Source organism: Populus nigra, chromosome 14, assembly GCF_951802175.1.
Source record: "Populus nigra chromosome 14, ddPopNigr1.1, whole genome shotgun sequence".
NCBI lineage: Eukaryota > Viridiplantae > Streptophyta > Magnoliopsida > Malpighiales > Salicaceae > Populus > Populus nigra.
The window spans coordinates 13,091,056-13,163,144 of record NC_084865.1 but is presented as its reverse complement, the minus strand read 5'-3'; the positions used below and the strand labels follow the sequence as shown (position 1 = coordinate 13,163,144).

Genomic DNA, 72,089 nt, shown 5'->3' with positions numbered 1-72,089 from the left:
GAAATCTTGCTAGCCCTTTAAAAAAAATGACATTTAGATTATAATTGTATGAATTTTAGCCCTTTTTCTTTTGATTATTATGTTTTTTTTGCTTTTGATGCTTTTTTAGGTTTAGCTTTTTTTCAATTTCATCCATATGCATTTTATTTCATTCGATTTTTTTTATCCAATTTAGTCTCTTTATTTTTTATTGCTCTATTCATGTGTTTTATATTTTTCTTGATTATTATATTTTTATAATTTTGTCTTGGAACTTTTTTTTTTCTTATCCTTTTCTTAGTTTATTTTGTTTTTCACTTTAACCCCTAATTTTTTTTCTTTAATTGGTTTATACCATATTTAGTCTGCATCGTTTTGGATTTTAAATTGTTTTACAGTTTTATATTTTACTTTGTTATTTTTTCATGATTGCCTTCCAACATGGCAATCTTGGCCTCATGACCGGGCTCAATTTAAGTTCAGCTTCTTTTTAGGGGTCTTTTATTGAAAATTGATTTTTTTTTCAAATTCATCGTTTGACATTTAGTTATTAGGCCTTTGACTTCATTGTTTGTTCTACTTTTTTTTTGTTGATTTATCTCAATCTCATATCTCGAGTAACATGTTAGTCAAATTAACCATAGTTGACTTAGATTTTTTTTCTTTAATGTTTTTTTTTATGAAATTCATTTTTTTACAACTTCATCTTTTAACGTTAAGTTATTGACCCATGAACTATGTGATTTTTTTGTTTTTCTTTATGTTAGGTTATTTCAAAATGCATGTCAGTCAAGTTAACCTGAGTTAGCTTGCATTTTCTTTCTCAATGTTTTTTTTTATTGAACTTTAGTCTTTTTTGCTAGGTCCTTCTTTTGAAAGTCTATTTCTTTATTTCAATCTCATGTCATGAGTGACGGGTTAGTCGAGTTAAATTAAGTTGACTAAAAAAAATTTCATTGGTTTTTTTATGACTTTTTTTAAAAATTTTTTTATCATTTTGCATTAAATTATTTGTCATTGATTTTTGTTATTTTTTCAATTTTTTTCTGTTTGGTTATTGTGAGGGCGAGTTGTCAAATTAACTCGAGTTAGCTTGCATTTTTTTTCTCAATGTTTTTTTTATTCAACTTTGATTTTTTTGCTAGATCTTCTTTTGAAAGTCTTTTGTTTTTATTCAGATCTCGTGCCATGAGTGGGAAGTTAATCGAGTTAACCTAAATTGAATCATATTTTACTTTAGTGCTTTTTAAGATATATCAAAAAAAAGCAACTGTGGTTCATGATCATTTTTGTCTTTTCACGTTGACTCTTTTTTTTTTGGTTATTTTTAGGTGGAGTAAGGGGCTGATTTATGCTCTAACATTTAAATAATATTAAAAAAGTAATTGAAATGTGCATTGCACAAGTCAACGCACAGAGGAATGTCGCGGTCTTTAGGCGGGGTATGTGGTCACGTTGCTGTCAAACGAATGCTTCCAAGGCGGTTTCCAAATCATCTCAGCATCCTCTCTATCCTTGGTCAGTGTATGTCCTGAACAAACCTTTGATTTGACGTCAACGATCTTTTTTTTCTTCATCTCTCTCCTCCTTGGTTTTGATGCCTAGCCCTACAAATTTTCAAAACTACCCCTCAATTTGTCTTGCCTTAAGATTTGGTGCATGTTCTCTTGGTTTTTAATTTTTATCCTTAACCAATGGTCCTTTTGTAAAGTTTTGATTTTTTTTAATTTCATCTTTAAATCTCAATTTGTTGTGTTTTTTTTCCTATTTTGGTTCTCATTCTTCTAAATTTTTTTTCTTAACCCTTTTGTGCAATTGTTTTTGGTTTTCAATTTGATCCTTTAATACAAATTTATGGTATATTGATTTTTTCAATTTAATCCTTATTATTTTGATTTTTTTTGTTCTTTTGTTAAAATTATTTTTCTTCTCAATTTCACCTTTTAGTCGAAGATTGTGATTGCCCTCTAATTTATTTTTTATTTTGATTTTATTTCTATTCTTCTAATTGCTATTTTTTGGGTTTTTTTTATGATTTTTTTTTGAAATTCATCATTCAATATTTGTTTTACCGAGGTTTTCATGGTTTTTTCATGTATGGTAACTCTAGTCTAATGACCCATATCATGAGCCTGATATGTTAACACGGGTCAACATCCTTTTTTTCTTGCTTATTTTCCTTTTGCTTTCATTGTTTGATGTTATTTTTTTTAAAAAAATTAGGTCCATAATTTTCTTCAATTTCTTTCGTGTTGGATTATCACAGTCTCATGACTTGATTTATAAGTTTTTTATGTTAATCCGGGTTGGTTTGCTTCTTACCATCCAAGTTACATATCTATCATGCTACCGAGGGTTGGTTCATGCTAATTTTTTATTCAATTTTATACTTCTAAAAGTTTTTTTTTCAAGTTATTTTTTTTTAAAAAAAATTATTTACTTACTATCATTGCCAAAAAAATTTTATCCTGTAATTAAAATAAATCAACTTATTATACTGTTCAGAGCTATGCCATTGGTTTTTTATTTTTTTTCAAAACGTACTTATGGTGTCTGGACATTGTTTTTACTACGGAAAAAATATGGCTACGTAATGCGGGCCCACACCTAGTATATAATATTATCAAATACCCTTTCCCTCGTGGAGGAACTTAAAAAAATGAAAATGCGGCTGAAAATGAAATCAAGACTATTCAAAACCAACAGGCACCGTCTAATTCACTGGCACTTTCCTGGATGATATTTTTGTGTGTTTGTTTGCATAAAGTTTAATGACAAAGTTATAAAATCTTATTAACATCTTCTTGTTAGGATTTGTCAAGCTTTTGCTCAATTTGAATTTGGTATTTTGCAAAATAGGTTTTTATTTTATTTTTAATATAAATATTCAGATCAGCTTGTGTATACTTTGAATCACAGATCCTGAAATTAATAACCTTGTAAAGTTTTAGTGGTACTAAGATTTATAAGATTTAAACTAATAATTTCTAGAAAATAAATTCAGAATTTGATTAAAATTTATAAAATTCAAACTCATAACTTTTATAAAATAAATTTAAAATTTAATTAGTTAAATTACACCACGTTCGATCGTAGTGTTATAGCTAAGTCTTATTCTTATAGTATGATGTCACCATGTGGAAGAGAACGAGTTAACCCACTCATCAAGCTGTTACCTTCTTTAATTTGGTCCGTCATGAAAGGCCGGCTGACCTTTTAAGTTTTAACTCTACATCTAACTTGGACTCCAATGCCTATAGAAAGTCTCTATCAAGGTTAAATTTGTAAGCTTAACACCTACCCTACTGTTTATTTTTTGTGGTAGCTTCTCCTAATGACGTTATAAATGTCACGAACAGGGCTCACGGGTCCAGTCTTGTCTTTTTTTCTTTATTTTTTCGAGTAATTGAGGGATGAAGGATCTTGAAGTTTGAACAATAGAGTATGGCCATTGAAGTTTTAATGTTGGTGGTTGTATTTTGAGCAAACAAGAAAGCAAGTGAATTATAGGGGACCGATAATTTACTGTAAACCACTCTTTTATTTTTTAGTTTTTGGTGCCGAGTATTGACTTTTAGCTGCTTCTACTACTTGGAAGACAGTAGACAATGAGCGTTAAATAAGATCAGAGGAAAGTGATGGCACAACGTGTACCAAGCAATTTCTTCATCATTTTGATTAGGCACACACTAGGATTTGTTTCTTCTTATTTGTTTTTGATTGCGAAGCTCTTGCAAAACTGTAATCCTTACTAGGATAGTGGGTGCATGTCTTCATTGCAAACAAGAACATGAAGTGACGATCATTTTTAAATAATTCTTTGTAAATGATGACAAATGGTTGTTTTTCAGTCAAATTTGCCATGGATTCATGTTTTGATCCGAAGACTGCTATGGTGGCTTTAATTGTCCTCACCTCAAGACAAGATGGAGAGAGACGTGTATTATTTATTTTTTTGTGGTGGGTGACATTGTTTCTTTGACAAATCAAATAAACTACTCATTACAGCAATTTCTTTACCTTACTTTCAAATTCCATGCTTTTGAAACTAAAAACACGGTCCACTGGTCATCACAACAATAGTCATAATTATTAAACAAGATCATGATGACTTAAATGTAGACCACCCAGTGGTTAGTTGTATACACGATCGGTCTTTACTTGCCCCTCTATCGTGATGTTCTTGCAACGAATTATGATATATCACCAAAAAAAATAAAATAAAAAAAGAAATTGCTATGATAGATTTCGACTTGGACGGTACCTGTTCAAGCTCTCATTTAATCTTTCTGAAGAAAAAAGCTTTACTCTTCTCCCTCTATTGTCTCCAATTCTTTCAAAACCAGCTCCCAGCGATCTATATTGTTGTTGTAGTCTAGATTCAAAGATGACCACTCATTATTCATAATCCCACCTTGAATCAGAATGGAGAAAAGGCAGAAGAGATGATTAGCCATGCCAAAAAGAATTTCCCACCGAACAAAGCATCTTCGACCTCAAGAGCCGAAAGCAATAAAAACCTCTAAAACCAGCAACGAACCCACTTTTTCTCGGGAAGATGAGTAGGGAGGACGGGGTTGCTTCCTCCTTTTGGGTTGGGTCATGGGTGCTATCCTTCGCAGCATGCATCTCTTCCATCCTTTTCCTCAATTATTAGCCACAGCCAGGTTAATATCCATCCTTTCGTTTTTACCCTTTTCCCTACTTCCTAACAAATAGAGCCTAAAACAAACTACACATCCCTACACTGCTTCCATGTTGAACGGATTATGGCTTGGCCCAGGGCACAAAAAATATAGTAATGATATACATTGAGGCCTACATATTATCTAACATTTCCTGGTAATAGCATGATGATTGGCGCCGAAGAAAACTAATTGAGATTAAAATAAGGCAGTAAGTACACACCTAACACATGCAACCAATTATTATCTTATTGACAGTTTTAGGAACAAGTATGTGATCAGTACACGCCACCTTAGACCAGTGACTCCATTACAATGTAGAAACCAAGAAGTTGGAAATTGAAGAATTTCAGACAAAATTCCAAGCAACTCATTGCTGGCTGAACTAACAATGAATCAGGCATTCACTTACTGCTAAAAATACAAATCCAACTTTGATCGATTAAGATATATGGATGACTTCCATCTTGAATTTAGTAGCATTACGGTCAAAGTGATGTACCTAAGATAATTTATTGCAACCGCAGGCTTATTCTCACCATGGAGGTTATTGCATCTCAGCAAAACCTCTCCACATGCCGTCCTGGTTCTTTAAAGATCAAATATATATCAATAAACACGAGCCTTTGGTGGGAAGGTCTCAACCTCATCATCCAATGTGTTCATGTGAACTGGCCTGTAATCAAGTCGGACCTTCTCCTTCTCCCAATACCTGCAAATCCAACAAGCACCGTCGTGTTAACATGAATGAATAATGAGAGGTTGACTTGGATGTAATCACAATCCTCCAAACTAACAGGTTGACTCATCATTTGAATTGCTCCATTTCAGAATTCAGTTTCTGCTATGATAACAGGAAATCTACATCTTCGATTCAAATAAATAATCTTCTGGTAGAAACAAGATATAAGACTTACCCCAGAGTGTGCTTCATCCATTTCTCATCATCTCTTTTCTGCAAAAGCAAAGCAACTTACTTTTATTGCAAGAAAACTGGAAGCAAAAGAGAAACAATTAACTTAAGAGAGAACTAGACTAACAGTGAAGTCTTCACGGGCATGTGCTCCTCTGCTCTCTTTCCTGGCTTCAGCAGAGTGCATAGTTATACAGGCATTTATCAAAAGGTTTTCCAACTCTACAGTCTCGATCAAGTCAGAGTTCCTGTTAAAAGACATGACAATTGAAGTTCAAACAACAAAGAAACTGCAAATAATTTGATCATCAACAGCCTCAACTGTAATATACCATATTAAACTCCGATCTTTCACTTTAACATCATGAAAGCTTTCCCATGCTTTATCAATCAAATGACAACCTGCAGAAGTAACAGGGTAGGAACAATAAGCATAGTAAGATAAATATAACCAAAATAAAAATTGCCTCAAAATAATGGCAGCATAATCAAATTGAAAATTGAAAATAGTAAAAAAATAATTAAAAAAAAATTAGAACTGTGGGACTGGTATTTGAATCCTAAGCCCTTCCCTTCAAGTTCATGCAATAATAACTCAATTTTACAATTCATGCAAAAAGGAGAAAAAGAAAGGGACAAGGAAAAGGGGAAAAGATTGGGACAATCAATATCCATTAAATGCAGCTAGAGGATGGTATGCTAGAGACCGTGATGGTTTAATTTAATGTACCAACAAGAGGAAGTAGTGATAGTTCACTTTACTAGATGAACATGCATTCCACAAAACATGACCTGAGAGTTTTGGAATTATAGCAAGACAAAACAGTAGTTCATGTAAATTGAGTACCCTCTTCCAATGTTTCTTGCGTGCGAAACACTGCAGCATTGCTCTGCATTATCCTCTGCATATTTAACCGAATTTGTGAAGTTGGAATTGATCCATTTGAATTTCTTAGTTTATCCAGCCGTGCAATAGTTCTCTCCCCAGCATCCTTTTCCAAAGGTTTCTGTTTCTCCCCTGCAAAATGAGATTTGAAGACATCAAATCCTCGAGCCTTTCTTTTTCTTTGTATAGGAAACTAAATCCTAACACCTACCCCATCGCTAATTCATCTACAGCAATTAAACATTCAACTTGCCTGGTCTATGGATCTCAGCTACTCTATTTGCACAAGCTCGGCCAAACACAACAATGTCAAGAAGAGAATTGGCACCAAGTCGGTTGGCACCATGAACTGAAGCACAGGCTGCCTCACCAGCAGCCATTAGTCCAGGAATAACAGCATCTGGATCATCACCTTTAATGGTTACTACCTGAAGAACATAATGAGCTACAGTTACGAAAGCAGGATACTAAAAATGAATTGAGTACGAGTGTGATGGAATCAAAAAACAACATTGTGTGATTTAAAAAAATATTATATTTTTGCTGATTTGAAATGTGCTCTTTCATGAACATGTTATACTGAAGCATGATAATTTAACCCTAAAGCACCTAGTTCTAAATATTTTCTCAATTGATTATTTAGCCTTCTGTTGGTTTATGTACACTTTTTTTTTTAGGTTTATGTACACATGTTTTATAGCGTCTGACTAGTGACAATAGCAAAACCCAAAAGATGCATTTCTTTAACTCTCACCTCTCCATGGTAATTTGTGGGGATTCCACCCATGTTATAATGCACAGTTGGTAACACTGGGATGGGTTCCTTTGTAACATCCACACCAGCAAAAATGGCAGCAGTTTCAGAAATACCAGGAAGCCTCTCCTTGAGCACATCTGGGGGCAAGTGATTCAAGTGCAGATAGATATGGTCCTTCAAAGGTCCTGTCAAAACAGCATGAAATTCGTTCTATATATTAAACTGAGTATCCACATCAGATAGAGAGCAGGTACTACTTTCAATCCTTGTAGTCTAGTGTAACAGGGCAACCTATGGATATATAGCTTCTCACTCAAACCTAAAAGTAGATATCGGTCCAGGCATAAATAAATGTATTACAACTTTCCATGATTCATAAGAAACAAGCTACTGTGAATATAAACTAGAAAAGAACAAAAATAAACATAAGAAATATTTCTTACTAAAACCTACATTCTAGTCATACAAAAATCTACTGTTCTGAGAATCTGTTCTAGATCAGCTCACAGTTCAAGTCAAATCTTCAGATACAAGAAAAATAATGATAATAAACATACACATAAAATCTGCTAAATGCATTTCATTAGCAAATATCTGGATCTAGTTATCAAGCATACCTACACCGCGACCTTCCCGAATTTCCATGGTCATGGATCTTGAAACAACATCTCTTGAAGCAAGATCCTTGGCTGTAGGTGCATACCTTTCCATAAATCGCTCACCTTCACTATTCCTAAGGATGCCGCCTTCACCACGAGATCCTACGTGACACAGATAAAAAATAGAATCACACACTGTTCAGTTTAAAATGAATCAAAATCAGTTTATTTAGAGAAAGTAATCATGCTACATTCATATCATGCAAAAAAGAAGAAGGAAAAAGACATGCAACGTGTTTTCCAAGTGAGCTGAAAAAAGAAGCAACCTTCTGTAATGAGGCACCCAGCCCCATATATGCCTGTAGGATGAAACTGAACAAACTCCAGATCCTGTGGAAGTATACATCAAGAAGAAAATAAATACCTGGATATGAAAACTTCTATATTACTCACTTTAGGTATGAGAATCACAGCTAACCTCAAGTGGAATCCCGGCCCGTGCAACCATTGCATTGCCATCTCCAGTGCATGTATGTGCTGAGGTTGCAGAAAAGTATGTTCTACCGTAGCCCTGAGAAAACATACAAGGATACAGGTAAATTGAAGTAAGGCATCTTTTTCAAGTACTTGAAATCCAGCAAGCATTGGCTACAATATAGTACCCCTGTGGCCAGAATTGTTGACGCTGCACGGAATCGATGCAATGTCCCATCTTCCATATTCAATGCAATTACTCCTTGGCAGCTACCTGTTCATCAAATATCAATAAGCAGTCAACTTACAGCATATGCATCCTCCAAGTATAATAACAAGAAAATACAAAGTTTATTCTATGTAAGGGCCTAAAAGAAAAAAAAATAAAAAAAGCAAGAAATTCAATATAGATAATAAAATAAATGCAATGTAATAAAGCTTAAAAGTAAATACAGCTAAAAATGAACCAAAAAGGCACCACTTAATGTAACATCTTCAATATGACCTATGCGGCAACAATACAAAATTATCTTGAACAATTATGAGAAACCATCAACTAGCCTTATGGCAGAGATCTGATAAGCTCAGTACCCAAAATCCCTTGAAGCCCATGACGTAAAGATGTTTCAACCAATTAGAGCAACCATGTACAAATGGTTTTAGTCCATGTACATGGAGTTTGGTTAATGGAGGATGATAAGGTCTAAGGGTAATAATGGGAAAAAAAATAAAAAATTGTATACCAAATCCATTCCCTCTATTATTGATGTTTTCTATGATTTGGAGAGACTTAAAGGTTATCATAAATCCTCCAATCTTTCCTCTCTTTGGAAATAAACCCCAAAACAGGCTTGGAGGGTTTAATCCCTCTCCCTTCCCTTTAAAACCCTCCCAAACATAGTCTGAGATACACTGATTGTTTTATACCACCAAGCACAGACAAGTGAACACTGTTAGAAAAAAATGTAAATGATATTTATAAACATACCGTCATTATTCATTATTAGATCCAGAGCAAAATATTCCACGAAGAATTGTGTATTGTGTTTCATAGCCTGGCCATAGAGAGTATGCAAAAGAGCATGCCCAGTTCTATCAGCAGCACATGCACAACGATATGCCTGCCCACCTGTAAGAATAACCAAATATTAGAAAGCTATTAACATAAAGCACATTACTCTGCAATCTCAAATCACCTTTTCCAAAATCTAGACTTTGACCCCCAAATGCACGCTGATAAATTTTTCCATCTTCTGTTCGAGAAAATGGTAAACCATAGTTCTCAAGTTCAATGACTGCTTTTGGCGCCTCCCTACACATGTATTGTATGGCATCCTGATCACCTGTGCAAATATCATAGAACATTGATGTTCAAAAACAAAATTTAGTCATGAGCATCACAAAATGTAGATTGTGATATTTGTGTGATGTTCATAAGCCCCTTAGCCTAAGTCCCAATTTCCCAAAACACAAAGATCTTTCAAAATGAAAAGCGGTACCCTTCAGCAAATATAAGGAATACACATGTAATGCCAGTGGTTTACTGTATCAGATGCCAATTTATCTTTGACTTTGTAAGAAGAAGATAAGTATAAAGGCAGAGCAGCCTCATTAAATGTAGGATAATTACTTGCATCACAGTAAAATCTCAACTTTCCAGATTCAATGTAATGCATACACTACAACAAAAAGTTCCTAGTTCGATCAAGTAACATACCCAACCAGTCACTTCCCTTGACAGTGTCATACATGTGCCATCTCCAATCATCTTCAGTCATATTTCCCAGAGCGGCATTAATACCACCCTACAGAATTTAGCATTACATGGCATATCAGTAATACATCCATCCAAAAAGAAGCAGACTTCAGATATCAGATAGTGGAATCCCATTAAGTGCAGTTAATGTTTATACCTACAGTAACTACACCTGATCCAACAGCGAAAACATAATATAAAAAAAGTCATAACAAGCAAAAAAAGAGGTGTTTTCTTATCTGAATCTTAAAGACAGGACCCTAAAGCTCACATGCCCTTATGATCCCCAGTTAAAAATCACACTAAGCACAAAGACAGCACATGCCCTTATAATCCTCATCCCCCATTCACCCAAACTGCTTCCAAAATATTACCAACGGTTAAAAATATGAACCTCGTATCCTAGTTAAAAATCATACTAAGCACAAAGATATCACATGCCCTTCTGATCCTCATCCCCCATCCACCCAAACTGCTTCCAAAATATTACCAACGGTTCAAAATATGAACCTCGTATCAATAGCAAAACCACCCCCAGTGGTTTAGAAGCCCTTATGTCTCTCAGTAAACATTGTATTCTTCCAACCAAGAATGAATTTAGGAAACCAAAAATGTTGATCCAGCCATCTTTCTACACTTAAAGTATGCACAAATCATATAATATCAGCTAGAACATAACTCAACCACAAAATCTTCGATACATCAATATTTATACTCTACCACCTTCAAGCTGGCAGCATACCTGAGCTGCAACAGTGTGCGAACGAGTGGGAAAAAGCTTGGTAATGCAAGCCGTGTTGAATCCATGCTCTGAAAGTCCAATAGCAGCTCTCAATCCCGCACCGCCAGCTCCTACCACAACCGCATCATAAGTATGATCCACAACCGTGTACGAGGATCTCCCCCCAGTCTATCAAACAATCCACCACAAACATCATATAATCAAACAAGCAAAAATTTAACCTAGATTATTTCGAAAAATCACAAAAGCAAGAAAACAAACAACAAACAATTATCAAGAGCCGTGCTAATTTTGATTTCCAGCTTCTCTCAGCAAACTAGTAAACTAACTAGCTTTTTTAAAAAAAAAAAAACAATAACTCATAAAAAATCGAATTCCTAAACAATTATAGAAAAACCCTCGATAGTAGAATCTAAACAGAAAATGTAACCCTAACATAATACAATCGCATAATATTGAACAAAAATCAACTATTAAAGAAGCCTGAAAATCACAATCAAGTAACAAGTGAGCTATCAAAAACCCTACGATTCAGATGAAAATGAAAAGAAGAGACGTACAGTATCGGTGGAGAAAAATCTGGAAATGTGAGATCTAAAAGAGTCATTAGATGATCTCTTGGTTGAACAAGGAAGGCGAAGGCCACGAGCCACGCACCGCCACATCTCTCTTTTCTGTTTTTGTGTTTGTTACCTGTGATGGAGAGTTTGCAGTGAAGGAGAGTTTGTTATAATATTCTCTATCAATCTGAGAAACGGGGAGAGAAGGGGGCGTGTGTTCTATTTTGTTTAATTGCCAAAGGAAAAAAAGGAAAACATCGTCGGCATTTTAAGATAGATAATTGTATTTTCTCTTCTCTCGAAAAAAGAAAAAACAAATCTAAATTTAGTGTCCGCTTGTCCTGTATTTTATAAAAAAAAATATTTTTTTATTTTAAATTATTTTTTTATTTTTTATTGTTTTGATATACTAATTTTAAAATAAATTTTAAATATTAAAAAAATATTATTTTAATATATTTCTAAATAAAAAAATAAAAAAAACAATTTTCATTATATTTTTAAACACCCCTTATTAAGAGACTAAATACTTCATATTTGAACCATTTACATGGTGGCTCGGTGGTAAAAATTTGGGAGCAAGAGGTTTGCTCCCTCTGTGATCTCAGGTTCGAGCCATGTGGTTGTTCATATGATGACCACTGGAGACTTACATGGTGATTAATTTTAGGACCCATGGGTTTAATCGAGGTGGACGAAAACTGATCAGGACACCCATTTTAAACTTAAAAAAAAAAATACTTCATATTTAAAATGTTGCTATCATGTTTGTGATCATTTGAGTCATTAAATTTAAGTAAAATAGTATACAAAATTATTTATTAAATTTAATTTTATATGTATAGTATACAAAATTATTTATTAAATTTAATTTTATATGTATCAAGACATTTATGTTATAGCAATCCCAAATATTAAAATAAAAAAATAGTTAAAAATGATTTAATAAATTCAAATATCATGGACTTGGGGCATGGGTGTTGGATCAAAATATTTATTATAACAATCCCAATTGTAAAGTGAAATATACGAAAATTCAAGACAATTCGAAATTGCTTTCTATTCCTCATTTTCTTTATTTTAATCCAACTATTACCATTTAGATAGTATTTAAGTACACTAACAAAATAAAATAAAATAAAAAGAAATAACATGTCTTTCTATTATTTATATTTTAAAATAATAAAAATTCGATCTCAAGTATTTTTTTATGTCCTTGTCTATCCATTAAACAGTCTTTTTTCGGAATCTTGTTATTTCAAAGTTTTTGTGCTAAGTCAATCATTCGTGAAGAGTTGGTAGACGTTGATAGACAATAAATGATGCAACGTGGCATGAGTTTGGAGGGTGATCATGGTGATTTAGGAGACCACGAGAGCAACTTCAATCGATGGTGACGTGGCAGTTGTTGCGGAGAGGAACCACGTTGGCGCTCTTTTTGGCCACGATCAATTTTTGATGGAGGAGGTAGCCACGTAGCCCAGCAACCTCACCATTAAACACCAAAAAAGTATTGTGCTTGTCAAGGGGTTGATCACAAGCGTGGTCCCTCTACTTAGTTAATTTGATCAATCGAATACCCTACTTCCAATTTAATTGATTGGGTCCTTCTATTTTCAGTTTTGTGATATGAACCCTCCGTCCAATTTTCGAATATAGCAATATCACAGGATAACGAATAAGATGGTAGATGGTAAGGTTCTTATTCTTTTTCATTAGTAAACATGTTTTCCTAAGCTCGGTTGGTGTTTTTTTGTTATTATTATTAGTTATAAAAATACAGAGAGGAATTAAAAGAATTTTTACGTGCTTTCCGGTCAATTTTTCAACAAAATTCTAAGGAAAGGGACAAATTAAAAAAAATCATATTATTTAGGATGAGATATTAAGTGTTTTTTCTTCCTTGAGTTCAGAGGGTTATATATATATATATATATATATATATATATATATATATATATATATATATATATATATAATTTAGCCTTTATTCTAAGAATGCTTAAAATAAAAGCAATCACAGCGTGAGAACTCTAGAATAATTGACCTAACCCCGCCCTGCCTCCCTCCCCGACATGCACGCTCACACACACAAACACAAACACAAACACAAACACATAAAATATGTATTAAAAGAATAATTGTTAATTTGCCAAATTTAATTTCTCATATGAATGTTTTAGGATATTAAATGCGAAATTCAATAATATTTATCATAGTCAATTTAATTTATTTCATATAATTATTTTTTTAATTTAGACATAGCTTTAATTTGAATATTACAGGAGCATGGGTGCCAATATTTTGCTTAGCAACATTGATTTATGATTATAGTTGTAGCTAATTATAAAAGGTCTTTTAAGGTTTAATTTTATTTTAAGCATTTTAACTTTTTCGTTGTGCTTTGAAAAATTACACCGTGTTATACAAAATATTAAAAATAGATTAAAAGATAAAATTATCTTTATATATAATATATTAGAAAAGATAGATCATATCCACACCCAACATTTTTTTTTCTCTTTCTCTCTTTAGTTCTAATATGTCTCTCCTAAAATTCACAACCTCTCTTTCATAAAACCTAAAAATCTAAACCATAACTCTAATGGTTCTCTTCTCTCAAATCTAAACCAAAATTTGAATCCAAATACTCTGATTGTTAGATCCTACCCCATCTAACTTGGATCTTCAATTTTGATTACTTTTAATCATAATTGATAATTTCTCTTTTAGGGTTTCTTAGTTTGATATGCTATTAAGTTTCAATTTTTATTTTTTAGGTTTTATCGTGCTTGATTTTTATAATCTCGTAAATGGATTTATAGTTTCTTATGTCGGTGATTTATAGGTATTTAATGCTTAATTTTGTTAAATGAATGAGGGTCTAGGACCCTTGGATGTTGCATAAAAGAAAAATCATGATGTGATTATCGCAGTTGTAGATAAGCCTCTCGTTGACTCTCAATAACAAGTTGACACCAAGTTTAATGTAGTTGAACTTCTTGAAACTACATATTTTTAAGCATTCAAGTGAGGATCTAACACTACAAGATGAGGATCTGATCTAAGCATGTTATGTGGATAGTATAACATATATTTTTAACATTAGATTAGGCTTAAAATTTTTCAAATTATTCTACATGTAGTTTTTTTTATGGAAAGCCACCAGCTTGATTATAGACAAAGCAACAAGAACGTAGTTTTCTAGGGAGGCAATGAAGAAGCTTCAATTAATGATTGAAAATTATCCTATGCCGTATAAGTTGACATGGTTGAATGGAGACACTGAAGTAATCGTTGATAAACACTGTCTTATTTCTTTTTTTATGGGATAAAAATATATTAATGATGTTTCATGTGATATAATGTTTATAAATACATGTCATATTCTGTCAGCACTACTATAAATATAGAAGTTGTGGTCATATATTTTAGATGTATTTAGTTGTTTTTTTTAAAAAAACTATTGTTACGTGTGGTTTAAAAAATATGTGCTGTGTGAGCTGAGTTAGTAGAATATTTATGTCTGTACTGTATAAATGCATAGCCGTGTAGGAGCATGGACTCAATTGATTGTTTAAAATGCTATATATCAAGTTTATTTTTTCACAAAATAAAATTCGAGTGTCGTTTAGTGAAATGGTGGGGAAGCATGGACTAAATTGTTAGAGGAAAAAAAAAATTAGAAATATTATGAAACTTCAGAGATATTGTTAGAGATTTTTAGATAGGAACTAATAACCCTCAAAGTTGGATGGCACATCTCAATTATAATATAATGAAGAAGAATAAGAACCCATTTTGTATTGCGGTAGAGTTATTTTTCAAAGTATTTTTAATTTAAAAAATACATTAAAATAATATATTTTTTATATTTTAGAATTTTTTTTTACATTAGTATCAAAACGATCCAAAAATAGTTTTTTAAAAAATTAATTTTAAATATTTTTTTAAATTTTAGACAAACAACTTTTTAGCCATAATACCAAATACTCTCTCCATTGTGTAAGTCAAAATCATGTTAAGCCTCTTAACAAACTGAGAAAAATCATTTAAATGCTTGTCTGATGATTAAAGGTCTTTTAAATGTTTACATGAACAAAATGTGGTGAAACTAAATTTATGATATGGTATATGAACAACTCCGAAAATACTAAATCACATCTAAAACATAGAATTCATAATAAAAAAGAAAAATAAAAAAATAACGTAAAAATGAAAAAAGAAAAGAATATGTAAATGCTTTGAGTGCGATGTTTTACAAATGAAAAATACAGATTTTAAGGTGGTCAATTAGGTAATTGATAAATGATATGGTCAGTCCCTCTGCTGTTTTTGTTTTTTAATCCAGCCCCTCATCATTTTAATTTGTTAATACGATGTCTGTACTTCATGATTTTGTGTAAAGTGGACCTTTCATCTAAGTCAAACTGTTGAGTCTGACCAAACATGTCACTAAAGTGGGTCATTTAACCATTGAAAACTTAAAAAAAAATATTTTATTAAAATTGTGTTTGTCTGGTTACACATAAAAGTGATGAGATTTTTTCAATCTACTATTTCCTTCAGTTTTTTAATAATTGATCACAAATAAAAGCTCTTCTAGATTTTTTAAATAATTGGTTACCATTTTTTAATTAGTCACAAAAATCTTTCCCTCTATAAATTCATTCTTTAGTTTAATTAATATAATAATGACTTTACATTACTTAACATTAACTATCTATATATTTTAGGATTTTGAAAATATAAATTAGTCAGTTTAATTTTACACAACCCAATTTTTTCAATCATCGGAAAAATATATTTTTTAATTTTTTTATATTAAGTACTACTTCAAATTTATACCCAAAAAAAAATTAAATTTTGGTCCGGGTTATGAAATAATGACACGCGAAAATATTGTTCAAAACTAATGCTTGACTAAGATGGAATTGGATGGAACGTCCACATATTAAAAAAAAATCGTGAAGTACGAGAGGCCATTAACAAATTAAATTGTCGAGGGACCAAATCAATGAAATCAAAATTATGGAGGGACTAACAATGACATTCTACCTTGAGAAATAAAAATGACCTGGGTTGTTGCACTGGAGTACAAAATAATAGTTTTGGTTGTAAGATAATGTGTTTGAAATTACCGTTAAATTATTTTTTGTGTTTGAAATTACCGTTAAATTATTTTTTAAAATATTTTTATTTAAAAATATATTAAAATAATATATTTTTTATAATATATTTTTAATATTAATATATAAAAATGACAAAAAAATAATAATTTAAAACTAAAAAGACAAAATTCAAAAGTTTTTAAAAATACATTCCAACCACAAAAACAAACACTACCACAGGGAGTGAAGTGAGCATGAATATGCTAAGGTTTTGTTTGTTTTTGCATTTAAAAAATATTTTTTAAAAAATCTGATTTTTTTATTTTAAATTAATATTTTTTTATTTTTTTATATTGTTTTAATATGCTAATATCAAAAATAATTTTTTTAAATATTATTTTGATATATTTTTAAATAAAAAAATTTTTAAAAAATAACTATTATCACACTTTTAAACATAATAGTTGTGGTAAATTAAGATGGAAACAAAGACAATGGTAATATTGGCATAAGTGACAATGGTAAGAAAAAATAAAATAGTTGGATGATAAAAATAATAGAAGACAATTAATTATTTAACTGATAACTTGCAATGAACTGTTATTTTTAGTTTTAAAACTTTTACCGGTAGAGTTTAAAGAAAAATTAACCTAGTATATATAATGGGTTAATTCACAATCCAATAAAAAACATGTTTATTTTATTTTATTTTTTTAAAAATAATATTGTTATAACTATTTTTTTTTTTAAAATTAAACTAGACTAACTCACATAATCAATAACTCAAAACTTGAACTGGGTCATGAACCGGGGCTCCGTTTAGTAACTTTTTTGTTCACGAAATCAAGATGTCTAATTTATCGGTCCGACTAAAAGAATGCATTGATTAAATTTGGATCGGATCACGTCGCCAACAGGCAAGAAACCCCATGAAAGCCTAACCACCTATAAATGTAATTGGGCCTACGGAACCTTTTGTCATTTGCTGATGGGCCTAGTGTCTGAACTTCTTTTGTTACTCTCGATTAAGCTCAGTGGAAAGGATAAAAATTTTGCGAATTTGTCCCTCCTGTCCGTCGGCAATTCGCAAAACAAATTAATAATTGGGAATTTTAGCATTAAAAAAGAGAAGAAGATAAGGTTTATCAGGTAACATATCAAGATACAACTGAAATTTTTTGGTTTGAAACTTACGGATATGTATTCTTTTATATTTAATTTTTATTAAATAAAATTAAAATAATAAAATTCAAACTTATAATCATTTAATTATTAAATTTTTAGTATTATATTACAAATTATTTCAATCTAAAAATTTAATATAATTTGTTCAAAAGAAATGGATGACTCTTGTAATTCAGGTTGCTGTCCAAGAGAGCCCACGAGATAAACCCACGACGTGCAGCTTCTTAAACCATAGGGAGAGGCGATGCAACCACTGGCAGATTCATTAAAACAAATCCACGAATCATTGAGAAAGAACAAAACAAAACAACCTTGGAAAATGAAAGGAAACCTAACACAGAGTTGATTGAGGATCATATAATGGCTAAATCTTCGTGTGATAGTGAAATGACTTCCATTCCTCGTGGAATGATGTTCTTTCTGATATATTATCATTAAATTTTGGTTGCTGGCCTTATCCTTTTTGTGTTTAATTCGAGAAATCTAACCCATGCATTGCATGCCAGAGATTATGAAGGAATATATATATATGACAGATACTCATGGACAGCATCGTGTTAGCACATAATTTTTGTTAGAAGGTTTTGCATCCCTGAGAACTTGGAAGAGAGAATATTAAGTTCTCACAGCCTGTAATCAGCCTTGTGTTACACAAGGTGTTTTGCAGCCCGCAGCCTATAGCCCCAAGATTTTTTTTGGTTGGCAGAAACATTCGAACTGCTGATATCCATTAGATTAGATGAGGTTTTAATTATGTTAATACATGCCAGTAAAAAATATTATGGAATTGATGAAACGAAAATCTAACTTAATCATCTTGTCAACCAAAAGGATTAATTCAAATATAGCTATTTTGAGAAGAATAAATAATTATACAGGAATCTAAAATTGTTTAGCACACTATTATTTTTGTGTTTAGTTGCGCATTTAATTATTTTTTTATCCACCAATTTAATTGAAGAAATCAGATGAAGTGAACTTTGTACTTGAATTGTTTCTACGCAACCCCACACGGTAACGTTTTGTAAATAAATTTTGTACATCCAATTAGGAGCAATAGTTCAAGGCTTGTGCCACTACCGCAGGCTCATCAAAGCAGAAAAACAGTAACATTTGCTTGGCCATCCGAATAATGTGGTGTTATTTAAGACAAATACTTGATAATTAATGAGCCAAAAAAAGCAATACTTTAGTTTTCTTGAAAAATCAATCAGAAAAAAAAAACATTGAAATTTCTTGTTCAAATACAATATTTTTTTTTTATCTTGAAAACTAATAAATTAGTTTTTCAGTTTTTTTTTTAAATTTGGACTGAGTTTGAAGAACACATTTTAGAAGTTCTCTACAATTTTTTCAATACAAGTTTTTTATTGTTTTTTAAATGGAAAACAAATATAAACAATACAATTATATATATATATATATATATATATATATATATATATATATATAAGCATTTTTTAAAAATGTAAAGGAATAAAATTATTTAGGACAAATACTTGATAATGAGTGAAATTAAATTCGAAAACCATGTTTCTCATAAGTTTTACATTTGCAATATCATCAATTATTGATCTAATAAGTCATGACATGTAACTTTCTCCTTCAAGATTGTTATGTCACTCCTTTTATGGCAATCATCTTATTAAAAAATCTCTATCGTTTGTATGCATCTCGAAGAAGACTTGTGTTCGTTTCCATCTGACCACTAGTTTCAACGAAAAAGGACATGACGTTCGCCGATTAATTATTGGGCTTTTAGAATAGGATTTGTGTTTCCTTTTCCATTAATTTTCTTCCACTTTTGTTAGAATAAGATAACATGAATACATTAGGTCTCGAGTTGCCCCAGTGGCTGGCAAAGAGAAGGAAAAAAAAACAAAACAATTAATCTTGATGAACAATATTCAATGAATAATTAGCTAAGAACATGCTAGACTTGACACCTACAAGTGATGTTGCTAGAGTACATAGGAGGCCTCTGCAGGGCCGTAAACTGAATTATCAGCAGATCATTTTCTTGTTTACTGGTTAAATAAATTATCAAATAGATGGAAGATGCGCCTCTGTCATATATACAAATCTGTACTGAATATCATGTATATTATTGAAGAAATCTTTAATATAATTATTTTTTTGTAAAAAAAATACAGTACCAACCAACTCATGCAGGCTTTAATATTTGTATAGATTAGGGTATGAATAAAAAAGGAAGAAAGAGGCCAGCCTCTTAGCTGGAAAAGAAGGTGATCAGCACTAGTGTTGGGGAACTGAATAATTAGAAAAGAAGGGGTCCTACGCCTGCAAACAATATCGAAGATATGCATGGGACCAATCAAGAAAGGCTAAAGAAACTACTAACAACCAATTTATAACGGGAAATAGGAGAAAAGGGAAACGGGGCAGCCTCCCAAACGACAAAACAGCCTTTGTTTGCCTCAGTTTTCATTCCATTTGTGCTCTGGTGAGATCCAGAAAGTATCACTTTCCTAGAAAGTCACGGGGAAGCTCACAGGAGGCCCTGCGCGCGGTTCCCTGTTGTATTGGTACTCGTAGGGTCCAAAATATGTCACCGGGAAGCATCCTATGTTAACACTTTGTTTTCATGATGAGGCCTCGTGTTTCTCTTATATATATATTGTGATTAAGATCGTTGCCTATAAATACTTTCAAAAAATAAAATAAAATAAAATAAAAATAGTCATGTCTTCCTTATCCTGGAAATCTGCAATATCTTCATGGTGGGGACTCGTTGAATGGCTATGAATGCTTATCCCCCCCCCCCTCTCTCATATATGTGTGTGATCTACTATATTTTATCTTATTTTCGGACTTATTGTTTTCTGATAAATTTTATCTTGAAAAAAAATATATCTTGAAAAGACAGGTGATATGTAAAACTTACAGGTTATCTAAAATCTCGACTCCTAGTTGAGATGGGATATTGATATTATGAACATGTAATCCGAGAAAAGTAATATTTATACGTACTGATAGTAATAAAGTGAATTATATTGAAGAAAAAACCATATGACAAGCTCTATATGAATGAATAATTACTCCTTAGTCCCAGCATGGAGGGACCTAGGGTGAAAGTAGGATTTACAATGCGGGGAAGGTAGAGGGTTGTGGTCCTATAATATTATCTTGGGGTGTACACATCGATTTGTTCACAGATATCAGCTGGTATATCATCAAACGCCCAAAGAGACTTACTAAGCCGTTGGAACAATCCAGTGGTGCTCAAAGCTTCACGCACAGAGATCAAGAACTTCGTTTTGTATATATATCCAACATATATATATGCATATGGGAACGCAGAGCTAGGATGAGGAATAGAGTGGTCTCCATTGAAGAATTGATGGCATATATGCATGCTAGCTGCTGCTGTCCTTTATCATGTAACTGTGAGTAGGTGCTTGACTCTTATGGGCAAGCCCTTGGGAAAATCGACAAAAGGAAAGGCAAAGGCTTGATCGGTATCAACCAGTTCCCAGTGGAAGTTGAGGACCAAATGGTGGATGAACACGGCCATTTCTAGTTTTGCCAATTCCGATCCTGCACAAAGTCGCGGTCCTCCCCCAAATGGCATGAAGTAATTACTACTCGTCGTCCCACTCGAACTTGTAGAAGCACCACGAGCATTGTTATGCTGTTGTCATCATCGCCATTGATAACATAAATAAACAAAAAAGCAAGGTAGCTATAATCAATATACAAGCATGAGAAATAATTGTCATAAATACCAAAATAAAATAAAATAAAGAGCAAATATTCTCGTCTTCTTAAAGACCAGCACCATTTCAATTTAAGCGCTAATTCATATACGTACTAATTTCATTTAAGTGTTAAATCATATCTTAATTACATGACAATTCTAATTAATTAATAATTTCCAAGATTGATGTTACTAACACATCCTAACAGTTAAGATTCGGAATTTTTATGCCAATTCTTTGACAAGTGGATAGAGATTTGAGGACTAATTAATAACGTTTTTACTCAAACTAGATATTTAATCTGTGACAGATACCGACCCTAAAAAACAAGTAGGATTTGACTGCCTCTACCTCCTTATCTGACGAATCAAAGGAGTCCAGATTTACAGAAAACATAATCAAGCTGGGAAAGATTTGATTACACGTCTCTCCCGTTCTAGAATTAAAAACCAGCTTGGTGAGGAAGTTAATCAGATTAAATCTAATAATCTGAGAAATCAACTCATTATTTATTTAATCTAATTATAACTTGATTTAATTTTAAAAAACATATTAAAATATAAATAAAATTAATTTAAATTAACCCAATCAATCCAAATTAACTTACTTAATTGTAAATAAAACCAGGTTTAATAACTTATTCACAGTCGAGACGACGGAATTAAGTCGCTTTCGAGAAATCAAAACACATTGAATGGTAAAATGGACATATAAGTAGCAAAAGGACAAAACAGTAAAAGACAACGTCGATGGCTCGATGTCAAAAACTAGTCACGGACAATTGTCAATAAATGCTCACAAAGTCACTTCTATGTCGTTAAAATGTTCAGTGCCCAATTTAACCTTCTCTCGATTGAGCAATTATTCAGTAGAGTTCTGGGAAATACTACCTCCTCGAGTCCTTCATATTTATAGTATAATAGCATAAATATATTTTATATTAATATATTGTCCATTTTGTCTCTTACTCTACATTCCTACTTAATTATTCCATGATTTTATTTAGACTACGTCGTTTGGATAAAAATAGTTTCATGAAAAAAGATAAGGTGTGTGGATTACAAGGATTCCAGGATAAAATTAAATATAATAATAGGTTATATACTGACAGCATTATATGTGAATGGAGACTGAGACAACAGTCTTTTGACAGTGCTTGGGTAATTACCGGTGTTCTGATAAAATGATGGATGTTGTTTTATAAAATATTTTTTTATTTAAAAATATATTAAAATAATTAAAAAACAAAAAAAATTATTTTGAAGAATTTATTTTTTAAAATAATAAAACGATGATTCAACTACTCCATCAAATGATTTTTAAATATTATTCAGTAATACAATGCAAAGTGTTTTTTAATTAAAAAATATATTTTATTTTTTATATTAGTAAATTAAAAAAAATTAACTTTGATAGTACGAAGAAGAACAAAACATTTATAAAAGCATTTTTAAAACAGAAGCAACTTTCGACTAAAGAACAATCACTCCCTGAAAGCAACGAGATTTTAAAAAATAAAAAATAAAAAAGCATGCAAAGGCAATCAGTGATGCACGTGCACATGAGAGGCCCACATCCACATGCGGCTTTAAAGGCAGAGTGAGACCCATTGTCCTCACAAGCAAAACATCTTGTTTAATGATGGTGACAGTTCATCAGTAGGGTGGTCTCGTGGGGGTTTGACTACGCTCCTTCCTTCTTTTGCTTTCAACGGTTTTGTTGGAATGTTTTCATTGGTTCACATCATCATTCAGTGCCTTATCTACCTATACAATCTTATCTCCATTTCCCTATTTTTTTTCTTTATTTTATTTTATTTTATTGTTATGGGTTTGGTCCATATTTATTTTCAGTGGCTCCCTAAATTTATTTTCAGTGTTTAAAAATAAAAAATATATTCAGCATGACATAATTTTTTTTTATAATACACTTAACATAGTTTTTTTCCTCTCTAAAACCTTGAGCCCTTTAAAAAAATAATATTTGCGATAAAAACTATATGTGCACATATATCATAGTCCATTTTTTATTTATCCATAGTGGGTCTTTTTATAAATAACCCCTCAGTAAAATAATAATATTCCCCCTCAATAATTTCAAGAGGGTTGCGGTTTTTAACTTTGACCTACTTTATCTTAACCGATCTTATTGATCTAAAATTTAAAAAATTAGTTTCTTAAAAAATCTGTAGTAAATTAACATTTTCCATAGCTTTTGTTGCTATTTTTTTTAACTAATTTAAATTAAAGAAAAAACTATTCAAGATCATGTTAAAGAAGCCAGGAACAAACAATTATGATAGGAAATGCTGCTAGTGGACCCTTGTGGAAGAAGACCAAATTGAAAAATCTACGGAACCTTATAATTACTGTGACAGAATTATACGGCGTGATTATAATAATGTCTTAGAAAATAAAAAAGCATGTCTGTCATGGCTTCAAAGCTGTACTACTGACCTGCCATCTCCATGGATTGAAGTGTTGAGGTTGGTCGAAAAGAGTTGAATCTAAATGGACGGCTGAGATCACTGGTAGCACTTTCCATCCACATGGAATGTCGTACCCTTTAAAAGAAAAGAACAGTAGATAGAGTTGATTAAACTAATTAATATAGTGATATGCTTAAGGTGAGAGGAATCTAATACAACTAGGTTTATCTTACCCTTGTACCGAACATCTTTTAGAGCTTTTCTGTGAAGAAACCTGACTACGTTTCCAAGCCTCAGTGTCTCGCTTATAACCTTCACAAGGTTGTAAAAGAGCATGTATATTGAATTTATTCGTGTTAAAATAAAGAAAATTCGAAATATTTCTGATAGTAAAAGAAAAGTTAATTAAAAGGAGCTTACGCATTGGGTGAATTCCATTTTTTTGTAATCATCCCAGTTCAATTCCGTCTCTCCTGACCGTTTCTTGGCTCTGGAGATTTGAATATGTTCTTCCTATATTCAATTAGAATAAAGATATAAATCCAAAGCATCTACTGTGCATAATAAATGCTGCGAGGTACTGATAGAGTAGGAAGTACAGATTATACTGTGAGGTACTTTTTAGTTGCTTACTTTTAACTGTTGAATAGCACCAGGACAAGCTTGCAAGAAGTAGATGGCTAGAGCTATGGACACAGAAGAAGTTTCATGGCCAGCAAAGAGCAAGCTTAAGATTAAGTCAAGGATTTGCTCCGTAGAAAGATTTGAATGCTTCAAGACCCATCCAAGAAGATCATCGTCTTCCAAGTTTTCTACTCCACCCTTCGTTTCAGCAATTCTCTCCTCCATCTTTTGCTCTATAAATTTCAAGATGATTGATCGAGACTGCATGTTATAAACACAGGACACCCAAAGATGAGATGAAGATACGATAATATCATGACCTTTTTCTTGAATCGTTGCCTTTTATGGTTAATTAAAGTAAGATTACCTTCAAGGCTTTTCTATATGGGGTTCCAGGCAAATTTAGAGGAGCTGAAACCACTCCTTTCATGAAAGTAACATACTCTTTTTTCAGCTGCTCAGTCTCTGGCTTTCCAGGATCCAAGCTCATGATATGTTTTGCCATCAAATTGAAGGTAAACTGCAATTTCCTTCATATGCTAAGTATTCCTCTCGAATATAGAATTCAGTATTGAAATTCATTTTCTTGGCATTGCAAGTTTGAAGAATTACCTTCTTTGCTTCATCTTGAGCTGAAAATGTACAATTCTCCTTCCAAGAGCTAAGAACAAGCAGGGTTTGCTTCTCCACTTCTTTCAATAGATGAGTTCTTAACCTGGCATGGCTCAAAAAGTTGAGAGATATAATCCTCATGTCTCTATGCATGTCTCCAACAAGAACCAACATGGACCATTTTCCAAGAATTCCACCAATACTTTTTGGATAGCTGCATTCAAATAATCTTCCCTCATTCTGTAGTATAAATCTGTTAAGTCCAGCATCTGCGGATACTATTGTTGGCTCCCCAAACAAATTGGACTTGTAAATCTTTCCATACCTGCATATTATAATCAAGTTTTAAGTGGTATGATTAAACAAGGTTTCATTTCTTGGTTCTGGCTGTCAATCTTGTTTTCTCGGCAGTCTTAGTCTTACCTTGATATGTGCTGTTCCATGAATTCTCCTATTGAAGTAGCAGAGTAAGGCTTCAGGTAGCCAATGGTTTCTCCAAGAAATGGCCACCCCATGTTGCCTGGCGGGAGATTAAATCTTACTTGCTTTCTTTGCACGAGAATGAAGAGCAAGAGTAGTGATAAAATCGATGGAAGGAGAAAGACAACAAGCTCTGAGTGAGACATGGAGCTTGACTGACTCTATGTCTCTCTCTCTCTCTCTCACTCTCTCACTCCTCCCCTTCCTCTCCCTGTTGAATTTGCTTAGCTGTTCTAAGCAAAGTGAAATCAGATAGTATATACTTTCGAGGACTTCACCAATATTGTAAGGGCCGTGGAGTTTTAATGTTCTAGAAATCGTTTTGATGGAGCTGCTTGTAATGAAAACATGGAAGCCAAGCCTCCTTTTATAATGTTATTTTATGCTAAAAAAGAAAAAAGAAAAATGGTCATGATGTTGTATTTCCATGCATTTTATCTTAGTTTTATTTTACTACGCTAGTTTCCTTGTCATTTGCGTTATCCAATTATATAATTAATATTTTGTATCAATTTGTACTTATTTTCCGACCTTCTCAAACCCATAAAATTAATTTTAATTTCATTAAAATATTTCACAGTATTTTATAAAAAATTGTTAGAAATTAAAAAGATGCTCTTCACATCAGTTGGTAAAAACAACATATTAATTCTGAGAAGTATAACTTAATTGATCAGATCTTGAATTTACTCTCTATAAATTACCAGTTCGAGTGCCATAAACTTTAAGGCTACTATAAATTTATATGGTCATTAACTTCAGGGTCTTGGAGAATTAATCGAGATGCACGTAAACTGACCCGAACACCCACAATTAAAAAAAAAAACATATCATGTCTCTTTCCTCCACAAACAAATTAAATAGAAAAAAACAGGAAAGAAAAAAGCTTTATTTTTTATTGTAATGCATGGTATCATTTGTTTTAATTTAAAATATTAAAAAGCATTTTGTTGTTTTCGTTTTAGAATAAAGTTAGTTTAAGAAACAAAATAAAAATCGAACAACCAGAAAAGGTTAGAGCTGGATGGGATATAAACCCACACTTAGCTAGGAAGAAGTTTGTTTTCTTTTCCCCAGCAGAGTATTCCTTGTACTTTTCTTTTGAACAACGTAATCTCTGTACTGCAATATCAACGTTATCCCCTTTGGACATTATTTTGTTTTAAAAAAAAAACTACTGAGTACTGACTTGTTTTACTTTGACTCGTAGATGCTCTCGTGTATAATGTTGTCCCTTGTTATTATTTTGTGCTTGTTTTACCCAAAATTATTATATTCTCCACAGCCAGTCCTGGTCGCGGGTTAAAGAAATTTAACTCAGTTTTTTACTGAGTTGAGTTGTAAATTTATTGAAGTTTGATGAAAAATAATTAATTAGATCTAAGATTAATTTATCAAATCCGATGAAATTTAATAACATTAGTATTACCTAAAAGGCATTATTATATATATATATATATATAGAAACAAGTGTCATTAATTTTAGATTTTAAATAAAAGGCTGGAAGAGCACGCATACCTGAGTAGACGAACTTGTTCTACCCATGCCTTGTTTTAGCATTTTTTCACCTAATCAGCTGTGCTGCACAAGAGAGTATATATGGCATATTTTTGTTTACTTATGTTAAGGTTATGTTTTTTAAATTCTTATATCCATAAAAAAATTATATCAATCCAATAACTTAAACTGTTATGTGAGGTCTCATGATATTATTTTCATGATGAGATTCAGATTCGTGACTGTTTGGTCTGTAGGAAAGCTGAACTTATATTCATGTATATTGTTCGTGCCTTTAAATAGGCATTTCATACATTACAGGTCATTGATTCTTACTATATATATACAATGATTTGATGCAGGAATTATGGAAATCATGAAGTAAATGGAAAGAAGAATTATAGTAGGGGATCTCTCAACAGAGTGATGTATGCAGAAGATCCATGCAGGATTTCTGCACTTGAATCCTGCACTTGAATCCTGCATGGAATCTCTGCATATATTTTCATATCTCTTCATCCCCCCTCAAGCTCAAGGCGGGGCTGGACCGAGGCAGAGCTTGTCACGATTTAATGCAAACATTGCAGCACAAAGTGATTTGGTGAAGATATCCGCAATTTGATTGGATCCTGGAACATAAGCCAAAGCAAAAGCTCCACTTGCAACTCGTTCTCTAACAAAATGAACATCTATTTCAATGTGTTTTGTACGATGATGGAATACTGGATTCTTAGCCATATGGATGGCACTAATATAATCACAATAGAGCTTAGGAGGAGGAACATAGTGGCCAATATTTTTGAGTAAGTGGACGAACCACATGAGCTCACTTGTAGTGGAAGCTAAGGCACGATACTTTGCCTCAGCTGTGGATCGAGACACAGTGGCCTACTTCTTAGCTCCCCAGGATATCAAATTGAGGCCTAAAAAGATAGTAAACCTAGTAGTGGAACGTCTGTCATCCCTACAGCCAGCCCAATCTGCGTCACAAAAACCACGAAGTTCATGAACAGGAGTGCGAATGTAGTGAAGTCCAACATTGAGTGTCCCCTTCAGATACCGAAAAACCCTTTTTACAGAAATAAGGTGAGTATCATGAGGTGCTTGCATGAATCTGCAAACATGATGTACAACAAACGAAATGTCTGGTCTGGTTAGGGTGAGGTATTGCAGAGAACCAACCAAACAACGATAGTGAGAAGGATCAGCTAAGGGAACACCATCAGTGGCAGGCATGGAAGCACCTGATGCTAGTGGAGTGCTTACTGGTTTGACACCGTCAAGGCCAAACTTTTGAAGAAAAGATAACAAATACCTTGTTTGAGTGACCGTGAATATGGACTCATCACGAGCAATTTGAAGTCCTAAGAAATAATGAATGTCAGCAAGATCTTTCATATGGAAGACAACAGAGAGATGGGCAATAAGCTTGGTAATCTATGAAGATGAGCTGCCTGTTAAAAGAATGTCATCAACATAGATGAGTAAGAGGAGAATGTTGGATCCTTGAGTACGATAAAATAAGGATTGATCATAGGGGCATCGTGTAAATCCCATTTGCTGAATATAGTTACTAAATTTGAGGTACCATGCACGAGGAGCCTGCTTCAATCCGTATAGAGCTTTATGAAAATAACAAACATAATCTGGATGAGATGAATCTTCAAAACCTAGAGGTTGAGCCAGATACACTTGCTCCTGTAGATCACCATGAAGGAAGGCATTGCTGACATCTAGTTGTTTGACAGACCATCCTTGAGACAGGCCAATGCTGAGAATAAGCCGAATGGTGCTTGGTTTGATAACAGGACTGAATGTTTCATCATAATCAAGTCATGGTTGCTATGAAAATCCCTAAGCCACCAGCCGAGCTTTATATCTTTCAATGGAACCATCAGATCGTGTTTTGATTTTAAACACCCATTTGCTGCTGATAATATTCATTTTGGCCCGTCTAGGTACCAAGGTCCAGGTTTTGTTGCTATGAAGGGCATCCATTTCAGCTTACATTGCTTGAAGCCAATATGGATGTTGGAGAGCTTGTTGAACTGAAGATGGCTCTTGTGGTTGGGCAACAAGGTCAGCAACAAAACAGGCAGGGATGGGATGTCGAGAAGAAATAAATACGTTGGGTTTTAGCTTCCCTGTTTGAGTTCATGTAATCATATGATGCTATCGCTGTGAAGCTGGAACAGATGGACGAGAGATCACTGGTGGTTCAGGAGGGATTTCTGTTGCAGTGGATGAAGATAGTGAAGTAGAAGTGACAGGTTGAGGTGCTAACTCTTCTTGAATATTTTCAGCATGTTAAACAATTGTTGCTGGATCGTGATGACTGACTTGTGAGGTTATGGCAATTGATTTTTCTGCCATAGTTTTGAGTAGTCGAGGAAGTGCCTTAATGTTAAACAACTGATAGGCATGTGTATCAGGTTGCTGCATGCACTTGTAGGGAAACTGGAGTTCATTAAATTTCACATGGTGTGAGATGTAAAAACGATGTGTCTGTGGCTCAAGGTAGAGATAGCCTTTGTGATTGGTGGAGTAACCAAGAAAGACACATCGTGCGGATTTAAAATTTGATCGACCAAATGGTGCAAGCAAGGGATAGCAAGAACATCCAAACACTCGTAAGGAGTCATAAGTAGGAGCAGAGCCAAAAAACACTTCTTGCTATGACTTGTAACCCAAGACTGAAGTTGGTAAACGATTAATTAGGAACACTGCAATACGAAACACTGCAGTCCAGAATTTGATTGGAACAGAAGCATGTGATAACAATGTTAATCATGTTTCTACGATATGTCGATGATGTCGTTCGGCTAATCCATTTTGTTCTGTGTTCCTGGACATGAAATTCTATGAATGATGCCATTAGTTTTGAAAAGATTTTGCAGACTTTGATTAATAAACTCACCGCCTCCATCACTTTGAAATATTTTAATTTGAGTATCAAACTTTGTTTCCATTTGCTTGAGAAAGGAAGGAAATATTATTGCTACGTCAGATTTTCAATTCACAGGAAAGAACCATATATGCTGGGAATACTCATCAACAATAATTAAATAGAATCGGTTTCCATCATAAGAGGGGATAGATGCAGGACCCCAGACATCAAAATACAGTGTATGCAGAAAAGCAGTAGCATATGATTTTCTAGATTCAAACGGTAACGTTATTGATTTTCCCAAAACACAGCTTTCACATAAAACATTTTGTTTATCCATAGATGGTAAACATAACTTTGTGAGAATTCTGGCTTGAGGGTGGCCCAATCGTGCAGGCCATAAGTTGCTGGACACTTTATTTGCTAAAAAACTGACTAGAATTATGGAGAATTGCTGCAGATTGATCGGATATAACCCTTCCTTCATGAAACCTTTAAGAATTACCTGCTTTGTCTTCATGTCCTTAAGAATAAAACCCCATGGATAAAACAAAAAATAACAGTTGTTATCTCTTGTGAATTGAGATACAGATAATAGTTTCTTCTTAATGGCAGGAACCACAAGAACATCATTTAGCTTGAGATTGGTAGAAGGAATAGTAACGTTTCCAGTACCAGTGATAGGCAAGCCCTGACCATTTCCAACCATAACAGAGTCATTTCCAGGATAAGAGATAATACCTTGGACTTCATTTGTGTCAGACGTCATATGCTAGTTTGCTCCAGTGTCAGAATACCATGGATCTTCTGCAGTTTCACCAATTTTAATTGCAGCAAAGGCCTTGTATTGATCAGCTTCTTCATCAGATGCAAAACATCCATCTGCTTTGTGATTAGGTCCCCCACATCGAAAACAAGTGATGCTACCACGTCCACGATTACTGTTATGTGAGATTTGTTTCTGACGAGTCCCAGTGAAGCTTCCATTTTGGCGAGGAAAACGAGTCTCTTTAGCTCGTGATGGAGTGTTGTTAGTGGGATTTCTCCCAGTGAAGCTGTGATGATTGTGACCACGAGTGCTGGTGTTTATCCATGGCTTTGAGTTTGTGCGGCCACGATTTGTATAAAAAGCCACAGAAGGAGCAGTTGTCTATGCTTCTTGAATTCGAATTTAAAAGTCACTGAGTTTGCCAATAACTCCTTCAAGAGATGGGAAGGTATCTCTAGCATTTAATGCTGCTACTATAGGATCAAATTCAGATCCTAATCCTCAAAGAATACAAATGATGAATTCATCACCATCCATTGGTTTACCTGCACCACAAAGAGACAGAGCCAAAGCTTTTGCTTTGTGTAAATAATCTTCCAGTGAAGTGTTACCTTTTGTCAGAGACTGTAGTTCGCCTTTGATTTGTTGGATGCGATCTCGAGTGTGAGTGCCATAAAGGGTCTTTAACACTTGCCATGCATCATGCGAAGATTCACTATTGATGACTTGATAGAGAGGTCCATCAGAGAGTGAACTGTTGATCCATCCAAGGATCAATTGATCCGTGCGCAGCCACATTGCTGCAGCAGGATTTGTTTGCAACTCACCATTCTCACCAATGATAGTTGATTCTGGGCAGGGAACTTCATTCTTCACATATCCAAGGAGTCCATAGCCACGTAAAACAGGGATAACCTGTGCTTTCCACAGAAGATAATTGTTTGAAGCCAGCTTGATGGAGATATCAGGCAAATGTGATTTTGGGAGTGTAATCTCAAGAGAAGAAGCAGGGAACATTGTTTGAACTGAAAAAGAAGATGCCATAGTGATAGAAGGCTCTGATACCATGTAGGAAAGCTGAACTTATATTCATGTATATTGTTCGTGCCTTTAAATAGGCATTTCATACATTACATGTCATTGATTCTTACTATATATATACATGATTTGATGCAGGAATTATGGAAATCATGAAGTAAATGGAAAGAAGAATTATAGCAGGGGATCTCTCAACAGAGTGATGTATGTAGAAGATCCATGCAGGATTTCTGCACTTGAATCCTGCATGGAATCTCTGCATATATTTTCATATCTCTTCATGGTCATCAAGACTCTAATACTATACTAAAGAACCATCCTAACCCAATAGTTTAAGCTGTTAGGTGATGTCTCATGATATAATTTATATTATTCTCTACTAATTTCTTAATTGATAAGAAATATTTTGAAAGGTATCATGTAAAATATTTATTTTAATTCGAGAAGTTAAGTTGTTTGATGAAATTAAAAAAATATTATTTTATTAACTTTATATCATATTAAAGGCATTTTCCTTCGCCCAAAACAGGCCTGAAATTGCTTTCATTCTTTAAAGAAATAGTAAGCAACTGAAAAACAGGAAAAGAACGAGGCCTCAATTTGAGTTTTGTACCTTGACTTTGCTGCTGGGAAGAACACATCAAATCGCAAAAAAAAATAATAAAAAATAATAATAATATATATATAGATTTGATGTGTTCTCGCAGTGCATAAAGATGATAATATTGTTGCCGCACACTAATTTCTTCGAATTTCATTTAAGAATAGTGAATTAATTCTGATAGTTGGTATGTAGTGTTACTTCAATTAAACAAGAAATTAAACGATCATTAATGTGGTATTATTTAGAATTCTTTCTTTCTTCTTCATTTTAAAATTTTGAAAAACAAAAATAGAAAAGTTAATCGCTACAATTATTACAAATTTTGAAAATTATATTTCTACCATGTTTTTAAATTTTGTTTTATAGTTCTTATCATGATCATATCCTAACTAAAATAAAATATCAAATTTAAAAAGAATTGTATCATTTAACTCCAGAATATAAAAGTTAAAAATATTTTTTAATGTTTTAATATACTGATATAAAAAATAAATACTTTAAAAAATAATTAATACTGTACTCACAAACTCTCCTCCATCAAAATTAAAATTTTAAGGGAAAAAAATGAAAACCTCAGCAGATAAATTAAGATTAACTCAAAATCTTGTAGTCCAACCAGTTGCAACCCCAAAAGATTGGTGGCCATTGAGGATAGAATACCATTCATTTTAAATCTTAAGTCTTTTGGATGAAACAATAAAACCAAAACTTAACTATCAAGCATGGATTCTTCAGAATTCTTGAAAATGCAGTAAGAAATTTGCGCGCAATGAGAGACATGTCTGAATCGACACAAGAAAATAATTAAAAAATCCGCAAAACAGGATTGAAATTTAGTTAGGGAAGCGTAAAATCTGTCAATCTCGAAAAATGACGTTTATGTCGGATCTGCAGGCGGTGGCAGAGTTGCAAGGATGAAGGTCGCTGTAGCAGCCATCTGCGAAGGAATACACAAGCAGAGATACCATTCCATGCAATGCACAGTAACTTTTGTTCATGGGACAAACACATGCTTTCAACTAATTGTCTGATGATTATGACCATTAGCTGATAATCATCTCCATTATTGATCACCATTTTCATTTGAGCTGTTCCAATCATGGCGAGATTTAGACTTCAATCCATGGCCCCACTAGTTGAGGAGCACACTTGATTGGAATTTCATGCTTTATTTTGAAATAAAAACTACAGCTCGATGTGGGTTATATTGCCATCAGCCTCCAATCAGAATGACCTTTAAAATAATTATGTAATTTTTATTCCAAAAGGTTATGTTTCCTAAAAGAATTTCGCAAATTTCTAGTTTTTCACATGGTCTTGTAATGGAGGGTATTTTTTTTAAAAAAATAATATTAACCCATCAAAATTTAAAAAAAAACCTAGAAAAATATTAATTTAATATTTTTTTCAAATCAAATTAACTTTTAAAATATACCCGAATATAATTTTAAATACAAAAAATACCGTGCTAGCTATAATAATAGACTAACTAAAAAACAAAATTGAAATATCTATATAAGAATCCATCCTTCACTTGTTCATTAATTGATTGTTGACTACTTGTTGGAGTTACCTGTTAGAGAAATCTGAATTGAAGATTCTCTTAAACTATACATAGTATTATATATTGATTTGACATTATTTTTTATTTAAAAACCTAGAGTTATGGACCCATTTTTATATATAAATCTCAATCACTTTTTTGAATTCCTTGTCAATATGACTATATGAGATATTTTTTTCACAATTTCCATGTAGTTATTACTAAATAATCACTTTATAAAAATACAAAAGAGAGAAAAAAGAAAAACAAGAGAAAAGGCTAAACAGTTACTGCAATTTCCAAATGGGTACTGCCTGATTAAAATGATTGGAAAAATCCTATTAATATTTTATTTCTTTTTTCATTTTTTTTTGTCCTGGTACGTGCCATGATCATGTTTCCATTACAAATCCACGTGCATTCATTATTACTCTTCACGTGAAGGACCGTTTCCAACTTTATATGTAGCCTTTTCTTTTTAGAAGGTCACGCAAAACTGGACCCACTGAGTGTGTATGTGCGCGAGTACATCCACTTTTCTTCTAATGGGATCACAAAAACCGTTTCCATTGAAATAACATTTTTTTTTTAAATAAATAAAAGTGATAACAACATAAAATAATAAATTATTTATCATCTAAATCAAATCATTAAAATTCATTGATACTTATTGATAGATTCAAAATATATGACATATGTGAACACCTAATTCATAATATAAAATACGAGATAAAATTTATGAAACACTAAACTTAAAACCAAGTAAGTTATAAATCTTTTTTAGACATATAGGATCCAAGTATAGATCACATCCTTTTAACCTCGAGCACATTATGTGGTGTATTTTGTTAAAGTAATTCAAATTAACACAAAAGAAGTACAAACATAAGAGAGAAGGAGACTAGAGTTTTCATTAATATGTTTATTATACAATATTTGTTTTAACCTAAATACAAAGATATTATATATAAGCTAAACTAAAAATATTATTATACCCTTAATAAATAAAACAAGATAAATATGTTTCTTAATATATTTCTCAATTGGATTCGGGTCATTTAGCTCACTTTTTAGAAGTCATGTTAACTCAATAGGCTTATAACATTTGTCTAAAAAATAGCTTGAGAACATTCGTAAAACCCCACAAGACAATATCTATGGATAGAAATACTTGTTAAGACCGCACACCTGTCAACAACAAACTAACACCAATCGTTTTAGCTTTTTTTGACATCAGCATAGTAAAAGAAATTGGCAAAATATCACAATCTATAAAATATTTAAGGAAATAACACAATTTTCATAAGTCATAAGGCTCATCTGCTACTCGTGAATTACTTGTGAGTATAAAAAAATGTAATCAGGCTAGTTTTTTCTAGACTTTCAACTCTCCACCATAAAAAAACTAACACAACATATACATTAAATTCAAAAACACAAGCCTCAATTAATCTCTTCAACACAATTAAAAAATTAACACATATGACAATTCATTAAATATAACAATTAACAATCTATAATTAAAAAAAATAAAAATTAACATAATATTTTATTAACTTTAAACTAAATTTATAATTCTTAAAAAATTAAAAAATATAATGTAAATACATTTAGAAATCACTTCAACTCGTAGAAGGGCTTAGAGCGCTCGTGGGTAGGTATGCACCACCCTAACTTATCCAACTCAAAGACATACATGTAGTACTTATGTAGAGGTCAGCACCAAAATCATCTCAGCTCGTAAACGGGTCTAGAATGCTTATGGATGGACCTAACTCCCTAGCTGCATGTCCCTGTTCATGATAAACGATCTTGTCTTCCGCTAAGGTTTCTTTGTGATGCTCAACCTCTCTAACTTCTTTAAGTCTAGCGTGACACAAATTGAGCGAATTGTTGGTCAGGGAATATGCCATCTTATTGATACTTTCGTGGATAATAGATGCTTTTGTTCGAGCCTCCAATGATAAAAAATGAATCTAATAAATAGAAAAATAATAATAAGCACTCATAATCTATAATAAAAGTAACCATCATATAATAAATGTTATATATACAAATATCTCATTCCTTCATCACTCAACCAACACCACAATCAATATGTGGTCAAAATATATGCCATACAACTGATTGATCTTATAAAAACCAACGTCAATAATGAATGAGTGAACACTCTCATGAAACTCAATAACAACATCCTAATGAGATTTTATATGATCATCGCCTTGAATGTTCAAGTAATATTTATAATTTTTTAAATAATTAAATTAGTTTGAAAATTAGTTTTTTTATTTAATCCAAGTCTAGTTAATTGACCACTCCGTCCTAAATACTTGGAAAAATGTTAGTCCTACATGTATAAAACTAAACTGATATGTCATTTCGATCTAAATGCACAACCAAGTTGTCACGTTGGTCCACATTATTAGAAGCATATGAACCTCTTTTAGTTTGATTATCTCTGCCTCAAGATCATGTAAAGACATATTGTTAGCATTGCTATATAATTAAATAAAAAATGTAAAATATAATAATTTATGTTAATAATTTGAAACAAATACAATTATTAATATGTATTGTCTATTTTGACAATTTTGACCGCATATGCCATATTTATTTTATAAGTGTCCATGTATATATATATATATATATATATATATATATATATATATATCTCATCCATCTTGTTATGCAAACAAGCTGCTCTCCTCTAACACTTATTAGTTCTTATTTATCCGAACATCCATATATATTTGGAGTAGTAGATACAAACCATAATGGCATGTCATATAAGGGTTGGGAGTAAGAAGTATATATATTTTTATAAGATTTATTGGTGAAGAAAATATCAATAAATTGCACATGATGAACATTTCATAAAGTGCAACATGTGATAAGAACATGGTTGATATAATTGTCATTTACCATAAATGCAAATTGCTTCATTAATGCTAATTGTTGCCTAGACTTCTTTTGAAACACCAGCTATTAAGGATGTTTTAACTTGAACTAACCCCCTTTTAAGATCAAATATACTTGCAACATGTGTTCTAGATGTTGTTAAATTAATAAGTAATTCAGTTAGGATAACTAAATGCCATAACACACCACCTAAAAAATTCTCCAATGGTAGCTCTTTGATTAACAAAATATTTATTGCATCTATAAAATATCATATGTACTATAATGATTACAACCAAGTCATAAACATTATTCAATACATAATTAAAAACCTTTGATAAATTGGTCATCATATTGCCATAACAATAACCACTGTCATATTTATATGAAAATGCTTATTTCACTTTAAGTTCAATTTCTAGCCATTCTCTGATCACATCATCCGTCTTAACCAGATCATTATACAATTTATAAAACTCATGTTTTAAAGTATTTATATTCATCTTATGTAATATATTTTTCAAGGCATTATCTTTTTAACCTAGTGTTGAAAATACAGATAAAGTGGCGCGAATAATATTAATGGTATCTAACATGCTCAAAAATATTTGTGTTATGGAATTTTGAATCACCACATGTCTGTATAATATAATACATAACTTAGTGCGGTCGTTAATTACATACTAACGAAGCAAGTCTAAAAACCATCTTCAATTATCATTCATTTCTTCTTCAACAATAGCAAAACACAATGAATAAATCTAATTATTTATGTTATAAGCACTTGTAATTAACAACTATACCTTTTACTTACCATACAAGTGAGTGCCTTCAATACTAATCACATGGTAACAATATTTAAATTCATCAATCAAAGCATCAAATGCCTAAAATGCTCTTCTAAATATTGCTTTATTATCATCAACCATTTTATTATCTCAATCGATAATCTTTCCTGAATTTAAATCTCTGATATCTAATAGCATTCTAGGCAAGATCTAAAAGAACTCTTTATATGTACCAAACAACTTCTCTAGTATTTTCTGCTTAGCCACTCATGCCTTCTAACATAAGACATCATGATCATGATCCTAAATTACAGTAGCTTGAATATTTACAACACTTATACTTGTATCAAGTTTCATAATTTTCAACATCGCCTCAGCAATGAGATCTAATTCAAACTAATGATGACATTGCAAAACAAGAGGGTTTTGACAAGTGTGCAGCCTTTTAGATTTTGATGTCTCAAATGAATTAAATCTTTGGTGATACCCTCATGTAAATGCCATTTATATGTTGGTTATTGGATGTACACCAGTTTCAAATAAGTTTTAGTTGAATGCTGGACCGTGTACTAAAATGAAACCTTGATATGTCACCATTTAATTGTAGTAATATAATAAGACTTGTTTCTGAATTTTTGTCCAACCTCCAATTCATCACTCGATAAGCCTAATTACCCACAAATCAAAGGACAACCATTACATACATATTGGCATACACACTCATATGCTAAAATTTAAAAGCGAGAGGTGTTGTGTTTTGGTTTAGAGGCTCAACTAACTCATCTTCCTCAACTCTATCAATATGACGATCATCTTTATTGTCACTTGGTTGGATTCTCCATAATAATATGGAGAAAATTTTGTATCCAACCAAGCTTTCATAACAATAATTTATTGCGCTAACATTTGGTTCCTTTCATTATCATCTAAACTAGAAGAATCAACAACCTGTAATGCCTATGTGGTTTTTTGAGAGTTATTTAACACCCAAGTGAACTCCATACTGGAGAATCTTCCTAGTCTAAGTCTACTATTTAAGTATAGTTTTAGAATAATCATCCCATTAATGTTGGCAAACATAAATATTTAATTACACTTCCACCACTACAAATGAGTAGAACAACATAACAAATTAGACTAGTCTTATTTTGCATAATTTTTCATGTGACGGGTGGTGGCGGCCGAGATCCAAGAGAAAGACGGTGAGAGGAGGTTCTTCTTCATCGTGGAGAGAGAGAGGGGGATGTCAAGTGTTATATGTAGGTGTTTCACTATGGGAGAAAAGGGAGATAAAGGTGGTGCACGGTGGATCGTGACGGGAAATAGAGGCACCGGAGGAGGGAGAGAGAAACGGGGAAAGAAAGGGAAGAAAATAAAGGCTAAGATTTTAATTCATTTGGAGTCACATATAAGACTTGCAACTGGTGTGTTGCAAATAATGCTTGTAAATTATTAAACTAGGTTATTTTTTAAAATATTTTACAAAACGTTGTATTTTATTATTTTTCTTTAATGAGCTAAAAACCAAAAAGCTTCCACTCGTTAATTTAGCCTGGGTGCATCCCTCCAGGGTCAAAATGTTTGAATTCAAAAACTCAAGATAGAGGACAGAAGTAGTATAACAACGTAGTATTTGCTTATTTTATTTTTCTTTCTCCAACAGAAGACCATTTCCTTGTTATATTAAGCCGAGCACAGATCTGAAAGCGTACTTACCAGATCTAAGCCACGATATAAAAGGTTCTAAAGAAGGGGACGTGGCACAATAGCATTATTGTATTTATCATTTTATAGATTTGTACTACTAGTATAACAACAACTACAACATTAATCTATCTAATCATAAAAAAAAAACCAAACAAACAAACAAACAAAACAAAACAAAAGCCATCACCCGTGCGGGTGGCCAGCACTGCCAATCATTGCTGCCATAAGCCCATACTGGGTATCTTACAAGTGGCAAAATCACACGTGTGGGTGACAAGACGAACGAGAGAAGGGGCTAATTTCTTTTAAAAAATTCTAATACAAACACCGACACCAGCCATTAATTACTTTAAGCAAGGAGGTTGAAACTTGAAAGTTGGCAATGGAGGCAGGTAGGGCCTTTACAGCCCGGCATGATTAGCCTAGGAGATCTTGCAAGAATCGGCCGAAAGAGTCGAGGAGAAAATATATCAAGCAACGAGACAGTGCCTGTTGATTTTACGCATTCATCATTTTATTTTTATGTTTCAAAAATATATTTTTTAAAAATACATTTTTGTTCTTGCTTCATATTAATATTTTTTAAAAAATAAAAGTATATTAAAATAATATATTTCTAAATAAAAAACAAACCAGACCATACAGATCCAGTCCAGCATGTTGAATACAAGTAACTCTGGTTTGCGTTTTTTCTCCTGTATGGGTGTGGCCATCAAGCCACCACCGTGACAACGGCCTGCGGGGATGTTGATAACATTCTCGGGCAGAGATCTCTTTGGTGGGATCGTTTGCTTTAATAATAATAATAATAACAACAATAATAAAAACATTTTTTATTGTTGAAAAAGCATGTACAAGTCGAGGAGCATCATTTCCATGAAGGAACAAGTCAAAATGATAAGACTTGGGGGCTTTCTTTTGTCCATGTCAGTCTCCTCTAGATTAGCTAGGTGGAGAACTCCAGACAATATGTGAATAATTTCAATTGATTTCCTCAAGTTTTTTCCTCCATCGTTCAAATATTTGCAGCCATTTTCTCCCATCTAAGACATTAAATTTTTCATTAAATAAGAAAGTCAAACTTTTTTTCAAAACCTACAATATCGCTTATATAATAAGAAGTTTATATTAACCTGATTGAAAGTATGAGTTATATTTATATAAAAATATATATATATTAAAATAATATTTTTTTTTATTTTTTAAAAATTATTTTTGTTATTGAAACATCAAAATTATCTAAAAACACTAAAAAAATATTAATTTAAAATAAAAAATAAAAAAATTTAATTTTTTTTAAAAATAATTTTAAAACACAAAAATAAACAACATCATACTCATCTTTAAAATAGATCCAAAGATTAAATTGAAGAATTGATAAAATTTTGAAACCCAATTGAAAAATAGAAAATAATTTGAAGTTTGCCTGGAATAGCTTCTGGCGTTGGATAAGGTCAGCTATAGCGCCAGTACACATAAACACAATTAATAGCTGCTACTCTTGACATTAAAAAATCAAGTTTTTTTTTTTTTGAAAATACCACGGCAAGAAAAAACATTTTACATATTAATTCAGCAGAAAAAATTATACTGGTTTAGCTACTTCTATTAACGTAACCTATTAAAATAATAATAAAATTTAAAGATGTTTTTGATGGGATTAACACAATTTATTTTATTTTATTTGAAGTTATGGCACCATTTTTAATAAAACAATCTAAAAAACTATGCTATATCTCAAAGAAATTCCCCAGCTATATTAGTTCGTAAAATATTTTTGTTGCTATGCTATTTTAAAAAAAAAACTCTAAATAAACGGTCCAAGGGTAAATATCTGGTACGTGGTTCCCATGTGCCCAAGTGTCAAATGATCTCTCCGTGACACGTGTGCATATATGATTTGCCGAATCAATTTTAATTCTTCTGTAAGAGAGGACAATTCACGCATGCCATGACGACAGGCTGGTGTACGGATAAAGTATAAAGCAGTAAGTATGTGTGTACCATGTGTTCTTACGGTCAATGAACTACAAATTTCTTGAGTTGAATTTTTTATATTTGTTAATTTGGGTGATATAATTAACCTTGCTAAGTATAAACCATGAATAATATAATAACAAAGCAGGGCACATGATCAATATGTAAATATAATTCTAGTCAGTAAAAAAGGGGCATAAAAAAAGTTTGTACAAATAACTATTATCTTATTTATTTTTATGTTTTAAAAAGATTTTAAAAAAAATTAAATTTTTTTATTTTTTCTTTACTTCAAATTAATATTTTTTTATGTTTTCAAATTACTTTTATATGTTGATGTTAAAAATAATTTTTTAAAAATAAAAAAATATTATTTTGATATATTTTCGAGTGAAAAGTCACACTCCTAAATATGCCCAATATATATATATATATATATATATATATATATATATAAAAACAAAAACATAATATATATGATCATTGAAATTTTTTTTAGCTTGTTGCTATTAAGAATCGAGAAGCTTTTGTTGATCTTGGATGCCCGTGTTCCATGCATACATGCTGACAATGCATTTTGAATAGTTTGTAGGATTTTGGTGAGTTTATATTATTATTATTTTTAAAAAAAAAGACATTTTTTTTTGGGAGTAAACTTTGGAGTAAAAAGTCTTTGTATACTATTCTGATTTCCGACTAGTGGATACAACAACCAACAACATAGTACAAATAAATTAATTGTGTTTAATTAATAAATAAAAATCACATTTAATTATTAAAATCTTCTTTTTTCTGTGGAGAAGGGGTGTTTGGTGAAGGGTTCCATCTCTCAACATCAAACTCCATCTTGATTGCGCAAACAGAGAGACCTCAATCATTGCCCACGCGCGGGTATAGCAGAAAACGTGGCCGCACGATGCTCAATGATTTTCCAAGGGAAATGATGGCAATCTGGGCTCTACCTGTGAGGGAAGGAGAAAAAAAAAACAACAAAGTCACAATCTTTGACCAGTGTCTCTAGCCTTTGTGTGCATGGTCTTTCTCTCCATTTCATTTGGCAGCAGCCAAGTGGATCTTGGAGGGCCTCTCTAAATCATGGTGTTTCTCGTAATAATAACACTCCTTGTCCTTCTCCTGGCTTAACGCAGGGCCATGCTGACATAACAAAGCTAAACATCTTAAGAACAATCAGTTATTGTAATGGTTGGGTCATTAAAGCACTCGAAATGGATCGTTTACTGTCGTAGTAATACCTTAACTTTAGCTAGTTCATGAGATAAAATAGTATAAACGAAGCAAAAGGTATGTGCAGAGTTGACCCAAATACTTTAGGGTTGAGGTTTGTTGTTGTGTAATGCTTAAATGGGACTCAAACTCAAGCTAGCCCTGTCTCTCTTGATTTGCAAGATTAAACAACGTGAAACCTTTATGAATTGTGTGGTAAATTAATGACCAAAAGGTTTGCAGGGAGTAATTGCATCTGTCACAGCTATTCCATCTAGACCAGACGTTGCCTGTATACGCTAGCAGATCGGCATGTATAACACCACTTGTGGTTTTAGATGGAACAGTCAGGACATGCACGTAACGGCTGCTTGCGCCAGTCAGGTGGCCACAGGCGGTTGAAGAACCTCCCTATAAGCTCATGTCGCGGTGATACAAGTAGCAAGTGAAAAACAACAATAATGGCTGGACGACATTTTCTTGGGAGGTTCAATAATAATAAAAGCAACGTCCATCCCGCTGGTTTGGTGGTGGCTTGAGAATCACGTGGTGCTTGCTACCTTACCTTCTAGTGGTCCAAAATGGCAGCTTTTCCTTTAGCAACTCGCAAGAACCAAGAAAACACAGGCCTAAAAAATGCGGCAGGCAAGAGAAGTCAAACAAGGGCAGCCCTGCCCAAGGGCAAGCAAATATTCTAGTGTGGCCTTCCAGGACAGTGAACGGTTTACAGAGTGATAAAATACTCCGACGTCTCACTTTCCAGTGTACTAAAAGCTTTCCTGAACATCGAAAGCGAAACATCTAAAGTTTTAACTTTGAACATACAAGAACGGAACAAATCTAGCCATTTTTATGTGGCTGTGAAAAAACCCAGTAGGGCTCCCTTTCCTTTCGGCTTTCGGCCGTGTCGCATTAAGACAGCAATCACCCACCGACAAATGGTAGTTTAATGCGAAGTTGATATTTTCTTGCATCCAGGATTCTGCCAAGACAGAACCATGCATGCAAATCTTCACTTGTATTTGTGTGATTCACATGGATGGCTAGAATCCATCATACATTGCATCACACAGCATCACTTGCCCTTAGCGCAGCCCCTGCATCAATTGATATTATGCCTTAATCAATAATATTTTAGCACAGGAATTAAAGGCTTCATGATGGCACAAGGACAAATGTGAACCTTAAAAAATATTTAAATTTTCCAATTATTTGGACTTAGTGGAAGAGTATTGATTGATTGGCCGAGAATATAGGCCTTTGAGGCAAAAGTGAGAATATATTGCCTTGTCTTATCAGCGAATAAAAGCGAAGCTAGCCTAGCGATTTTGCGGCAAATAAACCTAATTTGGATTGAAAAGATGACTCACAGAACAGTGTTTTCCTGCTCTCTGGATAGATCTCCAATCAACATCTCAAAACTGATAAGAGACTCGATAAAAGATAGAGAGACCCAGGGATTATATAAGATCAGCAGCATGTTTCCCGCAAAATCCTTCATCACCTTTTTCCTGGATTTGGGATTTTATTGCACGCGAATCTTGGATGCAAGTGTCAAAGAGGAAGGTTTAATGATATACGTGTCCTACAAATAATTCCTGAGGGCGTGCGTGGTTCATAGAAGCAGACTAATCCAGGAAACTCTAGACATCAAAACAAAACCCTAGCATGGCCACATTATTGCCCAAGCACAACTCCCTCACTTCCAACCAAATCATGGGCCATCATTACCTGCCAAGCACACCTTAATCACTTCTTCTCACCGACTGCAACACTGCATTATCTCAAAGGGGGGTGAAAAGGAAAGAAAAATCATCCATGTAATCTATAGTGGAAGAAACTGCGGTTCATGCAAACAGCATGTTTTACAAAGGTACTTTCTGGTTCCACTAACATCAACTTTTTGACAAACAGAACAGATCCCATGCGCCATTAGTATGCAGCAATGAAAGCTGACAGATCCTATCATAATGAGCCACTAGTATGCATAATATATTTATACCATTGACGACTACAATACCCTGCATTCAAAAGGTAGCTCCTCGCTACTTTTTATCCAAAAATGTGAGACCCAACCCACACAGTTGGCAAATAGAAGCACAAAACCTGCCAGTTATCCAATCAGAATTATCACATGGTAACTCGAAGTTAAGGTGGAGAGCTAATAGCTAAAAATTCAGAGAGAGCAACTAGTGATGATCCACATTCCACGCTGTCTATTAATCAACCTATGGATGGAAAAATGAATAAGAGACCCAATGAATCATTGATAGACATTATTGGGATTCAACTAAAAGCACCATACAGGAAAATATCAGAAAATTGAAGTGGTGTGATGAAACAATCATTTATGGACATTGATCATATTCATATGCAGGCCAAGAGAAGACGGTCCCCTGCATTCCTTCGTGAGGCATGTTGGGGCCATATACTCATTAATTACGAGTACTCATGTCGCCTGTATGCAGCCCATCAACATCACCATTTCATGTTATTCTCCTACTTTCCTCTTCCCTAGCTCATGACAACTGGTATCCTGAGTCATGTTTGAGGAAACAGACCAGAATGGTCCCCTGGGGGACCATGAGAGCATTGGTTTGAAGACCACGAAAACTATACAGGCACAGACACACCTACTTTATTCTTTCAATGCCAATTATGCTTCTTATATTCCATCTAGTTTTTGTTCAATTGATTTAAAAGAGAGCAAAAGTAGTTAATATTTATACAATAGCATGTGACAGGATTGAATTGAGACAGTGGTTAATGGTCTAAGCACAAGAAATGTAGCATAATTAATAGAACCGACTCAAACACTAAACACGGCTTTGAAGCAAAAGCATCGACGAGAGCAAAAGGACTTAATATTTGTACAATATCATGTGACAGGGTTGAATTGAGACAGTGGTTAATGGTCTCAGCACAAAAAATGTATCATAATTAATAAAACCGATTCAAACAGTAAACACGACTTTGAAGCAAAAGTATCGGCGAGAGCAAAAGGAGTTAATATTTATACAATATCATGTGACAGGATTGAATTGAGACAGTGGTTAATGGTCTAAGCACAAAAAATGTTACATAATTAATAAAACCGATTCAAACAGTAAACACGACTTTGAAGCAAAAGTATCGACAACATTTAAACCCTAATGCTTAATAAACAATTCGATTTTTTTGGCACAGTAAAAGCAAATGAAAACAATCAAAGTACCCAACATTTCACCTGTTCATTAAAAATCAGAAAAGAAAGTACCAAAGTTAATATGCTCCTTCGCACTTGCATTTGATAACAACATAAAACTTTTCCAACTAAATGGTTTCATATTTACTAACATGGTCTAGACATTATCTTCCAAATTATAGAAAAAAAGTAATACCACATGAGCTGCATTCTACAAATTATCCTTATACATATGAATACTCAAAAGTCCCATGAATATATAAGGACTCTACTATCACTGCTTTAACACCTTTAGTTGGGCCTCTAACATTGCACCAAGTATTCCTCAAGTAGCATACTAGAAAAGAAAGGGCTTTCGGGGTAGGGGGAGGTTCTGTCATAGGGGAAGGGAACAGCAAGAACACCAAAAATCCATCATGAAGAAGGATGCGAAAACAGCATCAAGAAGTCGCTTCACAAGATGAATTCTATTATGTTTTTTTATTGGATCCCGTCCTGATGTTGCCGGTAACATCTGCCAGAGGTTTTTGGACAAATAAACCGCACTAAAACCTCCAATAAAATGGACTCAGAACTGAAACAAGCTCTTGTCTGTAACAATGTGAACCCAGATTAAATTGGTAATAATCAGTTCAAAGTTCTATTTCCTTCCTAATCCAACAATTCCCTCCTTTTGCAATCCATTGACTCAAAAGCAATCAAAAACTTTTGAGTATCATCAACCATTCTTTGAACAATTTCCATCCAGATGCTAAAGTTTCCAGATTCTTATATTAATTTATCAGTTTCATTCCACAACCTTGACATAAACACCAATATAAAAAAAAAGGATAATTGTCTCGAGAGGAGGAGAGTACAAGATAGAGGAAATAGGAGGGAAAGACAATTAATAGTGGTCCTAATTGGCTGTTGATAAATAGACCTGCCACAATCTTGAAATGAGAATGAGAGGTGGGGTGGGTATTCAAGACACATGAGTTGTCGCATAAGATGTCCACAACAGGTATCCAGTGTGCCAAACTCATTATCACAAGGTTCAATCTGATATAAATTAAACACATGGCGTTAATTTAAGATAAAGGTAGGATTGCCCAATATGCCTACCCAAGAACTGACACAAGCTTAGAAAATATCAATCCAGACCCAAACTGAAGAACCAAGTTGCGGTCAGTCCAATTCAGATCAGTTTGGGTCCCAATATCTACTTGCACCCATAGCTACGAGTACCCAATGCCAGTTCTTCCCTCCTATTCGTTTCAAAGGCTAGGGATTTGGCTTAAATAATAAAGCAAGGAACAGCCTTGGAGTATTCTAGATTCAAGCTTAATGAGTCAGTCTATTATGCCTTTTTCTATTTCATGTAAACAGCTTATTACAACACAGTAATCTTGACAGCATGCTGTGATAGTTTTTTCGAACAGGACTAAATTTACAATGTAACTACTCAAAAGATTAACAGGTAACTGCTCCTAAACTTTGCTCAGATGTATAGAGTTTCACATTTGTTAAAAAAAGGTGTTATGAAAAATCTCATAGCTTCTGTGTATGGTTATGAAGGATAAACAAAAGAATCATACCATCTATCTGAGAGGGCAGGACAAATCTGGGTTGACCAAGATCAGTGCTCCAAGTTTTATAATTTTTTCCAATAAGCCACAGGAATCAAATGTGAACGATAAGTTCCAATTACAAAGCTCTATGGTTGAAATGCTTCAATGCCATAGCATGTTCACGTGGACAAAGGCAATAAAAATCTTCTCTCCCTATTCTGGGCCCTTGAACTTCTCAGATGTACGGGAAGAAAAATTGCAAGACATATTATGAGAAACAAAAGCCAGAAATGTCGGAAATAAAGTGCCTTGTAAGATGATATGACAAGCATGCTTAATGTTAAGGCCCAAAAGATTGCTACAGTGACATCAGCCCTGCATGAAATTAAGGGAAGATTTTACACTTAATGTCAGCAACACACAGTGATATCTAATACACTTAGCAGCTAACAGGAAACCAATAAGGTTGCAATCATAAGTTGTGATGACATATATAATTACAGAAAGTTCCTAAAAATTTTAAGTCCTCTGAATGAAGGAGGCTGTAACAAATCAAAAAAATATTTACCCTGAAGAAGAATCTGGTTGCCTCTTACAAAGCCAATGATTATCAGGTTTTGTTTCATTGTAATTTCGTTTGGACTGGAGTTGTATGGCTCAACAATTTTTTATCACAGCATGTAACTGGATCAACTTTTGCCTAGTATTTATCTAATGGCTTGCCCCAGAGCCCTGAAACATGGCAAAAAATAAAAAAAACTTTAGGGATCATCTAAATTGATGGGATGTGGTCATGGAAAGAAATAATAACTGTGGAAACTTGCGAGATAGAAGACAATAAAACATAAGGACTTCTGTCTTAATTACAAAAGAGTAAAGGAAATAACCAACTTCTTGTAATGAAGACTATTCTTCCTTTCCAAGAAACAACACACGCAAGCATCACACAGGAACTCTGAGACCAAGTAGTTTCAGCCATGCTTTCATTCTTTAAAGAATAGTGCAAAGTCTTGTTCATTTTGAACAACAGTTTGATAACAAAAAATAGACAAGCAGAAAGCATCATGCCACGAAAATGTATTATAACTAATTTCATACAATTTTCCTCCCTATGATATCTTCTGTGAGATCTTTGAATCTTTACAGCATGGAGCACGACAATTTCAACTTTTGAAGAGAAGTCAAAAGAATGAAAAATAACAACTTTGGTATCAAGAACACGATTCACTAATTCCATGATTTAGTAACTAAATCAAATACCATTTTTATATAAAAGATTCAAGTCTATTTGGATAGAACACGACCTTCGCTCTCCACAAAATCAAAAGAAAAACTAAAAGCTGCTTCAATAAAAGTTGAAGACTTCTCAATTGTCGATTACAACTACATATTGCAAAAGCTTAAAATACAATTATTTCAAAATGCTCGATCTCGATATATATAAGCCTGAAAAAGGGTTTTGCACACTTGACATACAATGTCTACAGTCTACACCATTATCAAAGCCTGTTCAGGTCTGTACTTCTCGACGAAATTGTTTCAAAACTAAAACTTGTCTCTATATTCAACTAATACACTGTGTAAATAAATTTCCAAAATTCTCTGTTTCACAATAATAGCAATACTAACTAAGCAACTACAAAGACTACAGTTTCCAATCAGTATTCTCCTAATGACAAATAATCATAATTTACAAATCTTAATTACTATTCTACTAAAAAAACAAACTGGGGCATTAAAAATTAATCAAAAATATAAAAAGCTTAGACAATAATCATAAATATTTGAAAAAAAAAGGGAATAAAGAGAGTAAATACCAGGACGAGATGGGGGTTTAGGAGAAAAGATGGTGAGAGAAGAACGCTTGTGTTGGGATCGGATCTGGCACTCCCTCTCTCTCTCTCTCTCTCTCTCTCTCTCTCTCACACACACACACACACAATTGCTCCACCAGTTTCGACCTTGTTATCATCTCTTTTCTTGTTCATCAAAGATTTTCGAGCTGCCAATTCAATTACTGTTTCTTGTTTCGCTTAGAAGATTTGTCAATCTTATAGTTCGAGTAAATTATAACTTAGTCACTATATTTTTAAGCAATAAATAAATTAGTTCCTCTAGTTCAAGCAACCCCATATTTATTTTTTATATTTTCATACCCATTTATACTTTAGCCTCTCACGCACTGCATGTTTTGCTTGATTGTCCTTGGACTTGAGCTCTTTGGCTCCGTTCTAGGTTCTGAAATAGTCCATTTTTCATTGGAGTTGGGGTGAGTGGCTGAAGAGGAAAGTGTTTTTATCCTCTTATATTCTGTATCATATTCGGTGATTTATTTGTATTTGATGTACGAAGAGATGATTAAGGATGAAATTATCTCAAACTTCTCACAGCAATACCTATCATCTCCTTTAACAAATTTTGAACCGGGGTTTTGTCACAGCGGCCTAGGCAGGTTTCCTGCCTCTACTTTCTAGGTTTAAATCTTAGCGTACATGCCTGTTACTCTTACGATGTCTTATCTGTCTCCTGGGTTTACAGGGTATTTAGTGAGTCCAGGAATTAGTTGTGATGCACGTAAGCTGGTTTGAACACCCCGGGTTATAAAAAAACAAAAAAAACAAGGATCGAAATATTTTGGACCTTATTTAAATTTCAATAAATTTTCAATAAAAAAAACCCTAAAATTATCCTATGAAATTTAATAACACCAATTTCAACCCTAAAAGATTTATCAATTTAAAAACTCAAAATTAAATCGAATCAAAAATAAAATTTGAAGATTTCAATTATGAATAACAATTTAATATGAATTTGATGAATATCGATTCGATCCGAATAGATAATTATTTTTTAGATTATTATCTTACTTAAAAGATAATGGATAAAATATGGATATTATCAAACCTTACTAAAAACTTAACTTGTCTGAAACCCAACTCAAAATATATATTTTTATTATATAGATATATTTATAAAACATTTATATTCTTTTAATTCACTATGATACGTACATATCTTAATATGAATATAAAACACGTATAATATTTATTATTTTATCATTTAATATACATATACATACTTCAAATATGTACCAACCCGATAAATATTTTATAAATATCTAAATTTTTTACCCTCCTATAAATAATAAATAATATATGAATATCAAGAAATCTGAATATTCATTTTCATCTCTAATTTCAATCTAGTTTTTTAGCATGGTCAATGAACAAAATCACACCAAGTTCGGCTTCTTTCATGACTGGATTCCATTCTTCCGAAAAATTTATCTCTTGTCTCCCAACATTTAGGATTGAAATGCAATAAAAATGAAGTGTTGTACCTTTAATGCAAATACCTAAAATTAGAGAGATCTGAAGAAAAAAGCAAATATAAGGGGACTAAACCGTACATTTCTGTGCCCTATCAACAATAAGAAAACGCACTGTGGATGGACATTCAATCCACAGTACACCATGCATGGGTGTACAATGTTTCTGCACATGAAAAAATCCGTTTTAGTTTTTCTTATAATTATAATTGTAATTGTAATTATAAGAATTACAATTACAGTTGGGACATATGGCGTTGATCGAAATTTGAAGCCCAGTTTGAAGCCAGCAATTGTTTATTCGAGGCAGTTAAAACTCCCGCGTGTCTATGCAGGTTCTTTAGAAAGAGGCCGCATTCTTTATTCTCTGCTTGCAAGGGAGAGGAGAATCAAGAGGAGAAAAAACAGAGAGAAATTACAACGAGAGACAGGGATCTTGAGCGTTTGAAACCCATTCAAGATCCTGATAAAAATATTAAGAATATCATTACCAAAGGAGGAGGCTCTAATTCTTCCTCTGAATCTGCTTCTAAGACACCGTCTTAGAAAGAAATGGCATTGAATTTTCCCAGGCTACGTAAATGACAGTGTCTTAGAGTTTTGCTGAGTGCATAGAATTCTCAGCACTGGCATCTGTATTCTCATTCTCGCAGTCCTCACCGGTTGAGTGGAAATTTTCTTCACTCTCTCGAGCGATACAAGACATTATAAATCAATAATATGGCGGGAAGGAATCTGTTTGTCTTCCATTCTGCTAATTATGTAACTATCTGGAATATATATGGTTACTTTCTTGGTCTTCCCTCACGAATTTATCTCGTCTAGTCCCCTGCATTCTTGCTTGAGTGCCAGTCTTTGCAAATTAAGTTGTGAATTGTATTCCAAACTCAATGATTGCAGTGCTGGCTGTTGGGAATTCCTCACGGTGATGTACTGATATTTGCTCAAAGAAGGGTAAGGCACACTGACACAATATTTAACGTGGTTCGGCAAAACCGCCTACATCCACGTGAGAGTCAATATTATTAGAGATAGATAGAGAAAGGGTTACAACACACATGGAGGAGGAGGCTCACTTCACTCAAACTCAGCTCCCATTGCTCTCACACACTGCTGCACAAGGCAGCAGGGCTGCTGCCCTTGGCAGCTACTCCCTCTTTCTCTCCTCACGTATCTCTCTCTTGTTCTCTTCAATCCTCTCTACTTTGCTCTCTTTCTCAATGCCCTTTTATAGGCAACAATTGTGTCTTCTCAATAATGGTTGCACATGGGTTGATACATTTGTCAATGGTAGGTGCAACTATCATTGACAATGGTAACCCTACTCCTTAGGGTAGGTTGCCCAATAATGGCAAATCCTAACACTGGCGAGTCATGAAATACTTGCACGATTCAAGGTTTTCATGCTAAGTCAAATGTCATATCCATGGACTATCTCTGTGCATACATGTCATACTGTAAGCCTTCAACTACAATCAAGAACTGTAGATATTAACGCTTCACGTTATCACATGGTTCCGCATATCCTTTGGAGGTTTCTTGAAACAGTTCATTAAATTTTTATTTCCTTGGTGAATAACAATAATTTGCTTTGCTTTTGCAGTGCCATCCTGCTTCCTGTAGCCATCACAGTCCGCATCACTTGGTGGTTTATTAGTCTTGTGGATGGGTTCTTCTCTCCGATCTATGCTCATTTTGGAGTCAATATATTTGGTTGGTGTGAACATTCCTTCACTCTATCGCACAGTTTGCTTGCTTCTATCTTTCTGTTCTCTTAGATACCTGCATTTTTGAACATTTATTTAATGTTGAAGGCACAATCTGGACATAGTGGATGCTCTTTCCATCCTTAATTACGGCTGACCTAATTATGATGCTGTAAGAATTATCGGGGTTTTATATAAAGGGGGCAATGCAATTTTCTCAAAACAATCAGTTGGAAGTAAAATGCCACCCCAGCTACTGGCAGTGGGATCATCTGTTTAGTCTAGCAACAGAATGGCCCAGCTGCTAAAATACTCGGTGTCATTTCAGCCATGCAGAACCATAGCATCTGCTGAATAGATTTGAAGGATATTCAATTTGAGCTATTAGAATCAACTGTGCTCAGCAATAATTCTGTCATGGCTACTAGAGCATATTACGTTTACTTAAATGAGTGAAATTGTTATGTTTTTTGTGATTCTTGTAGAGAATATAAATAAAGTAAAACCAGTCCACTGGTTTTATCTGTGTCCAAGCTGGCTAGAAATTCTAGCTGTTGACATAGTACCATAGCAATTTAACATGGGCTGCGAAAGTAATTATTACTATATATGCCTTCTCTGTTCTGAAAAAACTTATTTCTGACTACTTTGTAGGCCTTGGATTTGTGACCTACATCTCTTTCATCTTCCTGACTAGTGTGTTCATTCCCCCATGGTTGGGAGCTTCTGTCCTTGGCTTCGGAGAATGGTTTATCAGGACAATGCCCTTCGCTAGCTATATTTGATCTGCTTCTGAATGAATTACTCCAGCAATATCCCCAGGTTTGGATAATCACTCCCTTTCTAATATTAGGTTTCTCAAACATGGAGTTCAAAGAGAAATCCGGATTTTAGTTCAGAGCTCCAATGCCTTCAAGGAAGTGGACATCATAAAGCATCCACACCATGGGGAGCATGCATTTGGATTCATCACATTAACATTAATTAATTAAGTTCATCATTTGTATTGTTTTAATTTGTTTTTTTTTATGGGTTATCCCAAATATTATTAGCAGGTTTACAAAGTTCATAATTGATTTGAATTTTTTTTTAATTTTGTTATTTGATATTTTATTGATTGGGAATTAAACTTCACATTTTATTTTAATTTGTTTTTATGAGGTTATACCAGTCTGATAACCCCAATCATGAGTTTGGTAAATATATTTTATTGATTGAGAATTAAGTTTCATAATTTATTTTGTTTTGTTTTTTATAAAGTTATCTTAGTTTTATGGCTTCAATCATAGATTTAAGAAAATAACTTGGGTTGGGTTGAATCGGGTTATTTTTTTAGTTTTTTTTAAATTGATTTTTTATTCTATTTCATTGTTTAATATTGAGTTGAATAAGAATTGAGCTTTATGATTTTTTTTCAATTTTTTTTCTATTTGGTTATCCTAATCTCATAAGTCAGGTTACATTATTTGACAAGTTAACCTAGATTGATTTGGGTAATTTTTTTTTTATTCTTTTAAATTGATGGTCTTTTTCAATTATGTCCTTCGACATTAAATTGGTTTAAAATTAATCTTTATAATTTATTTTGGTTTACTTTTTATGAAGTTATCATTTTCTCATGACCAGGGCTGTGGAATTGATGGATTTTCCTAGGTTGACTCAGGTTAACCCTTTAAACATTATTCTCAAGTCACGTTGTTGAAATAAAATAATAGAAAATAAACAAAATAAATCATGAAGTATAATTCTCTATCAATCAAATATTAAAATATAAAATTAAAAAAACAAATAAGAAAAAAAACCGGAGTCAACTAGATTAATCCGTCAAACTAAGTTAACTTGTTTAACTCATAATCTGTATTATAAGAGTATGATAATTCAATAAAAAAACAAATTTAATATTACAAAAAAGAATTGATTCAAAAAAAAAACGATTGTGCCTTTTTTATTGTATAGTTAATTATAAATTGATGACAGGCAACATGACGTTAGCTACCAGAGATGAGCTAATCATTTAATATCTAGAGTATTAATAGTAATAAAAACATGTAGATACAAGTAAACGTTCCGTTGTCGTCCAGCGGTTAGGATATCTGGCTTTCACCCAGGAGACCCGGGTTCGATTCCCGGCAACGGAATTATTTTTAGTTACATCTGTAATAGCGCCTTTTACTGATTCACCCCCCGCTTGCTTGGATATTTGTTGCTATCTAGGATTCTAGTAGCTGGACCCTCTCATGGCTGGTTTGAAAATTGTAAATGGTATCTTCCAGTAGCTGGACCCTCTCATGGCTGGTTCGTTCTCAACTGTTCAGTCCATGAAATTAGAAACAAGAGATCAAATTATGCCATTACTATTTGCAGCATTCATATGCTTTTTACAGTTAATTTTGCGACTTGCAAGTTCACGTTACATCCTACATAATCACCATTCATATAAAGTAAGATGATGACATAATTAGAGGACAGATGCGTCATTTGTTTTGAGCTTCTGAAATCGAATCAGAAGATTAGGAGGATACATCTGTCTGATAATGAGACATTACAAAAATAGCCCCTTTCCAAGTGTTCCCAAAATGAAAGAGAGACCCATCCGAGAGCAACATGCTGCTCAAGGATAACAAGGGCAAATTCCAAGTCACCCCACAAAAAGCAAGACGTCCAGATATCATGGGCACGTCTGCACCGCATCCTACAAAGCAAACCGCTAGCTGTAAAGGGTAGAGAGCATGCCTCCATTTGCATTTGGTATTACCACCTCCCAACCAGGCCCTTTCAGGGGAAATGAACCAGTAGCAGCAATACTTTCTGTGTCATCATCTGATGAGCCGACAACCAAATCACTCCGATCCAAGATCCTCTCTAAATCTTCATCACTGATATCTGTCTGTATCAACTTGTCTTCTGCAGTTTCTTCATCTCGAAGTAGCGCCAGTATATCCTCTTCCTGAAAGCACAAAGGATAGTCATAATTGAGTCACATCCAGCATTAGCTAACCACAGGTGCTCGGTCAACAATAAATCAAAATTTGCACTATTGCATCACACAGAATTTTCAGTTTTTTAACATGCTGCCCATCTGGGTATTGCCAAAGGTCACTGTTTCACCATTTAACACCAGATTAAAAGGATGTTCAAAAAGAGAGAAATAAATGAAGTGTAAAAATCAGATCTTTCTAAACTCTAGCTGAGGTGCCAGCCCCTGCTGAATTGACAATGAGCCAAGAAAGAAAGGTGCCATGGCTACCTGTAAAGGCTAAGTGATAGAAGAGGTGAAAGTAAACAAAGAAGATAAAAAAACCTCCATGACTTCCGTGCCCTTAGACTTGGTTTGCTCTAGATGAAACTGCCCTTTCCCAATGACCACGTGCTCAAGCTTCAACTTACTAAAAGCCCTTTTCAAAATACGACCCTGTAAGCATATGATTTGTCAATGATCTAACAACCAAACAAAGCATTAAATGACAACAAAGATCAATATTGAGATACCTCGATTGACTGAGCTGTTGCAAGCCTGTAAACATGAACAGGCTTGGTTTGCCCAATTCGATGACATCTATCCATGGCTTGCAGATCCATTTGAGGGTTCTGAATACAGAAGTATATCAATGAAATAGCATGAAACATCAAGAGTTTTAGTAGATTGAGGGTGGAAGATGGAACACAAGATCAAGAAAATACCCAATCACTGTCATACAGTATACAGGTATCAGCTGAAGTGAGGTTTATACCCAGTCCACCAGCTCTTGTGCTGAGAAGAAAAACCCTATACTGGCTGTTCTCATCATTGAATTCCTCAATCTGTTCAACATAAAACAAAGGCTTGTCAAGACTAGAATAATAACACACTTTAATCCTCGGATACATTGACTGGAAAAGAAACAAAGTGACAATAAAATTAGCCAAGATGCAAGCCTGATTATTAAAGACAGATAGTGGAAACAGGAGTACATTGCGTCTCCAAGATCTTGAAAGAAGCTTTCAAAAGTGCATAATCAAAACAAGCAGAAAGGCTTTGATGAAAAGCAGACACCAGGCATATGTGAGATTATGTATGATTGGTCTAGCTGTACCAATTGACGACAGTTGCAAATCCAAAATTGGAAACAGGTTCAATATTCATCAATAGTGAGCAACCTTTCTTACATGTTTAAACCTCAAAGCTGAAAATCAAAGCAAGGCGTAACAAACCTGTCTCTTCCTTTCGTCCAAATTCACACTGCCATCAATTCTACAAACTTCAAATCCTTTCTCACTAAAATAGTAATCCATTATGTCCAAAACTTTAGTCCACTGAGAGAAAATCAGAACCTGTTTACAAAGCCAGCAGGAGATGAGCATGTAGCTAAAATAAACTAGAAAGGGTAAAAACTTGTGCATCATACTTTGTGCTTGAGTGCAAACAATCGATTCAACAATTTGTCCAGCAATCGGAATTTGCCGCACTGCTCAACTATTTGTTCCACGGGTGGATAGAAATCTGTCCCGAATATCACAGGCATTAGTGAATCTGGCAAGCCACAAATTTACATTACAGTAGTTAAATGTGCTGTAAGGCAGATACATGATCCATCAAAGGCAGACTCTAAGAGGTCGGGGTGGTAGCAATTTTTTCGAAGTTGAACCATCAAATTGGTAAGCCTTCCTTTCATACCACGTCCTGCAATATCAAAAGCCACAAGTCAATACAGGAAAATGTGTTGTGTGGCTATGTATTCTATTAGACCAGTGCTTGCTTACAATGCAAGACACGATGTATGGCTAAAGAAAAAATCACTTCTTTTTGCTATCAGGTAGAATAATCTAAAAAAGAACTACATAAGATTAAGCAAACAAAGAGTATGGCCACGTGATATTTTGATTGAGCTTCTGTTCAAGAAGAAAAATTAATTATAACATGAACATTAATGGACCAGTGCTTCACAAATCATAGGAAAAACCATAGCCAGGATTAAGTCAAGGACCCACAACCAAAATAGGGAGAAATGGACAATACTGTGATCCAAAAGCAGATAATGTTCATTTTTAACTTCAATCAACTATTCAGGTTCTAGATTCACCATTTTCCTGCAACATCAACTAGGCATAAAGATCCATACAGCTAATTGATAAACAGCAAGTATCCTGAAATTCTCACTTGGAGCTGTCATACTTTGATAGCCAGCAGCACCAGTGCCCAACATCAGCCAGAAAAAATACCAGAATGTCCAGAAAAAAAATCACAGGAAATACAGCCTCTTTTCTTCATTTCAAGCCTGATTTAATATCAATAAAAAATCGATTGAAAATAATCTAATACCTGTATCCATCTTCTCTCGCAAATAGCCCTCCAGGGTCTTATTAATTAAATGATCCTGGAATTTCTTCTGATGCTCGGTCAGAGTAGCATATAAAATAATCTCCTTTTTCCGGGGGAGCATCTGCTCCACATCAGTCTTCAATCTCCGAAGGAGAAATGGGCGCAATATTGCATGGAGTTTGACTACAACCTGAGGTTGATTGAAAACCCAGTGTTGATACCATGCCATTTAGACTGTTTCGTAAAAAAGTACAATAACATCAGTAAGAAAGGGTGCATACCTGAGCCCTTCGCCTTTCTTCTACTTCTTCCTTCATTGCTTCATTACTGCACTTTCCTGACAGATCAAACCTGAGAAAGAGAAAACACATTGTTAGTTATACAAGCTCAGGCAAAAGCAGTAAGTATCATCACAATAGGCTATGCACTTTCTTCTTTCTCTTGAACAAATCAAGATTTAAGCTAATTGGGGCCATGCAGATTGCACAAAAACAAAAAGAAAAAAGGCTTAACCAAGTTTTATTGGATTCTCTTGGTTCAATCCAGCATCATATGCAACATCCACTGGTGTTTTTTCTAAGAAAAAAAAAATAGGCTTGAACAAATGTCCTAAAGGTGATATAACAAGCCATGAGAATTGAGAAGGAAAAAGACAAATAACATGCACATGAATTTAGAAGATTTGGCTCAAAACCTACGTCAGTAGACAAATGAGCAGAGATTTCATTTGTGAACATAGGGGCACAACAGAAAGGACCAACAAATGGGAAGCTTTTATGATTGTAAAGAAGAAAATGTTCAAGTGGTGTTTTCTTACCAATGAAACAAAACTTTAATCAACTATAATAAGCCAACCCATCCCAACAAACTGGTGGCACCTTCACTGACCATACTTAAGACAAACAAATGTTTAAAATTTTCTTGTCATGAAAGCAGAAAGAAACAAAATAGTTCACCCTAGACTACCAAGTAACATATGAAACCAGAGAACAGATCAGATTTTTTTTCCCTGGCTAAATATATGTTGAAATGCATAAGGCAGTAATGTCAAGCATTGCAGCAAAACTACATGATTAAATTTACGATGCCATAATCACTGGAAAATACATGGGCAACTTCGAAAAACAAATGAAGTTGAAAGGTTACCAGGACTGTACAGTAAAAAAAAAACCACTGGACAAAGCATACTGACCACGACTCAAATTCTTCATGAGATTGGAAAATATCAGGCAAAATGAAATTCAGCAATGACCAAAGCTCAGCCAAATTGTTTTGCAGGGGTGTCCCAGTTAATAGGAGCTTATTGTCCACACATAAGTATTTCAACTCCTTCAGCAATTTGCATTTTGAATTTTTCAGCCGGTGCCCCTTCAATAAGAAAGTTACAGTTTAGAATAGTTAGGTAAATCACTAGTCCTGCAAATTAAATATTGGCATGTGAAAGAAGGGGGGTCCAGATTATTAAAAGTGCAAAAGGTACAAACAAATGCAAAGGTATCTCGAATCCTATGTTCAAACACAAGCATGGACTAGAAAGCTTGTGTTTTCAAATTGCAGTATAAATTATTAACAGAGTAATAAAAAAAATCTAAAAACTAACAAGATAGTAGTGCTTAGTCAGTTAGCTCAAAATATTAGAGCTTTGTGCAATTGCAAGATCCAAAAGACCATGGTTGCAAGCCTGCAGGGCAATTCTAAACTTCATAAATCCAAAAACAAACAAATGAAACCTGTTGTTTTCAGGTTCCTAACAAAAATGTATAAAGTGATGACAAATCTAAAAGCGTACCAGAAAAGACCAACAAAGGAAAGCAACTTTTAGAATTCCAGGCACTTGAGATCCTGAGTGTTTTCTCGCATATATAAGAAAGTCTTGCGTACAATGTGGTTGATCTCGATAAATACAAACAACACTGAAATAGTTGAACCACTAGTAGTATAGCAGAAAACAATGAAGTGCATATGACCACCCTTAGGTGAATATTCTTTGTTTGGAAGGGAAAGAGTACTTCTCCCTTGTGGCTGCCTAACCTACAAACTACCTTGTTGAAACACTCACCTCATCAACCACAAGATACTTCCATGGGTAATGCCTCAAGTGCTTTTTCGCGTCAGATAATGCAATCTCATAGGAAGTAACAATAATTGGAAATTTGGGGCCAATTGATCTGGGCATGTGCTTCCTCCTTATCTCATCCCTCTGTTTCTTGTTACCATGGTATATAATTGCATCCATAGAAGGAACAAACCTATTAAAGGGAGTTTACAGAGAATCAGATAGAAGTGTGGATTAAAAGATCAAGGTGGGCAGTTTACATGAAAAATCAAGTTAAAATTTTACCTTGAAATCTCATTCACCCAATTTGAGAGAGTGGAAAGAGGGGCAATAACCAAATAAGGCCCATTTAAGCCATTCCCTATTAAGTGTGCTAGGAAACCAATTGTTTGGATAGTCTTTCCAAGTCCCATTTGATCGGCAAGGATCCCATTAAGCCCATTTTGCCAAAGAGAGATCAACCATTTCACTCCTTTAATCTGATAGGACTTCAACCTGCCACCAGTCAACAAAGGTACAAGTTCTCTCTGCTCTTTCTCAACTCTTTCTTCTTCAGTCAAATTTGCATCCTCAGCGTTTTCAACTTCCTTAGACCTTGTAAGCATTGCAGTAACTGCTCTCTTGGCTTTCCTCTGAAGAAAAGTTATGGCTGGTTGTAAGTTTTTAAGACAGTCTTAAAATGGTATCGTTTCACAGAGAAACACATACACTATCATTAGATACAAGAAGATTTAAGAGGTCAGGCACCAAAATTCCACCAGGTTTATTTATACATTCACCTTTTTTAATCAGTTCTCTTACATTTTCATATTTTCATCATTTACAATTATCTCTGGCAGGTGGGCTACATGTTCCTTTTTAACAATTTTTCCTATTAACAGCTCTATTGCATTAAGAACTAACCATGGAATATATATGATGAAAAAATTATTGAAAATTAGTTTACTTCCTTCTGTTAGCTGAATAAACCATCTACTTCCCAACTGACTGTTAGAATTGCCATGATCTGCAACTAGTCAAGTCCTAATAAATTAACTTAAAATTAAATTTTATAGAATAAAACAATGCCACCCACAGCAGCCATCCCTAACCTTATATGCAAAATACTAATATTGATATAAAGGAAAACATGAAGAAAGTTCGAAGATTACAGAATTGTATAGTGCAGCAGCTTTTCTTTTTGATCCCCGACCTCTACTTCGCTTCGCAGGTTCATCCTCTTGCTCCACTCCATTCTAGCAATGCAGTTTAAATCATAAGTAAAGCAAAAAAAAAAAATAAATAGAAAGGAAAACAACCACCAACCAAACAAAATTCATTAAAAAAAAGGCATTTAAGAAGATACAGTTGTGATTTGATCCATCTGTTCCAGCAAGAACTCCGAATAGAGCTGAGTTTGAGTTAAGAGGTCATCCAATCTCGTATACTGACTCTCATTCAAGCGAGCTGCCTCCTCCGGCACTGTTTCTTGCACCTCTTTTATCCGAGAATTCAATAGTTCCTCTTCTTCCTCTGCCATAGATTTTGATATGAGAGACGAGTCCCCATTTTTTGCTTCTACAAATATCACTTCCTCCAATTTCACTTCCTCTTTGATCTTGCATTTCTCCTTCATGATATTAAAAAAAAAAGAACAGAAACATAAAATCATTAAAAAAAAGTTCATTTTCAAGTACTTTTCGCTCTTCATTTCTGCGAAAATCCTTCATTTTCTCAAGAACCAAACAGACAAATAAAATAAAAATTTACAATACTTTCTGAAGAAAAAAAATCCATCTAGAGATCTAAATAATACCTCATCTTCAAGAACCGAAGTAGGAGAGTCAGCAGGAGCTTCATTTTCCACTTCGCTCCCCATTTCAAGCCCTGAAAAAACAAACCAGCACAAAAATATCACCTTAAAAACGGCACAAATTTGTTGCTTTCACACAGCAGGAGCTCATAAATAATAAATGAGCTGGTTGATTAAAAGAAAAAAAAAACTAGGGCAATGAAAAAAATGGAATTACCGAGATCAATTGAACAAATCAACGATTTTAAAGTGATGTAAGAGTACGAACTGTAAAACGAAGAAGAATCTGGTGCTTACTGTGGGTGTTTCTGAGTGAAGATTGCAGGAACCGGACCGGAGGGCAGAAGAGCAGAGAGGATGGGAAGTTCTGAATTTGCAACAGCAAATAAAGTGTTTTTAGTAAATAAATAAATAAAAATGATGTATTTATTATTTACTTTTATTGTATTCTTCGAGGTGCAATGGGCGGGAAGTGAGTTTAAAATATGCTCAAGGATGTACGCATAATTACCTCGAGACCCTATGTGGTTAGGGTAATGTCTGTAAAGGCGGTAGCAGTTCTTTCATACATGCATGAAAATAGTTTTTTTATTATTTTTTTAATATTAGGATTTTAAAATAATTTTAAAAATATAAAAAAAATTCAAACAAAAAATAATTCAAAAAATCATGAAACGGTTTTCAACCACAAAAATAAACAGTCCCGTCAGATTAGGTCAGATAGATTTTTTGCAATGTAGAGAGTTTGATAACTTTTATTTTTATACATGTTTTAAAAAAATATTTCACCTAAAAAAATATTAAATTAATTATTTTTAATATTTTTATGGTTTTAATATATTAGTGTGAAAAATTAAAAAATTATTTTAATATATTTTTAAATAAAAATTACTTTTAAAAATTATTATTGTAGTAGTTTTTATGTTTGTGATTTGAAAACATATATTTAAAATGTATTTGAAAACATGAAAGTGTTTTTGAGTGCTTTATGAAACTATGTTTGACATCAAAAGATGTTGAATTTTTTTTTAGTATTTTTTAAAATTTTTAATGTGATGATGTTAAGAATAAAAAAAAATATAAAACAATATATTTTAATGTTTTTTTTAATCAAGGTTTCAATATAAAGTTTTTAATGATACCAATACATAATAAAGGTATGATAATTAGCCAAATGCTTTTAATATAAAATTAAAACAAGACATAATTCACATCATATAAATAAATAGAGCTTTATAAACTTATTCTGGTAAGTCAACTTCATAATCTAATAACTAAGGCAGAGTTAGTTAAAAAAATAAAATTTTTATTTTATTAAAATTACATCATTTCATAGAAAAAATCATGTTAATTTTGATCGTCTCACTCAACATGCCCCTGGACCAAGATTAAATCGAATAATTATAATAACTTGCTTGGTATCTAGTAATTTACTATAAACTACCATCCATGGCTTACACCCAAAAAAAATTGTTAAGCAGATGTAACTAGTTTGTGTGCTATGCCTGCACTATTGCGTGGGAGATTTAAATTTTTTTAAAAGTGAAAAAAAAATCCAGATCTCAGAAAATTATCTGTAATTATTATTAAATACGAGAATACAACTGTTTTAATTTTTATTTTTAGTAAAAAAAATCATAATAATGTTTTTCTCATATATCCTGGTCAACATAATTTTTTAACTGGAAGCATTATTTTTTAAAAAAATATAATTGTTAAGGTAAGTTAAAAATAAATATTAAAAATGTATGTCTATATTTTATATAATTGAAATTAAATTAAAAAATACAGCTTTTTTAATTTTTTTTATAAAGATAAATTTTCATATCCATATTCATCTTAGCAAATACAATGTTTTTAATTGAAAGTATTGTTTTTGTTTTCTATTTTAAATATAATTGTTAAAATAAGTTAAAAATAAATATTAAAATATTATATTCATATTTTGCGTGGTTAAAAGTTAAAAAGTTTATAAATTTTAAAATCTATCTAAAACATTTTAATAATAAACAAACAATTTTAATTGAGTTTTCATAGAGACTTTACTATCAGTAATGTTATTTCAGATTAAATATATAATAACTGAAAAAATTTATAATATTTAATGATCATGTCAAAATAAAAAATAAAAAAATTGAATAAATATTTTTTAAAATATAAAATAATAAAATAAAAAACCAGCCAAGAATCAGGCCTAACATCTAACCGTGTTACTGTCCTCACAATTTAGAAATCAGGTGGGCCTCCCGTCTCTTAAACATGCGACCTCTTGATTATTACACATGTTAACTTGTCGAGAAACTATTATTTGGAAAAGCGATGTAAATTATGTTTTTAAAAATTTAAAAATTTTATTTATTAAAATTTAATATATTTTATATATTTTAAATTATTTTAATGTATTAATGTTAAAAATAATTTTTTTAAAATAAAAAAAATATTGATATATATTTTAACACGAAAAATTATTTGAAAAGCAACCGCAATCACATTGTCAAACATACTCTAAGCTAAAACTTGGATTTGTTATGAAACGATTAAAAATTATATATTAAGATGCGTCAGTGATACATGAACTGTAAAGCATCACAAGAAATCTCATTTCTTTTACTGCTAGAGGTTAAGCAATTACATCATATGTAAATTATATATATTTTTATAGATTCAGTTAATAAAAACAGTCATTTTTACCTTGTTATAAATGTCTTGTATTTATTAAGCTGATGGGATAAAATAAATTTATTTAATTATTTTTTTAAGGACGGGGCTGTGGCCTACGGGATGACTGGAGGAACACGCACGCTTTGTTCCATGCTACTTTTCTGGAACAGCACGTTTTCTCTCTGGATTCCTTTTTGCTATCCAGAAGTAAGAAAACATCTCCTGATTCCTGATGCTTTCATTACAGCGCACGAACCACTTGTGGTTTGATGGTCTTGTCGCCTTGATGGTTTGAAAAAGACCAATTAAGTCCTTGATATCTGAGAGCAGAGTCAAATCAATACACTTATCCAATTAAAAGGGTAGTTGAAAGTGTATTAACAGTTATTTTTCAAATAACTTTTTATATCGAAATGCATGCTAATAATATTTTTTTATTTTTTAAAAATTATTTTTTATATCAACACATCAAAACGATCCAAAACATACAAGCCATATTAAATTTAAAAAAAAATTAAAATTTTTTGAGAAACATGTTCTAAGTCCTTTGTTTTATTTTAAATTTATAGAGTTTATTCCCATAGTAAAATCCATTTGTCTTTGCATATGTCAGCGTGGTAATGCTTTTCAAGGTTCACTCTTCATGGAAGAGTTTAATTTGATCCCTTGTATTTGTTGTGACCTAGCACACCATCACAGAATTTATAATTTTGCTTTCACTGGGGCTGCTAGTGCTAGTGGATGACTGCATGCCTTTAAAGGTGTTTGATAATGTGGTAAAATTATTTTTTTAAGTGTTTTTTGTTTAGAAAAATATTAAAATAATATTTTTTTTATTTTTTAAAATTTATTTTTGATATCAATATATCACAACGATCCAAAATTACTAAAAATAAAATTTTAATAAAATACAAGCTGAAACTCATTTCTAAACACCACCAAAAAAAAACTAAGAAAAGCTATTATAATCTGTCATTTAAAAAAAAATGTAATTTGAACTTAAAATTTAAATCTTATATTAACAAAAACTAAATAAATAAAAATAATCAAGTTTGATGTAAATGAGTTTCATTTAACAAGAAAAAATTAAAAATAATGGGTTTTTTCTATAAACATGCTTAGAAAAAAAAATTGAGTTTCGTTTTGATTTTTGTGGGTTTAATTGATTTTGGTTTTGTTGGATGATTTTGAGATATTTTAAGAGTACTAGGTGATTTATAAAAAATTTCATTATGTTTATTAGATTTTTTTTTTGTAAAAATATGTCAAAAACTAGGTTTTCAACTCAAAAAATCATACTCCATGATTTTCCTACCACAACAGTAATTGCCATATTAAGAGCGGTAATAAGAGACAATATGTTATTTGTATCAGCAGTGACCCTTCACATGGTTTTTTTAAGTTGTTTTTATAGTTATTGTTTTAAAAAAGTAAGTTTAAAAAATATATGGTTAATTGTGGTTAATTGGATTAGATACATGTTTGGTAAAAATTATGATTGAAATTTATGTGCAACAAAAAACATGTATAAAATATTTGGTTGAAATATGGTTGTGGTTGCTTTTCAAAATGTTTTTTACTTATAAATGCATCAAAATAATTTTTAAAAAATATTTTAAAAATTATTTTTGATATCAGCGTATCAAAATTATCTAAAAACACAAAAAAATTAATTTGAAATAAATAAATAAAATTTAAATTTTTTCAAAAGCGCTTTTCAAACGCAAAAACAAACATGGTTTTATGAAACTCAGTTAAAAAAACATGTAAAAATTACTTTACAAAAACTGCATTTCAAACTTAATTTTTTTAGTAAATCTTATAATATAAAATACAATTTAATTTATTACCAAAACCTTAGTGCATTTGTAGCATCTCAAACACAAAAACAATTACAAAACAAACGACAGCCTTAGTATAACCCGTAGCATAGTGAGAATGGAAGTAAACTAGTATTTGTTTTTTGAAAATGTGTAATTCACTAGAGATGGAACACATTTTTGTCTTTTTCTTAAAACTACTTTGCTGCGGCCGGATTCCTAAAAAATTTGAAAATTTTTTGTTTTTTTTTTTTGCTAAAATTTAATATGGTTTGTACGTTTTGGATCGTTTTGATGTGCTGATGTCAAAAATGATTTTTAAAAAATAAAAAAACATCGTTGGCATGCATTTTGGCACGAAAAGTTATTTGAAAAGCACCCGCAACTATACTGCCAAACACGCTTCACTGATGAACAATTAATGCTCTTTACAGTAAATGATTTTCTAGAATCAAGTTTTTTTCCTTAAAAGAAAAAATGCGAATAGAAAAGCTAACATCTTTGCTGTATCTAAATTGAAAAATAAATAACGTTAATTATCAAACAAAAATTATTAGCCAATCCTTATAATTTTAAAAATATTATTTAAACCCTCTATTTTTTAATCAGTCCTTTCACTGATTCCATTTTCCTCTTTCTTTGAAATGGAAATACTAAAAGCTAAGTAGGTGAGAAAGAAATATTTTTTTATCAGGAAAGAATGTGTTTTGAAAAAATAAAAACCTACTAGATTGAGAATTGCCAATGCTGACTAGAATCACTAGAGGACCATCTAATCATTTTTAATAATATATATACTAATTAATTAATTCCAATGAACTACAGGGATTAAGTTATAATTAACTCAAAAACTTTTGTCGTGCAGACGACGTGGGTAAAAATCTTGTCGTTTCATGCCAAAAGCATTAGAGTGCAGTTGCCGCCGAGAAAAAAAGTGCAATTGCTTTTAATGGGACATCATGGGAGAAATTACGGGATATGTGCAATCCGACAGCATTGCAATGTTAAAATATATTAAATAGGCATGTGACAGACATAGTTTTGAAAGTGGATATTACTAAGCTTTTATCTACGAGAAAGACATCATTTTTAATTAGATTATGGATAATCGTGGAAACATTCTAGTTTAACTTTGCCAACTCAAACCTGTATTTCTATAAACTCAAACCCAATTAAATTATCGATTCAGGCATGAGAGTGTTTGAAAATACGGTGTAAATTATATTTTTAAAATTTTTAATTTTTTTATTTAAAATATTTTTTTATATTTTTAAATTGTTTTAATATACTGATAAAAAAATTAAAATTTTAAAAATAAAAAAATTATTTTAATGTATTTCTAAGTGAAAAACATTTTAAACCGTTACCACTACTATAATTTTAAACCGATCATCAAATTAATTTTAATGACATTGTAGAAAATATTAATATTGTACTTATTTTTATGTGAAAAATGGTTTAAAATTTTTTCCTCTTTTTATTCCCCTTCCAGCTCCAAACATCAAATTAGAATATTAGAGTTTCATTAGCTTCCAAATTTTTGGCATGGCTTCTAATAAAATTGGAAGAATATGCAGGGAAGATTAGTATGGTCATGCATAAATAAATAAATAAATTTGTTCAATTTTTTTTTTATAAAAAATTATTTCTCCCTTCAAAAACAAAACTTCAAATCAAATTATTAGAGTTTCACGGGCTTCTGGACTTGCGCAAGATAATAACATCATAAAGTTTTAGCTGAGAAGTTGTACAACAAAAAATACATGTCACTCTAAATAAATGTCCCGTGACATGTATATAAACCCATAATATTTTTTACTTGAAAATAATAAATGTAGAAATTGAAGACAACGTGGAGCTGATTGCCGGTGTGACGCTGCCGAGAAATCCCACTGCTATTCTGCTACAGAACGTAGCTAAGATTGATAGCAAAGATTTTCAAACCCCATGTACTCGTCATTCTCCAGCTTCTCAACCATGTTTGCAATGCCAACTCCACCTGCAGCAAAATAGTCATAGTGAATATTAGCATCTTGCCTTTTTTTATAGGGTAGGAAAAAAACATGAATCACAGGGTTCCCTCTAAATCTTGAAATGAAGAGGAGATTTGAGCACCTAGGCTGATTGCGCTCACAAAAATTGTCAAGGCCAGTATGAAGATGATTATTGATGCTCTTCCAAGAATTGCAATTATCCTTCTGATCACATGCTGACCAGCAAAGGCAGCAATTGTTGCAACTAAGACAAAGTAAGCAGCTGCAGCAAAGAAGCAGAAAACAAACGCAGAAGGTTAGCTGGGTGATTAGTGACAACTATTAATTACTGCTGTAGAGTTGATATCCATGTACACTGCTGCTACATACCATATGGGACCGGGAAACGATTGAGGAGGTAATACTCTACTACTGACATTGAAGATGAGAATGCCATTGCAAAAGTTGATGTTGCACTTGCTACCTGCAAAAAAGGCACCGAGAATCTCTGATGAATCTTGAGGCTCTTCGTAAGATCACTTCATTGGTGCATAGCAGGGCAGATTGTAACAAAAATTTAACATCATAGTTTGAACACTAATAGTATGTGTATGTGTGCCTCAATACGCCTGTGACCGTTTCTTTCCTCTGCCTTTACTGGATTCTGGATTTTTAGTGATATTGTAGATGCATGAAAGAGGTTAAGTTCATTACCTGAGGAGGAATTCCTAATTCAAGGAAAAGAGGTCCCAAGATGAAACCACCTCCTAGCCCAAGCAGTCCACCTACTATTCCAGCTATTATTCCACATGAACAGTAGAGTAGAACCTGGTGTAACTTCCAATTTGTGATTTCCTTCCCTTTGGATGCTATCACTCTGGTCCCCTTGCACAAGCATATGGCTTCGAAAAGCGTAACTGAGGCAGCAATTGGTACCTGTATAGAGTCAAACTATCATGATCAACTGCTTCTACTCCCCAGAAGCGCAACACACAGTATGTTTCCAACAAGGGATCCTCAAACTTGCTAGGTTCAAGTTCCCCTTGGATTAGCTGTGCCTGTAAAATATGTGCGGATATGTGCCTCAACATTATATGGAAGTCAATCAAAGATAGCAGATTATCAGTAGTGTTGCAATATTTCTAATCCATTTCATTTCATGGATTAATTGTAAATAGATGAATTCTTGGTTCTCCTTGGATTGCCTATAGGCTCAAGGTAAGAAGCTAAATCTAGTTTTGGATTTTCTATAGCCATATAGACTAGGATTATTCCATTTGAACGCCATTTAAGCTATTGTTGGATCATCTTGTGTGCGCTTGTTTGCGAATGTCAAAGGCAATTCTCTTTAAAAGAATATTCATATTTTCATTTTACCTGCAATGAGTTCAGGATCCAGTACATGACTGAGCAGGTTGGAACATTTGTCTGCATAGAGATTCATAAAGATAACATATTTAGTAAATCTTTACTGCATAAATTTAATATCCAAGGTTACAACTCTTTAAGATTGTCCTAGCAGTACAGAATTATGATTGCATGAAACTCTTCTAAGGCCTAGGAAAGACTAACTGAAATTCGATATATGGCCTCAGAATGGAGTATAATAGTTCACCTGAACAATTTGAACAACAAGAAAGGCCACCCAGACATAGACAAGCAGAGCTAACTCTTTCCAGCGAATGTTTTCCCGTAGAGGTACCTGATTGTGAGAACAAACAGAAGAATAATGAAATTTAGACTTCTAGAGACAGCATTGCTGTTACAAAAAAGGTGACATTCTTGATCTCACCTCATCGTCATGTAGAACAACTGGACCACTTGGAAGTGGCTGGTATTCTTCTTCAGCACCGTCTGCATATTAATCAATTTTTACTCAAACTCTTTTCATGTGTTCATTTCTTCAAAGACATTTTTCTCAGTAGGATTATGCGATTTACTGCCCTGATATTATACTGTTATTTGAAGGAGGAATTTACCTTTTTCTTCAGAATGGATATAAGACTCTAAGATTAAATGATAAATTCTGGTACAAATTGCAGTTTCTTGGACAATAGGCTGTTGATCTAATAATAAGTTGGCATACAATATAAGAGACTATATGGTCTTAAGAGAAAGTTGTTCAAATCCATTGTTGACTGATTGTCATATGTTTTCTTCCAATGTGCTATGACTCTGATTAAGTGGACTTTCAACAATGAACATCAGCTTCTATCTGTTTTATAATCCTATTAAGACTATTATCTTTCCATATTATGAATCTTTACAAGGAGGGGAAAGCACAGGCGCTAACCTCCTGGTTTGGACTCTGATTCTAGCTGCTTGGCTGCTTCCTGAGTGTCAATGAGAATCTCAAATTAGCCAGAAAAAAAAAAGCCATTATAAGCTCAAGAATTAGTAAGTAGAAAACTTTACCTTTTTCATCACACTCTCTTTCTTCCATGTATCTATCCCTTTGAATAAAGCTTTAGTAGAAGTACCTGAAATAAGCAGTTTTTATGGTGGCTTGCATCGGTTTCATATATCAGAAGAAATAAAAATCACCTTGTTAACAGGAAAGTTTCATTCTTTTTAATGTATGGGATTAGTTACGAAGTAATCAAACGCTAACAGCCCTGAATTGCAAATGGAATGGGCAAGCATTCTGAATTGTGTTCTAATTCTTCTTTCTGAAATGAAACCTATCATGGAGATTGATTAATGTGAAGATGCTTCCTTCAATATTTGCTTTACCTATGAAGAGGATAATAAGCAGAACGGTAACCATCCAATCAGCAAACATGACATTGAAGGCAACTCCAATGCTGATTCCAAGCATGAGCATAGGCTGAAAGAGCAAAGCCAGGTCATAGTCTATTATGGGCATGTCCAGTGTTGGGTGCCTAAGTCTCAGGTTGTAATATACAGTTGCTCCTGCTGCACCCATAATCATACCTACAATCACGAAATCAGAATTATTGACATACTTATTACTGAGCATTGATAGAGTTGGAAATAGCAGATGTCTATTTACTTACACTTGGAAATGGCAGTGGAAGATTTCGGATCGAAACCGATGATCAAGGTGAGCATCGGTACAAAAATCCCACCGCCTCCAACTCCTCCAACGCTACCCAGAGCTGCCCCAAAGAATCCTACTATTGTTCCTACCACAATTCTCCAATCAAACTTCATGTCCTGCACAACCAAAGTCTCTACTGTCAAAACAAAGCATCATAGCATATAGATATGATAATAATGTTTGACTACCAAAAAAAACGTAACGATTCAATGATAACTCACAGGCCAAACAGGCTCATAAGAAGACTTCCCACCCTGAAATAAAAAATGAATCATTTTTACTATATAGCCAGGGCTCATTTCTTTCTTAACCAGGGTTTCTGCTTCTTTATCTTTCAGCAGTCTCTCTGCGCTAGCCATGTTGGTCATTAAGACTTGAACCAGAAATATCAAACATGTTAGCACTGCCGTTGTTGCTAAAGCTCTCTGGCTCACCATAATTCTAGCCATCTAGGGAAGTCCAAGAAAGAGGAACCCTAAAGAAAGAGAGTGTTTATGACTTTATTTCAAAACAATCAGTGTGTTCTCTGGATTTGGTTGCTAAATTTCGTGTGTTTCTCTGCTATGAAAACAGTAACACACAGTTGAGGAAGCTTTGAAACAAATGAAGAGTGCACCTCTTGAGTACCTACCTAATGTCTACATATATACTCTCCCTTTTTTCCCTCTCTGTGGTCCACTAATATTGATTGCATTTCTTCATTATTATTTAAAAAAAAAACTAAAATGGTTTTCTTTATATTTATTCATTTCCCTGCTTTCACCATAATTTAGTAAACCTATCTATTAAAATTCCCAGAAGGGAGAAAAGTAAATCTCAATTTGTTTTATCTTTGAAATTCATCGTACTCCTTTGGCCTCTTTCATGAATTTATCTTCATGCAGTAGTTGGATTCCCTTTTCAAATTACAGAAAAAATATGATTTGAAAGCAAGAAAACGTCTTGCTGGATCGAATCTTATGTGTCGACTCTATTCTCGGAACATGAATTGTACATTCGTCTAATGGCGCATACTATCCTGTGCACAAGGTCAAAGCAGCTTATTCTTCTCGGGGACTGAATTATTTGCATTACAAACATTTTCTGTGCCATGCAATTTCGTGGAAGCTGAAGTTAAAACATAGGAACGGCAAATGATGTTGAGTTCAAGACTCTAAAAGGGTTGCTACGGTGTTTAATTATGCCCCTTAAATCATGGTTATAAAATTAATAAATC

At 33.1% G+C, this 72,089-nt stretch overlaps 4 protein-coding genes, 1 long non-coding RNA gene and 1 other non-coding gene across 6 annotated transcripts; 1 reads left to right on the top strand and 5 right to left on the bottom strand.

Moving 5' to 3' along the window:
- Positions 1-4,895: 4,895 nt before the first annotated feature.
- Positions 4,896-11,602, bottom strand: LOC133673182 (succinate dehydrogenase [ubiquinone] flavoprotein subunit 1, mitochondrial). The gene is made up of 16 exons (XM_062093877.1): positions 11,352-11,602; positions 10,792-10,959; positions 10,011-10,098; positions 9,490-9,636; positions 9,282-9,422; positions 8,482-8,567; positions 8,298-8,390; positions 8,146-8,209; positions 7,838-7,981; positions 7,218-7,405; positions 6,717-6,891; positions 6,425-6,595; positions 5,910-5,979; positions 5,705-5,825; positions 5,582-5,619; positions 4,896-5,376 (listed from the first exon to the last, which is right to left on the bottom strand). Exons 1-16 carry the CDS (start codon positions 11,454-11,456, stop codon positions 5,274-5,276), a joined length of 1,902 nt encoding a protein of 633 aa, XP_061949861.1. The 5' UTR covers positions 11,457-11,602; the 3' UTR covers positions 4,896-5,273.
- Positions 11,603-20,641: 9,039 nt separating this feature from the next.
- LOC133672985 (cholesterol 22-monohydroxylase CYP90B51) lies at positions 20,642-25,866 on the bottom strand. The gene is made up of 8 exons (XM_062093564.1): positions 25,454-25,866; positions 25,031-25,355; positions 24,786-24,938; positions 24,428-24,679; positions 24,215-24,307; positions 24,028-24,106; positions 23,823-23,929; positions 20,642-21,299 (listed from the first exon to the last, which is right to left on the bottom strand). The coding sequence occupies exons 1-8, from the start codon at positions 25,654-25,656 to the stop codon at positions 21,045-21,047; spliced, it is 1,467 nt and encodes a 488-aa protein (XP_061949548.1). The 5' UTR covers positions 25,657-25,866; the 3' UTR covers positions 20,642-21,044.
- A 16,767-nt stretch (positions 25,867-42,633) lies between these two features.
- Positions 42,634-49,434, bottom strand: LOC133672966 (uncharacterized). The gene is made up of 4 exons (XR_009834926.1): positions 48,995-49,434; positions 47,746-47,909; positions 47,205-47,552; positions 42,634-43,540 (listed from the first exon to the last, which is right to left on the bottom strand). It is a non-coding gene; the product is annotated as an uncharacterized LOC133672966 (long non-coding RNA).
- Positions 49,435-54,277: 4,843 nt separating this feature from the next.
- TRNAE-UUC (transfer RNA glutamic acid (anticodon UUC)) lies at positions 54,278-54,349 on the top strand. Its single transcript has one exon. It is a non-coding gene; the product is annotated as a tRNA-Glu (tRNA).
- A 266-nt stretch (positions 54,350-54,615) lies between these two features.
- On the bottom strand, positions 54,616-61,808 carry LOC133672272 (ATP-dependent DNA helicase DDM1-like). The gene is made up of 16 exons (XM_062092646.1): positions 61,656-61,808; positions 61,362-61,432; positions 60,912-61,175; positions 60,718-60,801; positions 59,852-60,198; positions 59,570-59,759; positions 58,703-58,878; positions 57,797-57,861; positions 57,511-57,705; positions 56,776-56,871; positions 56,597-56,691; positions 56,403-56,522; positions 55,893-56,012; positions 55,701-55,799; positions 55,513-55,623; positions 54,616-55,158 (listed from the first exon to the last, which is right to left on the bottom strand). The coding sequence occupies exons 2-16, from the start codon at positions 61,422-61,424 to the stop codon at positions 54,919-54,921; spliced, it is 2,265 nt and encodes a 754-aa protein (XP_061948630.1). The 5' UTR covers positions 61,425-61,432; positions 61,656-61,808; the 3' UTR covers positions 54,616-54,918.
- A 5,736-nt stretch (positions 61,809-67,544) lies between these two features.
- Positions 67,545-71,508, bottom strand: LOC133672628 (sulfite exporter TauE/SafE family protein 3-like). The gene is made up of 12 exons (XM_062093095.1): positions 71,095-71,508; positions 70,830-70,989; positions 70,546-70,746; positions 70,228-70,292; positions 70,106-70,145; positions 69,605-69,666; positions 69,428-69,514; positions 69,190-69,240; positions 68,527-68,748; positions 68,203-68,296; positions 67,955-68,095; positions 67,545-67,838 (listed from the first exon to the last, which is right to left on the bottom strand). The coding sequence occupies exons 1-12, from the start codon at positions 71,320-71,322 to the stop codon at positions 67,756-67,758; spliced, it is 1,434 nt and encodes a 477-aa protein (XP_061949079.1). The 5' UTR covers positions 71,323-71,508; the 3' UTR covers positions 67,545-67,755.
- Positions 71,509-72,089: the final 581 nt, after the last annotated feature.

Excerpts from the sequence above, each read along its gene's own strand:
- LOC133673182 (XM_062093877.1), bottom strand. The coding sequence starts at position 11,456 with ATGTGGCGGTGCGTGGCTCGTGGCCTTCGCCTTCCTTGTTCAACCAAG. Across the intron at positions 7,406-7,837 it reads TCGGGAAGGTCGCGGTGTAG|GACCTTTGAAGGACCATATC; the intron begins GTATGCTTGATA and ends CTGTTTTGACAG. Across the intron at positions 5,620-5,704 it reads ATGCCCGTGAAGACTTCACT|AAAAGAGATGATGAGAAATG; the intron begins GTTAGTCTAGTT and ends TTGCTTTTGCAG.
- LOC133672985 (XM_062093564.1), bottom strand. The coding sequence starts at position 25,656 with ATGTCTCACTCAGAGCTTGTTGTCTTTCTCCTTCCATCGATTTTATCA. Across the intron at positions 24,107-24,214 it reads AAATGGAATTCACCCAATGC|GTTATAAGCGAGACACTGAG; the intron begins GTAAGCTCCTTT and ends AACCTTGTGAAG. Across the intron at positions 23,930-24,027 it reads AAAAGATGTTCGGTACAAGG|GGTACGACATTCCATGTGGA; the intron begins GTAAGATAAACC and ends TTTCTTTTAAAG.
- LOC133672272 (XM_062092646.1), bottom strand. The coding sequence starts at position 61,424 with ATGGGGAGCGAAGTGGAAAATGAAGCTCCTGCTGACTCTCCTACTTCG. Across the intron at positions 57,706-57,796 it reads AGTAGAAGAAAGGCGAAGGG|CTCAGGTTGTAGTCAAACTC; the intron begins CTCAGGTATGCA and ends TTTTCAATCAAC. Across the intron at positions 56,013-56,402 it reads TGGACGAAAGGAAGAGACAG|ATTGAGGAATTCAATGATGA; the intron begins GTTTGTTACGCC and ends TATGTTGAACAG.
- LOC133672628 (XM_062093095.1), bottom strand. The coding sequence starts at position 71,322 with ATGGCTAGAATTATGGTGAGCCAGAGAGCTTTAGCAACAACGGCAGTG. Across the intron at positions 70,747-70,829 it reads TTCCACTGCCATTTCCAAGT|GTATGATTATGGGTGCAGCA; the intron begins GTAAGTAAATAG and ends TCGTGATTGTAG. Across the intron at positions 68,096-68,202 it reads TCGTTTCCCGGTCCCATATG|CTGCTTACTTTGTCTTAGTT; the intron begins GTATGTAGCAGC and ends TCTTTGCTGCAG.